At 64.7% G+C, this 66712-nt stretch overlaps 1 protein-coding gene across 1 annotated transcript; it reads left to right on the top strand.

Annotated features, from left to right (window-relative positions):
* Nucleotides 1-50044: 50044 nt before the first annotated feature.
* LOC115642031 (cytochrome P450 4F22-like) lies at nucleotides 50045-61496 on the top strand. The gene is made up of 11 exons (XM_030545368.1): nucleotides 50045-50191; nucleotides 51860-51896; nucleotides 54114-54241; nucleotides 54649-54770; nucleotides 57505-57772; nucleotides 58289-58355; nucleotides 59228-59357; nucleotides 59825-59958; nucleotides 60069-60133; nucleotides 60732-60814; nucleotides 61160-61496. Exons 1-11 carry the CDS (start codon nucleotides 50045-50047, stop codon nucleotides 61395-61397), a joined length of 1419 nt encoding a protein of 472 aa, XP_030401228.1. The 3' UTR covers nucleotides 61398-61496.
* The last annotated feature ends 5216 nt before the right edge of the window (nucleotides 61497-66712 follow it).

The raw sequence follows: 66712 nt of genomic DNA, 5'->3' as shown, positions 1-66712 counted from the left end.
GGCCCATAGGGGTTGGGTCCCCCAGTGGTTGGGCCCCTGCAGCTGGTTTTGAGGGGCCCAGGGTTTGGACCCCTTGAGCTGGGGTTGAGGCTCCCAGGGTTTGGGCCCCTGGAACTACGGCTGGGGCTCCCAGAGGTTGGGACCCTTTCGCTGAGGTTGAGGGCTCCAGGGGTTGGGCCTCTGGAGCTGGCGTTGGGGCCCCCAGGGGTTAGGCCCCTGGAGCTACGGTTGGGGTCCCCAGGTGTTGGGCGCCTGGAGCAGGGATTGGGGTCTCCAGGATTTGGGCCCCTGGAGCTGGGGTTGGGACCCCCAGGGGTTGGGCCGTAGGAACTGGGGTTGGGGTCCCCAGGGTTTGAGTCCCTGCAGCTGCGTTTTGGCCCCCAGGGGTAGGGCCCCTGGAGCTGGGGTTGGGGCCCCCAGGGGTTGGGCCCCTGGAGTTGTGGTTGAGGGCTCCAGGGGTTGGGCACGTGGAGCTGGGGTTGAGGGCCCCAAGGGTTGGGGCCCGGGAGTTGGGGTTGGGGCCCCCAGGGGTTGGGCCCATGGAGCTATGGTTGGGGCCCCCAGGGGTTGGGCCCCTGGAGCTGGTTCGGGCCCCCAGGGGTTGGGCCCCTGGAGTTACGGTTGGGGCGTCCAGGGTTTGGGCCCCTGGAGCTTGGGTTGAGGGCCGAAGGGGTTGGGCCTCTGGAGATGGGGTTGTGGTACCCAGGGGTTTAGCTCCGCGAGCTGGTGTTGGTGCCTCAGGGGTTGGGCGCCTGGAGCTATGGTTATAGCCCCTAGAGGTTGGGCCCCTGGAGCTGGGGTTGGGGCCCCCAGGGTTTGGGCCCCTGGAGAAGGAGTTGGGGCCCCTAGGGGTCGGGTCGCCGGAGCTACGGTTGGGGCCTCCAGGGTTTGGTCATCTGGACCTGGGGTTGAAGACCTCAGGGGCTGGGCCTCTAGAGCTGGGTTTGTGGCCCCCAGGGGTTGGGCCCCTGGAGCTACGGTTTGGGGCCCCCAGGGGTTGGACTTCTGGAGCTGGCATTAGGGCACACAGGGGTGTGGGCCCTGGAGCTGTGGTTGAGGGCCCCAGGGGTAAAGCCCCTAGCTGGGGTATGGTCCCCCAGGGGTTTGTCCTCTGGAGCTATGGCTGGGGCCCCTAGGGGTTGAGCCCCTGGAGCTGGGGTTGACGGCCCCAGGGGTTGGGCCCCTGGAACTGGGGCTGGAGCCCCCAGGGATTGGGGCCCTGGAGCTAAGGTTTGGGGCCCACAGGGGTTGGGCCCCTGGAGCTGTGGTTGGGGCCCCCAGAGGTTGGGCCCCTGGAGCTGGGGTTGAGGCCCCCAGGGATGGGCCCCTGGAGCTACGGTTGGGGCCCCCAGCGGTTGGAAACCTGGAGCTGGGGTTGAGTCCCCCAGGGGTTGGGTCACTGGAGCTACAGTTGGGGCCCCCAGGGGTTGGGGCCCTGGAGCTGGGGTTTTGGCCCTCAGGGGTTGGGCCCCTGGAGCCGGGGTTTGGGGCCCCCAGAGGTTGGGTCCCTGGAGCCACGTTTGGGGACCCCAGGGGTTCGGCCCCTGGAGCTGGGGTTCAGGGAACCAGGGGTTGGACCCCTGGAGCAGGGGTTGTGGCCTCCAGGGTTGTTCCACTGGAGCTGGTGTTGGCGCCCCCAGGGGTACGGCCCCTGGATCTTCGGTTGGGGCCCCCAGGGGTTGGGACCCTGGAGCTGGGCTCGAGGGCTAAAGGGGTTGGGCCTCTGGAGCTGGGGTTGGGGCCCCCAGGTGTTGGGCCCCTGGAGCTACGGTTTGGGGCCCCCAGGGGTTGGGCCCCTGGAGCTGCGGTTAAAGCCCCCAGGGCTTGGGACCCTGAAGCTACGGTTTGGGTCCCCAGGGGTTGGGTCCCTGGAACTGAGGTTGGGGCGACCAGGTATTGGGCCCCTGGAGCTGCGGTTGGGGCCCCCAGGGGTTGGGTCCCTAGAGCGGGGGTTGGAGACCCCAGGGGTTGGTCCCCTGGAGCTACGGTTGGGGCCCGAGGGTTTGGGACGCCAGAGCTGGGATTGGAGCTGACAGGGATTGGGCCCCGGGAGCTACGGTTGGGGCCCCCCCAGGGGTTCGGCCACTCGAGCTGTGGTTGGGGTTCCCAGGGTTTCGGCCCCTGGAGCTGGTGTTGGGGCCCCCAGGGATCGGGCCCCTAGAACTGGGGTTGGAGCCCCTAGGGGTTGGGCCGCTGGAGCTACAGTTGGGTCCCCAGGGGTTGGGCCCCTAGAGGTGGGGTGGGAGCCCCCTAGGGTTGGGCCCCTGGAGCTATGGTTGGTGCCCCCAGGGCTTGGGCCCCTGGAACTGGTGTTGGGGCCCCCAGGGGTTCGACTCCTGGAGTTGGGGTTGGGGCCCCCAGGGGTTGGGCCCCTGGAGCCACACTTGGGGCCCCCAGGGCTTTGGCCCCTGGAGCTGGGGTTCAGAGCCCTAGGGATTGGGCCCCTGGAGCTGGGGTTTTGGGCCCCACGGGTTTGGCCCGTGGAGCTACGGTTGGAGCTCCGATGGGTTGGGCCCGTGGAGCTAGGATTGTAGCCCCCAGGGGTTAGGCCCCTGGACCTGGAGTTGGGACCCCCAGGGGTTGGGCCCCTGGAGCTACGGTTGGGACTCGCAGGGGTTGGGCCCCTGGAACTGGGATTGGGGCCCATAGGGGTTGGACCCCTGGAGCTGGGCTTTGGGCCCCTAGGGGTGGGCCCCTGGAGCTGGGGTTGAGGGCCCAAGAGGATGGGCCCCTGTAGTTGGGATTCGGGCCCCTTTCAGGGGTTGGGCCCCTGAAGCTGGGCTTGGGGTCCCCAGGGGTTGGGCCCCTGGAGCTACAGTTTGGGCCCCAAGGGGTTGGAACCCTGCAGCTACGATTGGGGCCCACCTGTCTTGGGCGCCTTGGGCTGGGGTTGAGGGCCCCAGGGGTTGGGCCCCTGGAGCTACGGTTGGGGCCCCCATGGGTTGGGCCCCTAGAGCTGGGATTGAGGCCCCCAGCTGTTGGACCCCTGGAGCTACGGTTAGGGCCCCAAGGGTTTGGGCCACTGGAGCTACGGTTGGGGCCCCAGGGGTTGTGCCCCTGGTGCTGGGGTTGAGGGCCCCAGGGGTTGGGCCTCTGGAGCTGGAATAGAGGCCCCCAGGGGTTGAGCCCCCGGAGCTACGGTTGGGGCAACCAAGGAATTGGGCCCCTGGAGCTGTGGTTGGGGCCTCCAGGCTCAGGGCCCCTGGAGCTGGGGTTTAGGGCCCCAGGGCTTGGGCCCCTGGAGCTAAGTTTGCTTACCCCAGGGGTTGTACCCCTGTAACTGGGGTTGGAGCCACCAGAGGTTGGGCCCCTGGATCTACGGTTGGGGCCCCCAGAGGTTGGGTTCCAAGAGCTGGGGTTAGAGCCTCCAGGGGTTGGCCCCTGGAGCTACGGTTGGGGTCCAAGGGTTTGGGACCCTAGAGCTGGGATTGGAGCCCCCAGGGGTTGGGCTCGTGGAGCTAGGGTTGAGGGCCCCATAGGTTGGGTCCCTGGAGCAACGGTTGGGGCCCCCAGGGGTTTGGGCCCCAGGACCTGGTGTTGGGGCCCCCAGGGGTTGGGCCCCTGGAGCTACGGTTGGTGCCCCCAGGGGTTGTGCCTTTGGAGCTGGGGATTGGGCCCCCAGGGGTTGGGCCCCTGGAGCGACGGTTGGGGCCCCCAGGAGATGGGCCCCTGGAGCTGGTGTTGAGGGCCCCAGTGATTGGGCCCCTGGAGTTGGTGTTCGGGCCCCTAGGGGTTGGGCCCCAGGAGCTGGGATTGAGAGCGCCAGGGGTGGGACCCCCGAGCTACAGTTTGGGGCCCCCAGGGTTTGGGCCTCTGGAGCTGGGGTTGGGACCCCCAGGGGTTTGACCCCTGGAGCTGGGGTTTCGGCCCTCAGGTTTTGGGCCCCTGGTGCTGGGGTTCAGGGTCCCAGGGGTTGTGCCCCTGGAGCTGGAGTTGGGGACTCCAGGGAATGGGCCCCTGGAGCTATGGTTAGGGCCCCCAGGGCTTGGGCCGCTGGAGCTACTGTTGGGGTCCCCAGGGGTTTGGCCCGTGGAGTAGTGGTTCTGGCCCCCAGGGGCTGGGCCCCTGGAGCTGGGGTTGGGTCCCCCAGGGGTTGGGCCCCTGGAACTGGGGTTAGGGCCCCCAGGGGTTGGGCTCCTGGAGCTAGGGTTGGGGCCCCCAGTTATTGGGCCCCTGGAACTTGTGTTTGGACTCCCAGGGGTTTGGCCCCTGGAGCTGGGATTGGGGCCCCGAGGGGTTGGACCTCTGGAGCTAGGATTGAGGGCCCCAGGGATTGGCCCCTGGAGCTATGGTTCGGGCCCCCAGGGGTTGGGCCCCTGCTTCTGGGGTTGAGGGCCAAAGGGGTTTGGCCCCTGGAGCTGGAGTTGTGGAACCCAGGAGTTCAGATGTTGAGCCCCTGGAGCAGAGGTTTAGAGCCCCAGGGATTGGGCCCCTGGAGCTGCGGTTGGGGCCCCCAAGGTTTAGGCTCCCGGAGCTATGGTCGGTGCCCCCAGGGTTTGGGCCCCGAGAGCTGGGGTTGGGGCCCCCCCAGGTGTTGACCCCTGGAGCTACGGTTGGGGTCCCCAGGGGTTGGGCCCCTGGAGCTGGGGTTGAGGCCCCCAGGGTTTGGGCCCCTGCAGCTGAAGTTGAGGGACAAAGGGGTTGGGCCCCTGGAGCTGGGGTTGTGGCCCCCAGGGGTTGGGCCCCAGGAGCTGGGGTTGTGGTCCCCAGCGGTTTGGCCCCTGGAGCTGGGGTTCAGGCTCCCAGGAGTTGGGCCTCTGGAGCTGGGGTTGAGGGCCCCAGGGGTTGGGCCCCTGGAGCTGGGGTTGGGGCCCTCAGGGGTTGGGCCCCAGGAGCTACGGTTCGGGCCCCCAGGTGTTAGGCCCCTAGAGCTGGGGTTGGAGCCCCCGAAGGGGTTGGGCCACTGGAGGTACAGTTGGGGCCCCCAGGGGTTGGTCACTTGGAGCTGGGGTTGGGGCCCCCAGAGGTTTGGTGTGTGGAGCTGGGGTTGGGGTCCCCAGGGGTTGAACCGCTGGAGCTACGGTTGTGGCACCCAGGGGTTGGGCACCTGGAGTTGGGGTTTAGGGCCCCAGGGGTTGGGCCCCTGGAGCTACGATTGACGCACACAGGGGTTGGGACCCTGGAGCTGGGGTTGGGGCCCCCAGGGGTTGGGCCCCTGGACTTACGGTTGGTGCCCCCAGGGGTTCGGCTCCTGGAGCTGGGGTTGGGGGCCCCCAAGGTTTGGACCCCTGGAGCTACGGTTGGGGGCCCCTAGAGGTTGGGCCGCTGTACCTGAGGTTGGGGGCACCCAGGAGTTGGCCCCTGGAGGTACGGTTGTTGCCCCCAGGGTTTGAGCCCCTGGAGCTGGGGTTGAGGGCCCCAGGGGTTGGTCCCCTGGAGCTGGCGTGGGGGCCCCAAGGGGCTGGGCCCCTGTAGCTACGGTTGGGGACCCCCAGGGGTTGGGCCCCTGGAGCTGTTGCTGAGGGCCCCAGCGGTTCGGCCCCTGGAGCTGGGGTTGAGGGTCTCAGGGTTGAGCCCCTGGAGCTGGGGTTGGGCCCCCCAGGGGTTGGGTCCCTGGAGCAGGAATTGGGGCTCCAAGGAGTTGGGCCCCTGCAGGTGGGTTTGAGGGCCTCAGGGTTTGGGCCTCTAGAATTGGGGTTTGGGGCCCCCAGAGGTTGGGTCACTGGAGCTGCACTTAGGGCCTCCAGCGACTGGGGCCCGGGAGCTGGGGTTGTGGCCCCCAGTGGTTGGGCCCCTGGAACTGGTGTTGGGGCCCCCAGGGGTTGGGGCCCTGGAGCGACAGTAGGGGCCGCCAGGAGTTGGGCCACTGGAGCTAGAGTTGGGGCCCCAAGGGTTGGGCCCCTGGAGCTGGGGTTGAGGGCCCCAGGGGTTGGGCCTCTGGAGCTGGGGTTGGGGTCCCCAAGGGTTGAGCCCCTGGAGTTGTGGCTGGAGGCCCCAAGGGGTTGGTCCCCTGGAGCCACGGTTGGGGCCCCCAGAGGATGGGCCGCTGGAGCTGGGGTTGGGGCCCCCAGGGTTGGGCCCCTGGAGCTACAGTTGGGGACTCCAGGGGTAAGGCCCATGGAGCTGGGGTTGAAAGCCCCAGGTGTTGGGCCCCTGGAGCAAGGGTGGATGCCACAGGTGTTGAGCCCCTGGACATACGATTGGGGGCCCCCAGGGGTTGGGCCCTTGGAGGTGGGGTTGAGACCCCCAGTGGTTAGGCCCGTGGAGCTGGGGTTAAGGGCCCTAGGGGTTGGGCCCCTGGAGCTGGGGTTGGGGGCCTCCAGGGGTTGGGCCCCTGGAGCTAGGGTTGTGGCCCCCAGGGGTTGGGCCCTAGAGCTGGTGATGGGGTCCCCATGGGTTGGGCCCCTGGAGCTGGGGTTGAGGGCCCCAGGGATTGGGCCTCTGGAGCTGGGGTTTGAGCTCCCAGGGCTTGGCCCTCGAGCTACACTTGGGGCCCCCAGGGCTTGGGCCCCTGGAGCTGGAGTTAAGGGCCCCAGGGGCTGGGCCTCTGGAGCTAGAGTTTGTTCCCCCAGGGGTTGGGCCCCTGGAGCTGGGGTTGGGGCCCCGAGGGGTTGGGCCCCTGGAGCTACGGTTCGGGACTCAGGGGTTGGGCCCTTGGAGCTACGGTTGGTGCTCCCAGGGGTTCGGCCCCTGGACCTGGGGTTGAGGCCCCAGGGCTTGAGCCCCTGGAGCTACGGTTGGGGCCCACAGCGCTTGGGCCCCTGGAGCTGGGGCTTAGGGCCCCAGGGGTTGGGACCTTGGAGCTGGGGTTGGGGCCCCCAAGGCTTGGGCCCCTGGAGCTACGGTTGGGGCCCCCATGGTTTGAGCCCCTGGAGCTGGGGTTGTGGTCCCCCAGGGGTTGGGCCCCTGGAGCTGTGGTTCTGGCCCCCAGGGGTTGGGCCCCTGGAGCTACGGTAAGGTCCACAGGGGTTTGGCCCCTGGCGCTGGGGTTGAAGGCCCCAGGGGTTGAGCCTATGGAGCTGGGGTTGGGGCCCCCAGGGGTTGGGCACCTGGAGGTGGGGTTGCGGCCCCCAGCGATTGGGCCCCTGGAGCAACGGTTGGGGCCCCCAGGATTTGGGCCTCTGCAGCTGACGATGAGGACCAAAGGGGTTGGGCACGTAGAGCTGGGGTTGTGGCTCCCAGGGGTTGCGCCCCTGGAGCTGGGGATGGGGCCCCAAGGGGTTGGTACCATGGAGCTACTGTTGGGGCCCCCAGGGCTTGAGCCACTGGAGCTAGAGTTTGTTCCCCCAGGGGTTGGGCCCCTGGACCTGGGGTTTAGGGCCCGAGGGGTTGGGCCCCTGGAGCTACAGATTGGGTCCCCCCGGGGTTGGGCCCCTGTAGGTGGGGTTTGGCCCCCAGGGGTTGGGCCCCTGGAGCTGGGGTTCGAGACATGACGGGTTGGGCCCCTGGAGCTGCGGTTTAGGGCTCCAGGGGTTGGACCCCTGCTGCTGGGTTTGGGGCTCCCAGGGATTGGGCCCCTGGAGCACGGATGGGGCCCCCAGGGTTTGGGCCCCTAGAGCTGGGGTTGGGGCCCCCCAGCGGTTGGGCCCCTGGAGCTACGGTTAGGGCCCCCAGGGATTGGGCCACTTTAGCAGGTGCTGAGGCCCTCAGGGGTTGGGCTCCTGGAGCTGGGGTTGGAGCCCCCAGGGGTTGCACCCCTGGAGCTACGGTTGGGGCCCCCAGGGATAAGGCCCCTGGAGCCCGGGTTCGGTCCTCCGGGGGTTGGGTCCCAGGAGCTAGGGTGGGGGCCACCAGGGGTTCAGCCCCTGGAGCTACGGTTGGGGGCCCCCAGGGGTTCGGCCCTTGGAGCTGGGGTTGATGGCCCCAGGGATTGGGCCCCTGGAGCTGTGGTTGAGGGCGCCAGGGGTTGTGCCCCTGGAGCTGAGGTGGGGGCCCCGAGGGGTTGGGCTCCTAGAGCTGGGGTTGGGTGCCCCCAGGGGTTTGACCCCTGAAGCTGGAGTTGAGGGCCCCAGGTTTTAGACACCTGGAGCTGGGGTTTGGGGCCCGCAGAGGTTTGGGCCCCTGGAGCTGGGGTTGGGTGCCCCCAGGGGTTGGGCACCTGAAGCTGGAGTTGAGGGCCCCAGGGGTTAGACACCTGGAGCTGGGGTTGGGTCCCCCAGGGGTTGAGCCCCTGGGGCTACGGTTGGGGCCCCCAGGGGTTGGGCCCCTGGAGCTACGACTGGGGCCCCCAATGGATGGGGCCCTGAAGCTGGGGTTGGGGCCCCCAGGGGTGGGCTCCTGGAGCTGGGGCTGTGGGCCCAAGGGTTTGGGACCCTGGAGTTGGGGTTGGGGCCCCCAGTGGTTGGGCCCCTGGAGCTACGGTTGCGGCCCCCAGAGGTTGTGCCCCTGGAGCTGGAGTTGTGGCCCCCAGGGGATGCACTCCTGGAGTTTAGGTTGGGCCCCCAGGGGTTAGGACTTTGGACCTACAGTTGCAGCCCCCAGGGGTTAGGCCCCTGGAGCTGGGGCTGAGGGCCCCAGCGGTTGGGCCCCTGGAGTTGCGGTTGAGACCCCCAGGTTTTGGGCCCCTAGAGCTACGGTTGGTGCCCTCAGGGGTTAGGCCCCTGGAGCTGGAGTTGTGGCCTCCAGGGTTTGGGCCCCTGGAGCTGGGTTTGGGTCCCCCAGGGGTTGGGTCCCTGGAGCTACGGCTGGGGACCCCAGGGTTTGGGCCCATGGAGGTGGGGTTGAGGGTCCCAGGTTTAGGCGCCTGGAGCTGGGGTTGGGGACCCCAGGGGTTGGGTTCCTGGAGCAGGGATTGTGGCTCCAAGGGGTTAGGCTCCTGGAGCTGGGGGTGAGGGCCCCAGGGGTTGGGCCTCTGGAGTTGGGGTTTGGGGCCCCCAGGGGTTGGGCCCCTGGAGCGACAGTTGGGGCCCCCAGCGGTTGGACCCCTGGAGCTCGGGTTGGGGCCCCCAGGGTTTGGGCCTCTGGAGCTGGGGTTGTGACCCCCAGGGGTTGGGCCTCTGGAGCTATGGTTGGGGCCCCAGGGGTTGGGCCCCTGGAGCTGGGGTTGAGGGTCCCAGGGGTTGGGTCTCTGGAGTTAGGGTTTGGGGCCCACAGGGGTTGGGCCCCTGGAGCGACAGTTAGGGCACCCAACGGTTGGGCCCCTGGAGCTTGGGTTGAGGCCCCCAGGGGTTGGGCCTCTGGAGTTGGTGTTGGGGCCCGTAGGGGTTGGGACCCTGGAACTACAGTGGGGGCCCCCAGGGATTCGGCCCCTGGAGCTGAGGTTTGGGGCCATCAGGGGTTGGGCCCCTGGAGCTGGAGTTGAGAGCCCCAGGGGTTGGAACCCTGAAGCTGGGGTGGGGGCCCCCAGGGTTGGGCCCCTGGAGCTGGGGTTGGTTCCCCCATGGGTTGGGACCCTGGAGCTGGGGTTGGGGCCCCCAGGGGCTGGCCCCTGGACCTATAGTTGGGGCCCCAGGGGTTGGGCTACTGGAGCTATGGCTGGGGCCCCCAGGGATTGGGACCCTGGAGCTACGGTTGGGGCCCCAGGGGTTGGGCCCCTGGAGTTGGGGTTGGGATCCCCAAGGGTTGGACCCCTGGAGCTATGGTTGTGGCCCCCAGGGGTTGGGCCCCTGGAACTGGGGTTGAGGGCCCTAAGGGTTGGGCCCCTGGAGCTACTGTTCGGGTCCCCAGGGGTTGGGCCCATGGAGCTACGGTTGAGGACCCCAGGGGTTGGGCTCCTCTAGCTGGAGTTGTAGCCCCCAGGGGTTGGGCCCCTGGAACTGATGTTGGAGCCCCCAGGGTTTGTGCCCCTGGAACTACGGCTGGGGACCTCAGGAGTTGGGCCCTGGAGCTAAGGTTGGGGCCCCCAGGGATTGGTCCCCTAGAGCTGCAGTTGGGGCCCCCCGGGGTTGGGCCCCTGGAGCTGGGGTTGGTTCCCCCATGGGTTGGGACCCTGGAGCTGGGGTTGGGGCCCCCAGGGGCTGGCCCCTGGACCTATAGTTGGGGCCCCAGGGGTTGGGCTACTGGAGCTATGGCTGGGGCCCCCAGGGATTGGGACCCTGGAGCTACGGTTGGGGCCCCAGGGGTTGGGCCCCTGGAGTTGGGGTTGGGATCCCCAAGGGTTGGACCCCTGGAGCTATGGTTGTGGCCCCCAGGGGTTGGGCCCCTGGAACTGGGGTTGAGGGCCCTAAGGGTTGGGCCCCTGGAGCTACTGTTCGGGTCCCCAGGGGTTGGGCCCATGGAGCTACGGTTGAGGACCCCAGGGGTTGGGCTCCTCTAGCTGGAGTTGTAGCCCCCAGGGGTTGGGCCCCTGGAACTGATGTTGGAGCCCCCAGGGTTTGTGCCCCTGGAACTACGGCTGGGGACCTCAGGAGTTGGGCCCTGGAGCTAAGGTTGGGGCCCCCAGGGATTGGTCCCCTAGAGCTGCAGTTGGGGCCCCCCGGGGTTGGGCCCCTGGAGCTATGTTTGGGGCCCCCAGGTTTGGGCCTCTGGAGCTGGGGTTGAGGGTCTCAGGGGTTTGGCCTCTGCAACTCGGGTTCGGCCCCCAGGGGTTCTGCCCTTGGAGCTGGGGTTGGGGCCTCCAGGGTGTTGGGCCCCTGTAGCTATGGTTGGGACCGACAGGGGTTAGGACCCTGGAGCTGTGGTTGAGGGCCCCAGGGGTTGCGCCTCTGGAGCTGGGGTGGGGCCCCCCAGGGTTTGGAACCCTGGGGATACCGATTGGTTCCCCCAGGGGTTGGGCCCCTGCAACTGGAGCTGGGGCATCCAGGGGTTGGGACCCTGGAGCTGGAGTTGTGGCCCCCACGAGTTGGGCCTCTGGAGCTCGGGTTGGGGCCCCCAGGGGTTGGGCCCCTGGAGCTACGGTTGGGGCCCTCAGGGGTTGGGCCCTGGAGTTACGGTTGGGGCCCCCAGGGTTTGGGCCCCTAGAGCTGGAGTTGGGTCCCCCAAGGATTGGGTCCCTGGAGCTATGGTTGGGGCCCACAGGTTTGGGCCCCTGGAGCTTGGGTTGAGAGCCTCAGAAGTTGGGTCTCTGGAGCTGGAGTTTGGGCACCCAGGGCTTGGGCCCCTGGAGCTACGATTTGGGGCCCCCAGGGGTTGGGCCCCTGGAGCTGGGGTTCGGTTCCCCAGGGGTTGGGCCCCTGGAGCTACGGTTGGGACCCCCAAGGGTTGGGCCCTTGGAGCTGGGTTTGGAACCCCCAGGGGTTGGGCACCTGGAGCTGTGGTAGAGACCCCCAGGGGTTGGATCGCTGGAGTTACGATTGGGGCCCTCAGGGGTTGGGCCCCTGTAGCTGGGGATGTTGCCAGCAGGGGTTGGGCCCCTGGAGCCGGGGTTCAGGGCCCCAGGGGTTGGGCCCTTGGAGCTGGGGTTGAGGCCCCCAGAAGTTTGGCCTCTGTAGCTGCGGTTGGGGCACCCAGGGGTTGTGCCCCTGGAGCTGGGGTTGGGGCCCGCAGTGGGTGGGCCCCTTGAGCTGGGGTTGTGGCACCCAGGGGTTAGGCCCCTGGAGCTGTGGTTGGGGCCCCCAGGGGTTGGGCCCCTCAAACTAGGGTTGGGGCCCCCAGGAGTTGGGCCTCTGGAGCTAAGACTGGGGCCCCAATGGGTTGGGCCCCTATAGCTGGGGTTGGGCCCCTAAGAGTTTGGGCCCCTGGAGCTGGGGTAGGGGCCCCCAGGGGTTGGGCCGCTCGAGGTACGGTTGGGGACCGCAGGGATTGGGCCACCTGGAACTAGGGTTGCAGCCCCCAGGGGTTAGGCCCCTGGAACTGGGGTTGGGGCCCCCAGGGGCTGGGCCCCTCGAAATAGGGTTGGGGCCCCAGGAGTTGGGCCTCTGGAGCTACGGCTGGGGCCCCAATGGGTTGGGCCCCTATAGTTGGGGTTGGGGCACAAAGAGGTTGGGCCCCTGGAGCTGGGGTTGGGGCCCCCAGGGGCTGGGCACCTCGAGCTACGGTTGGGACGCCCAGGGATTGGGCCCCTGGAGCTGGGGTTGTGGCACCCAGGGTTTAGGCCCCTGGAGCTGCGGTTGGGGCTCCGATTGGTTGCGCCCCTGGATCTACGATTGGGGGCCCCCAGGGTTGGGCCCCTGGAGCTGGGTTTGGGTCCCCCAGGGGTTGAAGCCTGGAGCTGCGGTTGGGGCCCCCAGGGTTTGGGCCCCTGGAGCTGGAGTTGGGGACCCCTGGGCTTGAGCCCCTGGAGCTGGGGTTGAGGGCCACATTGTTTGGGTCCCTGGAGCTGGGGTTGGGGTCCCCAGGGATTGGGACCCTGGAGCTACAGTTTGGTCCCCCAGGGGTTGGGCCCCCGGAGCTCTGGTTGAGGGCCCCAGGGGTTGGGCCCCAAGAGCTGGGGTTTGGGCCCCCAGGGGTTGGATCCCTGGTGCGGGGGTTGGGGCCCCAAGGGGTTGGGCCCCTGGAGCTGGGGTTGGGGCCCCCAGAATTTGGGCACCTGGAGATACAGTGGGGCCCCAAGGGGTTGGGCCCCTGGAGCGGGTGTTGGGGTCGCCAGGGGCCGCCCCCTTGGAGCTGGGGTTGAGGGCCCCAGAGGTTTGGCTTCTGGAGCTTGGGTTGGGTCACCCAGGGTTTGGTCCCCTAGAGCGACGGTTTGGGGACCTAGGGGTTTGGCCCCTAGATCTCGGGTTTCATCCCCCAGGAGTTGGGCCCCTGGAGCTGGGGTTGGGGCCCCCAGGCGTTGGGACCCTGGAGCTACGGCTGGGTCCCCCATGGGATGGGCCCCTGTAGCTGGGGTTGGGGCCCAGAGGGGTTGGGCCCCTGGAGCTATGGTTGTGGCCCCCAGGGGTTGGGCCCCTGGAGCTGGGGTTGAGGGCCCCAGGGATTGGGCCCCTGGAGCTGGGGTTGGGGCCCCTAGGGGTTGGCTCCTGGAGCTACGCTTGTGGCCCCCAGGGGTTGGGCCCCTGGAGCTGGTTTTGAGGGCCCCCAGGGTTTGTGTACCTGGAGCTGGGGTTGGTTGCCCCCAGGGGTTGGGCCCTGGAGCTAGGGATGGGGCCCATAGGGGTTGGCCTCCTGGAGCTGGGGTTGGGGCCCCCAGAGGTTGGGCCCCTGGAGCTCGTGTTAATGGCCCAAGGGGTTGGGTACCTGGAGCTGGGGTTAGGGGCCCCCAGAGGTTTAGCCCATGGAGCTACGGTTGGGGACCCCAAGGGGTTGGGCCCCTGGAGATATGATATCGGGCCCCCAAGGGTTGGGCTCCTGGAGCTGGGGTTCGGGCCCCCAGGGGTTGGCCCCCTGGAGCTGTGGTTGAGGGCCCCAGGGGTTCAGCCCCTGGAGCTGGGATTGGGGCCCCCAGTTGTTGGGGCCCTGGAGCTACGGTTGGTGCCCCCAGGGGTTGGGCCCCTGGAGCTGGGAATGTTGCCAGCAGGGGTTGTTTCCCTGGAGCTGGGGTTGAGGGCCCCAGGGGTTAGACCCTTGGAGCTGGGGTTGGGGCCCCAGTAGTTGGGCTCCTGGACCTGGGGTTGCGGCCCCCAGGGGTTGGGCCCCTGGAACTACGGTTGGGGTCTCCAGGGGTTTGGCCCTGGCGCTATGGTTGGAGCCCCCAGGGGTTCGTCCCCTGGAGCTGGGGTTGGGGCCCCAAGGGGTTGGGCCCATGGAGTTGCCGTTGATGGCCCCAGGGGTTGGGCCCCTGGAGCTGAGGTTGTGGCACCCAGGGTTTTTGCCCCTGGAGCTAGGTTGGGGCCCCCAGCGGCTGGGCCCCTGGAGCTGAAGTTGAGGGCTGCAGGGGTTTGGCCCCTGAAGCTGGGGTTGGGTCCCCCAGGGGTTCAGTCCCTGAAGCTACGGTTGGGGGCCTCAAGGGGTTGGGACACTAGGGCTGGGATTGAGGGCACCAGGGGCTGGGCCTTTGGAGTTGGGGTTTGGGCCCCCAGGGGTTGGGCCCATGGAGCTGGAGTTGGGGCCCCCAGGGATTGGGCTCCTGGAGCTGGGGTTCCAGCCCTCAGGGGCTGGGCCCCTGGAGCTGCGGTTGGGGCTCCCAGGGGTTGGGGCCCTGGAGCTGGGGTTCAGGCTACCAGGGGTTGGGCCCCTGGAGCTGGGGTTGAGGGCCCCAGCAGTTGGGTCCCTCGAACTGTGGTTGGGGCCCCCAAGGTTTGGGCCCCTGGAGATATGGTTGGGGCCCCCAGGGTTTGGGCCCCTGGAGCTGGTGTTGGGGCCTCCAGGAGTTGGGCCCCTAAAACTACGATTTGAGGCCCCCAGGGATTGGGCCCCTGGAGCTGGGGTTTGGGCCCCCAGGGGTTTGGCCGCTGGAGCTACGGTTGGGGGCCTCTAGATGTTGGGCCCCTGGAGCTGGGGTTGGCGCCCCCAGGGGTTAGGCCCCTGGAGCTACGTTTGTGGCCTCCAGGGTTTGGGCCCCTGGAGGTAAGGTTGGGGCCCCCAGGGGTTCGGCCCCTGGAGCTACGGTTTGGGCCCCCAGGGGCTGAGCCCCTTGAACTGGGGTTGGATCATCCAGGTGTTGGGCCCCTGGAGCTACGGTTAAGGCATTCAGGGTTTGGGACCCTGGAGCTTGGGTTGGGGCCCCCAGGGGTTGGGCCCCTTGATCTGGGGTTGGGACCCCAGGGGTTCGGCCCTTGGAGCTAGGTTTCAGGCACCCATGGTTTGGGCCCCTGGAACTGGGATTGGGGTCCCCAGGGGTTGGGCCCCTGGGGCTACAGTTGGGGCCCCAGGGGTTTGGCCCTTGGAGCTGGGGTTGAGGGCCCCAGGGGTTAGGCCCCTGGAGCTACGTTTGTGGCCTCCAGGGGTTGGGCCCCTGGTGGTAAGGTTGGGGCCCCCAGGGGTTGGGCCCATGGAACTACGGTTTGGGCCCCCAGGGGCTGAGCCCCTGGAACTGGGGTTGGATCATCCAGGTGTTGGGCCCCTGGAGCTACGGTTAAGGCGTCCAGGGGTTGGGACCCTGGAGCTTGGGTTGGGGCCTCCAGGGGTTGGGCCCCTTGATCTGGGGTTGGGACCCCAGGGGTTGGGCCCTTGGAGCTAGGTTTCAGGCACCCATGGTTTGGGCCCCTGGAACTGGGATTGGGGTCCCCAGGGGTTGGGCCTCTGGGGCTATGGTTGGGGCCCCCAGGAGTTGGGCCCCTGGAGCTGGGGTTGGGTTCCCCAGGACCTGGGTCCCTGGAGCTACGATTTCGGGCCTCCAGGGGTTGGGACCCTGGAGCTGGGGTTGAGGGCCCCAGGGGTTGGGCCCCTGGAGCTGGGTTTTGGGTCCCCAGAGGTTGGGCCCCTGGAGTTAAGGTTGGAGCACCCAGGGTTTGGGGCTCTGGAGCTGATGTTGGGGACTGCGAGGGTTGGACCCTGGAGCTGGGGTTGAGGGCCCCAGGGGTTGGGCCCCCGGAGCTACGGCTGGGGCTGTCAGGTGTTGGGCCCCTGGAGCTGGGGTTGGGGCCTCCAGGGGTTGGGCCCTGGAGCTGGGGTTGGGGACCTCAGGGGTTGGGCGCCTGGAGCTACTGTTTCTGCTCCCAGGGGTTGGGACCCTGGAGCTGGGGTTGGTGTCCATAGGGGTTGGGCCCCTGGAGCTGCGGTTGAGGGATCCAGGGGTTGGGTGCCTGGAGTTGGGGTTGGGGCCCCCAGGGGTTGGGCCCCTGTAGCTAGGGTTGTGGCCCTCCAGGGGTTGGGCCCCAGGAGCTACAGTTGGGGCTCCGAGGAGTTGGGCCCCTATAGCTGGGGTTAGGGCTCAAAGAGGCTGGGCCCGTGGAGCTAGGCTTGGGGCTCCCAGGTTTTGGGCCCCTGGAGCTGGGGTTGGGGCCCCCAGGAGTTGGGCCCCTGGAGCTACGGTTGGGGCCCCCAGGAGTTGGGCTCCTGGAGCTGGGGTTGGGGCCCCCAGTGGTTAGGCTCCTGGATCTACGGTTGGGGCTCCCAGGGGTTGGGCCCCTGGAGCTGAGGTTGAGCTCCCCAGGGGTTGGGCCTCTGGAGCTGAGGTTGGGGCCCTCATGGGTTGGGCCCCTGGAGCTACAGTTTGGGACCCCCAGGGGTTGGGCCTCTGGAGCTGGGGTTGGGGCCCCTGGGGTTTGGCCCCTGTAGCTTGGGTTGAGGGCCCCAGGGGTTGGGCCCCTGAAGCTGGGGTTGGGCCCCCAGTGGTTCGGCCCCTGGAGCTATGCTTGGGGCCCCCAGGGGTTGGGCCCCTGGAGCTACGGTTGGGGCTCCTAGGGTTTGGGCCGATTGAGCAGGGGTTGAGGGCCCAAGGGGTTGGGTCCCTGGGCCTGGACTTGTTGCCCCCAGGGTTTGGGCCCCTGGAGCTACGGTTGGGGCCCCCAGGGATTCGGCCCAAGGAGCTACAAATGGGGCCCCCAGGGGATGGGACCCTGGAGCTGGGGTTGAGGGCCCCAGGGATTGAGCCCTGGAGCTGGGGTTGGGGCCTCTAGGGGATGGGCCCCTTTAGCTGGGGTGGGACCACCAGGGGTTGGGCCCCTGAAGGTCGGGTTTGGGCCACCAAGGGTTGGGCCCCTGGAGCTACGGTTAGGACTCCCAGGAGTTGGGCCCCTGGAGCTAGGGTTCGGGCCCCCAGGGGTTGGGCCCCTAGGGCTGGGGTTTGGGTCCCCAAGGGGTTGAGCCCTGGAGCTGCGGTTCGGGGCCCTAGGGGTTCGGCCCCGGGAGGTGGAGTTGAGGGCCCCAGGGTTTGGGCCCCTGGTGCTGGGGTTGTGGCCCCCAGGGATTGGGCCCCTGGAGCTACGGTTGGGGCCCCGAGGGGTTGAGCCCCTGGAGCTGGGGTTGGGGCCCACAGGGGTTGGGACCTTTTAGCTGGGGTTGAGGCCCACAGACGTTGGGCCCCTGGAGGTGGGACTGGGGCTTCACGGTTGGTCCCCTGGATCTGGGGTTTGAGGACACCAGGGGTTGGGCCCCTGGAGCTATGGTTGGGTCTCCCAGGGGTGGGGCTCCTGGTGCTGGGGTTGAGGCCCCCAAGGGTTGGGCCCCTGGAGCTACGGTTTGGGCCCCTAGGGGTTGGGCCTCTGTAGCTGGGGTTCAGGGCCCCAGAGGTTGGGCCCCTGGAGCTGGGGTTGTGGCCCCCAGGGGTTGGGCCCCTGGAGCTGGGGTTGGGGCCCCCAGGGGTTGGGCCCCTGGAGCTACGATTGGGGGCCCCAGGGGTTAGGCCCCTGGAGCTGGGGTTGGGGCCCTCAGGGGTTGGGCACCTGGAGCTACGGCTAGGGCTCCCAGGGGTTGGGCAATTGGAGCTATGGTTGGGGCCCCCAGGGGTTGGGCCCCTGGAGCTGGGGTTTTGGCCCCCAGGGGTTGGGCCCCTGGAGCTTGGGTTGGGGCCTACAGGGGTTGGGCCCCTAGAGCTACGGTTGGGGCCCCCAGCGGCTGGGCCCCTGGAGCTGGGGTTGGGGCCCCCAGGGCTTGGGCCGCTCGAGCTACGGTTGGGGCCTCCAAGGGGTTGGGCACCTGAAGCTGGGGTTGGGCCCCAAGGCATTGGGCCCCTGGAACAACGGTTGTCGCCCCGAGGGGTTGGGCCCCTGGAGCTGGGGTAGGGGCTCACAGAAGTTGGGCTCCTGGAGCTTGGTTTGATGGCCCTTAGTTGTTGCGCTCCTGGAGCTGGTGTTGAGGCCTCCAAGGGGTTGGGCCCTGGTAGCTACGGATGGGGCCCCCAGGGGTTGGGCCCCTGGATATGAGGTTGGGGCCCCAGGCGTTGGGCCACTGGAGCTACGGTTGGGGCCCGTAGGGGTTGGGCCCCTGGAGCTTGGGTTGGGGCCCCCAGGGGTTGGTCCCCTGGAGCTACGGTTGGGGCCCCTAGGGTTTGGCCCCTGTAGCTGGGGTTCACGGCCCCAGAGGTTGGGCCCCTGGAGCAGGGGTTGTGGCCCTCAGGGGTTGGGCCCCTGGAGTTACGATTGGGGGCCCCTGGGGTAAGGCCACTGGAGCTGGAGTTGGGGCCCCCAGGGGTTGGGCCCCTGGATCTACGGCTAGGGCCCCCAGGGGTTGGGCCCCTGGAGCTGGGGTTGGAGTCCCCAGGGGTTGGGCCCCTGTTGCTGGGGTTTAGGGACCCAGGGGTTGGGCCCCTAGAGCTGGGGTTGGGGCCCCCAGGGGTTGGGCCCCTGGAGCTGGGGTTGGGGCCCCCTGGGGTTTGACACCTGGAGCTACGATTTGGGCTCCCAGGGGTTGGGCCCCTGGAGCTGCGGTGGGGGCCTCCAGGGGTTGGGCCCCTGGAGCTAAGGTTGGGGGAACCCAGGGATCGGCCCCCTGGAGCTGGGGTTGGGACCCCTAGGGCTTGGGCCCCTGGAGCTATGGTTGGGGATCTCAGCGGTTGGCCCCCTTGTAACTGGTGTTGAGGGCCCCAGGGGTTGGGCCCCTGGAGCTGGGGTTGGGGCCTCCAGGGGGTTAGGCCCCTGGACTTGGGGTTGGGGCCCCCAGGGGTTGGGCCCCTGGTGCTTGGGTTGGGGCCCCCAGGGGTTGGGCCCCTGGAGCTGGGGTTGGAGTCCCCAGGGGTTGGGCCCCTGTTGCTGGGGTTTAGGGACCCAGGGGTTGGGCCCCTAGAGCTGGGGTTGGGGCCCCCAGAGGTTGGGTCCCTGGAGCTGGGGTTGGGGCCCCCTGGGGTTTGACACCTGGAGCTACGATTTGGGCTCCCAGGGGTTGGGCCCCTGGAGCTGCGGTGGGGGCCTCCAGGGGTTGGGCCCCTGGAGCTAAGGTTGGGGGAACCCAGGGATCGGCCCCCTGGAGCTGGGGTTGGGACCCCTAGGGCTTGGGCCCCTGGAGCTATGGTTGGGGATCTCAGCGGTTGGCCCCCTTGTAACTGGTGTTGAGGGCCCCAGGGGTTGGGCCCCTGGAGCTGGGGTTGGGGCCTCCAGGGGGTTAGGCCCCTGGACCTGGGGTTGGGGCCCCCAGGGGTTGGGCCCCTGGTGCTTGGGTTGGGGCCCCCAGGGGTTGGACCCCTGTAGCTTGGGTTTAGGGACCCAGGGGTTGGGCCTCTGAAGTTGGGGTTGAGGGCCCCAAGGGTTGGGCCTCTGGCGGTGGAGGTGAGGGCCCCAGGGGTTGGGCCCCTGGAGCTGAGGTTGTGGCCCCCAGTGGTTGATCCCCTCGAGCTGGGGTTGTGGCACCCAAGGGTTGGGCACCTGGAGCTGGGGTTGAGGGCCTCAAGTGTTGGGCCTCTGGAGCTGAGGTTGGGTCCCCCAGGGTTTGGGCCCCTGGAGCTACCCCTGGGGGCCCGAACCCTAGGTCCAGGGGCCTAAACCCTGGGGCCCCTAACCCTAGCTCCAGGGTCCAAACCCCTGGGGCCGAAAACCTAGCTCCAGTTGTCCAAACCCTGGGTCCACTATCCCTAGCTCCAGGGGCCCAACCTCTGGGGACCTTACTCTAGGTCCAGGGGCCCTCCCCTGGGCGCCCTAACCCTAGCTCCAGCGGCCCAACCCCTCGGTCCCCTAGCCCTAGCTCCAGGGGCCTAACCCCTGTGAGCCCTTACCCTAGGTCTAGGGGCCCAACCCCTGCTTCCTCTAACCCTAGCTCCAGGGGCCCAACCCCTGGGTCCCCTAACCCTAGCTTCAGGGTCCAACACCTGGGCGCCCTAACCCTAGCTCCAGGGACCCAAACACTGGGTTCCCTAACCCTAGCTCCAGGGGCCCAACCCCTGGGGGCCCTAACCGTAGTTCCAGGGTCCAAACCCTTGGTCCCCTAACCCTAGCTCCTCGGGCCCAGTCCCTGGGTCCCCTAACCCAGATTCTCGGACCCAACCCCTTGTCCCCTAACCCTAGGTCCAGGTGTCCAAAACCTGGGGGCCCTAAAAGTAGTTCCATGGGCCAAACCCCTGGGTCCTCTAACCCTAGCTCCAGGGGCCCAACCCCTGGGTCCCCTAACCCTAGCTCGAGGGGCTCAACCCCTGGGGCCCCTAACTCTAGCTCCAGGGGCCCAACCCCTCGATCCCCTAACCCTAGCTCCAGGGGCCCAACCCCTGGGGGCCCTAACCGTAGTTCCAGGGGCCAAAGCCCTGGGTCCCCTAACCCTAGCTCTAGGGGCCGAACCTCTGGGTCCCCTAACCCTAGCTCCAAGGGCCTAAACCCTGGGGGCCCTAAGCCTAGCTCCAGAAGCACAACCCCTTGTTCCCCTAACCCTAGCTCGAGAGATCCAACCCGTGGAGCCCCTAACCCTAGCTCCAGGGACCAAACCCCTGGGGCCGAAACCCTAGCTCCAGGGGCCCAACCCCTGGGGGCCCTAACCCTAGCTCCAGGGGAACAACCCCTGGATCCCCTAACCCTGGCTCGAGGGGCTCAACCTCTGGGGCCCCTAACCCTAGGTCCAGGGGCCAAACCCCTGGGGGCCGAAACCCTAGCTCCAGGGATCAAAACCCTGGGTCCCCTATCCCTAGCTCCAGGGGCCCAACCCCTGGGTCCCCTATCCCTAGCTGCAGGTGCCCAACCACTGGGAACCTTTCTCTAGGTCCAGGGGCACAAACCCTGAGGCCCCTATCCCTAACCCCAGGGGCCCAACCCCTTGGTCCCATCACCATAGCTCCAGGGTATTAACCAGTGTGGGCCCTAACAGTAGCTCCAGGGGCCCAATCCCTGCGTCCAATAACCCTAGCACCAGGGGCCCATCCCCTGGGGACCATAACCCTAGCCCCAGGGGCCCAAGCCCTGGGAGCCCTAACCTTAGCTCCATGGGTCTAACCCCTGGGTCCCCTAACCCTAGCTCCGGGGGTGCAATCCCTTGGGGCCCTAACTGTAGTTCCAGGGTCCATTCCCCTGGGTCCCATAACCCTAACTAGATGGGCCGAACCCCTGGTGATCTAACCCTAGTTCCAGGGGCCGAAATCTTAGGTCCCCTAACCCTAGCTCCAGCGGCCCAACCCCTGGGTCCCCTATCCCTAGCTCCAGGGTCCTAATCCCTGGGGGCCCTAACCATTGCTCCAGGGGCCCAACCCCTGGGGCTCTAACCCTAGTTACAGGGGCCCAGCCCCTGGGGGCCCTAACCCTAGCTCCAGGGGCCCAAAGCCTGGATCCTGTAACCTTAGTTCCAGAGGCCAAACCCTTGGGTTCCCTGACCTTAGCTCCAGGGACCAAAACCCTGGGTTCCCAAATCCCAGCTCCAGAGGCCCAACTCCTGGGGGCCCCAACCCCAGCTCCAGGGGCCCAACCCCTGGGAACCCCAACCATAGCTCCAGGGGTCCACCCCCTGTGGGCCCAAATCGTAGCTCCAGGATCCCAACTCCTGGGGGCCCCAACCATAGCTCCAGGGGCCCAACCCTTTTGGGCCCCAACCCCAGCTCAAGGGGCCCAACCCCTGGGACCCTCAACCCCAGCCCCAGGGGCCCAACCCCTGGGGGTGCCAAACGTAGCTCCAGGGGCCGAACCTCTGGGGGTCCTAACCCCAGTTTCAGGGGCCCAAACCCTTGGGGCTCCAACCGCAGCTCCAGGGGCCCAACCCTTGGGGCCCTGAACTGCAGATCCAGGGGCCCAAATCCTGAGGCCCTCAATCCCAACTCCAGGGGCCCAAACTCTGGGGGCCTCAACCCCAGTTGCAGGGGCCAAACGCCTGGGGTTGGGGTCCCCAGGGGTTGGGCCCGTGGACTTGGGGTTGGGGCCCCCAGGGTTTGGGCCCCTGGAGCTACGGTTGGGGCCCCCAGCTTGGGCCCCTGGAGATGGGGACGAGGGCACTAGGGCTTGGGCCCCTGGAGATGGGGTTGGGCCCCTGGAGATGGGGTTGAGGGCACCAGGGGTTTGGCTCCAGGACCTACGGTTCGGGAACCCAGGGGTTGGGACCCTGGAGCTGGGACTGGGGCCCCCAGGGTTTGGGCCCCTGCAGCTGGGGTTCGGGAGAACCAGGGGTTGGGCCCCTGGAGCTGGAGTTGGGGCCCCCAGTGATTGGGCCCCTGGAGCTATGGTTGTAGCCTCCAGAGGTTGGGCCCTTGGAGCTACAGTTGGGGTCCCCAGGGGTTGGGCCCTGGAGATGGGGTTGATTGCCCAGGGGTTGGGTCCCTACAGCTGGGGTTTTGGGCCCTTAGGGGTTGGGCCCCTGGAGCTGGAGTTGAGGGCCCCAGGTGTTGGGCCCCTGGAGTTACGGTTCGGGCCCCTAGGGGTTGGGCCCATGGAGCTGGGTTTGGGACCCCCAGGGGTTGGGCCCCTGGACCTGGGTTTGAGGGCCCCAGGGGTTGGGCCACTGGAGCTGGGGTTCGGGCCCCCAGGGGTTGGGCCCCTGGAGCGACGGTTGGGTCTCCAGGGGTTTGGCCCCTGGAGCTGGGGTTCAGGGCCCTAGGGGTTGGGCCCCTGGAGCTGGGGTTGGGGCCCCTAGGGGTTGGGCCCCTGGAGATGGGTTTGTGGGCCACCGGGGTTGGGCCCCTGGTGCATTGGTTGGGCCCCCATTGGTTTGGCCCCTGTAGCTACTTTTAGGGGCCTCCAGGGGTTGGTCCTCTGAAGCTACATTTGGGGCTCCCAGGATTGGGCCCCTGGTGCTGGGGTTGGGGATCCCAGGGGTTGGGCCCCTAGAGCTACGGTTGGGGTTCCCAGAGGTTCGGCCCCTGGGGCTGGGTTTGGGGGCCCCAGGGGTTGGGCCCCTCGAGCTACGGTTGGTGCTCCCAGGAGTTGAGCCTATGGAGCTGGGGTTCGGGACCATAGGAGTTGGGCCAATGGAGCTGGGGTTGGTGCCCCTAGGGGTTCGGCCCCTGAAGCTGCGGTTGAGGGCCCCAGGGGTTGGGACCCTGGAGCTGGGGTTCGGGCCCCCAGGGGTTGGTCCCCTGGAGCTGGGTTTGAGGGCCCCAGAGGTTGGGCCCCTGGAGCTACGGTTGGGGCCCCCAGGGATTGGGTTGCTGGAGCAGGGGTTGGGGCCCGCAGGGTTTGGGCCATTGGAGGTGGGGTTGAGGGCCCCAGGGGTTGGGCCCCTGGAGTTGGGGTTGGGGCCCCCAGGAGTTGGGCCCCTGGAACTACGGTTGGGGCCCCCAGGGGTTGAGTCCCTGGAGCTGGGGTTGTAGCTCCCAGGGGTTGGGCCTCTAGAGCTGGGGTTGGGGCCCCCAGGGGTTGGGCCACTGGAGCTACGGTTGGGGCCCAAAGGGGTTGGGCCCCTGCAGATAGTGTTTGGGCTCTCAGGGGTTGGGCACCTGGAGCTACGGTTGGAGCCCCAGGGGTTGGGTCCCTGGAGCTGTTTTTGGGGATCCCAGGGGTTGGGCCCCAGGAGCTATGGTTGGGGCCCCAGGGTTTAGGCCCCTGGAGCTACGGTTGGAGTTCCCAGGGGTTGGGCCCCTGGAGCTACAGTTTGAGCCCCCAGGGATTGGGGCCCTGGAGCTGGGGTTGGGTCCCCCATGGGTTGGGCTCCTGGAGCTGCGGTTGGGGCCCAAAGGGGTTGGGCCCCTGGATCTACGGTCCGGGCCCCAGGGGTTGGACCTATGGAGCTGGGTTGTGGCTTCCAGGGGTCGGACCCCTGGAGCTGAGGTTGGGGCCCCAAGGGTTTGGGACCCTGGAGCTGGGGTTGGGGCTCCCAGGGGTTGGGCCCCTGGATCTACGGTTGGGGCTTCCAGGGGTTGGGTAATTGGAGCTGAGGTTTGGGGCTCCCAGGGGTTGGGCCCCTGGAGCTACGGCTGGGGCCCCCAGGAGTTGGGATCCTGGAGCTACGATTTGGGCCCACAGGGGGTGGACCCCTGGAGCTATGGTTGGGGTTCCCAGGGGTTGGGCCCCTGGAGCTGGGGTTGGGGCCCCCAGGAGTTGGGCCTCTGGAGCTGGGATTTGGGAACCCAGGGTTTTGGTCCCTGGAGCTAAGGTCAGGGAACCCAAGGGTTTGGCCTCTGGAACTAAGGTTACAGGATCCAGGCTTTGGGCCCCTGGAGCTAGGGTTAGGGCCCCCAGGGGCTGGGCCCCTGTAACTAGGGTTAGAGCCCCAGGGGTTGAGTCCCTGGAGCTGGGGTTGTAGCTCCCAGGGGTTGGGCCTCTAGAGCTGGGGTTGGGGCCCCCAGGGGTTGGGCCACTGGAGCTACGGTTGGGGCCCAAAGGGGTTGGGCCCCTGCAGATAGTGTTTGGGCTCTCAGGGGTTGGGCACCTGGAGCTACGGTTGGAGCCCCAGGGGTTGGGTCCCTGGAGCTGTTTTTGGGGATCCCAGGGGTTGGGCCCCAGGAGCTATGGTTGGGGCCCCAGGGTTTAGGCCCCTGGAGCTACGGTTTGGGCCCCCAGGCATTGGGGCCCTGGAGCTGGGGTTGGGTCCCCCATGGGTTGGGCCGGTGGAGCTGGGGTTGAGGGCCCCAGGGGTTGGACCCCTGGAGATACGGTTGGGGCCCCCAGGGGTTGGGCCCCTGGATCTACGGTCCGGGCCCCAGGGGTTGGACCTATGGAGCTGGGTTGTGGCTTCCAGGGGTCGGACCCCTGGAGCTGAGGTTGGGGCCCCCAGGGTTTGGGACCCTGGAGCTGGGGTTGGGGCCCCAGAGGTTGGGCCCCTGGAGCTGGGGTTGGGGCTCCCAGGGGTTGGGCCCCTGGATCTACGGTTGGGGCTTCCAGGGGTTGGGTAATTGGAGCTGAGGTTTGGGGCTCCCAGGGGTTGGGCCCCTGGAGCTACGGCTGGGACCCCCAGGGGTTGAGACCCTGGAGCTACGGTTTGGGCCCCCAGGGGTTGAGACCCTGGAGCTGTGGTTGAGGACCCAGAGGTTGGGCCCCTGCGGTTGGAGCTGCGGTTGGAGCCCCCAGAGGTTGCACCACTGGAGCTACGGTTTGGGCCCCCAGGGGTTGGGCCCCTGGAGCTGGGCTTGGGTCCCCCAGGGGTTGGGCCCCTTGAGCTATGGTTGGGGCCACCAGGGGTTGGGCCTCTGGCGCTGCTGTTGGGGCCCCCAGGGGTTGGGTAACTGGAGCTGCTGTTTAGGGCCCCAGGAGTTGTGTCCCTTGAGCTGGGTTGGGGCCCCCAGGGGTTGGGCCCCTGGAGCTGAAATTGGGGCCACCAGAGCTTGGGCTCCTGGAGCTTGGATTTAGGGCCCCAGGGGTTGGGCCTCTGGAGCTGGGGTTGGGGCCCCCAGGGGTTGGGCCCCTGGAGCTACAATTGGAGCCCCCAGGGGTTGGGCCGCTACAGCTATGGTTGGGGCCCCCAGGGGTTGGGCCCCTGGAGCTACGGATGGAGCCCTCAGAGGTTGGGCCCCTGGAACTACGGTTGGGGTCCCCTGGGTTTGGGCCCTTTAACTGGGGTAGGGGCCCCCCAGTGTTGGACCCCTGGAGCTACGGTTGGGGCTCCCAGGGATTGGGCCCCTGGTACTGGATTTGGGGCCCACAGGGGTTGGGCCCCTGGAGTTGGGGTTGGGGCCCCAGGGGTTGGGCCCCTGGATCTGGGGTTGTGGGCCCCAGGGGTTCGGCACCTGGAGCTGGGGTGGGGGCCCCCAGGAGATGGGCCACTGAAGCTATTTTTGGGGGCCCCCAGGGGTTGCACCCCTGGAGCTGGGGTTGGGGGACCACAGGGTTTGGGCCCCTGGAGCTATGGTTGGGGATCCCAGGGGCTGGGACCCTGGAGATGGGGTTGAGGGCCCCAGGGAATGGGCACATATAGCTGGGTTTGGGGCCCTAGTGGTTGGGCCCATGGAGCTACGGTTGTGGCCCCTGGGGGTTGGGCTGCTGGAGCTGGGGTTGAGGGCCCCAGGGGCTGGGCCCCTGGACCTATGGTTGGGGCCCCCAGGGGTTGGGCCTCTGGAGCTGATGTTGAGGGCCCCAGGGGTTAGGCCCCTGGAGTTGGGGTTGGGGCCCCCAGGGGTTAGACCCCTGGAGTTTGGGTTGGGGCCCCCGGAGTTGGGCCCCTGGAGCTACGGTTGGGGCCCCTAGGGGTTGGCCCCTGGAGTTGGAGTTGGGACCCCGAGGAGTTGAGCCCCTGGAGCTGGGGTTGGGGCGCCCAGGGGTTCGGCCCCTGGAACTGGGGTTGACGGACCCAGGGGATGGGCCCCTGGAGCTGGGGTTGGGGCCCCCAGGGGTTGGGCTTCTGGACCTGGGGCTGAGGGACCCAGAGGTTTGGCCCCTGGAGCTGGGGTTGGGGCCCCAGGGGTTGGGCTCCTGGAGCTGGGGTTCAGGGCCCCAGGAGTTGGACCCCTGGAGTTGGCGTTGGGCCCCAAAGGGGTTGGGACCCTGGAGCTATTGTTGGGGCCCCTTGGGGTTGGGAACCTGGATCTGATGTTGAAGGACCCAGGGGTTGGGGCCCTAGAGCTGGGGTTGGGGCCCCAAAGGTGTTAGACCCCTGGAGCTTGGGTTGGGGCCCCCAGGGGTTCGGCCCCTAGAGCTACGGTTGGGGCCCCCAGGGGTTGGCCCCTGGAGCTGGGGTTGGAACCCCCAGGAGTTGCGCCCCTGGAGCTGGGGTTGAGGGCCCCAGGGATTGGGCCCCTGGAGCTGGGGTTGGGGCCCATAGGGGTGGGGTCCCTGGAGCTACGGTTGGGGCCCCCAGGGGTTGGGCCCCTGGAGCTGGGGTTTTGACACCCAAGGGTTGCACCCCTGGAGCTACGGTTGTGGCCCCCGGGGGTTTGGCTGCTGGAGCTGGGGTTGAGGGCCCCAGGGTTTCGGTCCCTCGAGCTGGGGTTGGGACGCCAGGGGGTTGGGCCCCTGGAGCTCAAGATTAGGGCCCCAGGGGTTGGGTCCCTGGAGCTGGGGTTGGGGCCCCCAGGGGTTTGGCTCCTGGAGCTACGGATGGGGCCCCCATGGGTTGGGCCACTGGAGCTGGGGTTGGGGCCCAAAAGGTTTGGGCCCCTGGAGCTACGATTGGGGGTCCAGGGGTTGGGCCCCTGGAGCTGGGGTTGAGGGCCCCAGGGGTTGTGTCCCAGGAGCTGGGTTTCGGGCCCCCACGGGTTGGGCCCCTGGAGCTACGGCTGGGGCCCCCAGGGGTTGGATCCCTGGAGCTGGGGTTGGGCTCCGCAGGGTTTGGGCCTCTGCAGCTGGGATTAAGGGCCTCAGGGGTTGGGCCCCTGGAGTTGGGGTTGGGGCACCCAGGGGTTGGGCCCCTTGTGCTATGGTTGGGGCCCGCAGGGTTTGGGTCCCTGGAGCTGGGGTTTGGGCCCCAAGGGGTTGGGCCCCAGGAACTACGGTTGGGGCTTGCCGGGGTTGGGCCCCTGGAGCTAGGGTTGGGGCCCCCAGGGGTTGTGTTCCTGGAGCTGGCGTTGGGGCCCCCAGAGGTTGAACCCCTGGAGCTTGGGTTGAGGGCCCCAGGGGTTGGGCCTCTGGAGCTGCGGTTGAGGGCCCCAGGGGTTGGGCCTCTGGAGCTAGCTTTGGGGCCCCCAGGGGTTGGGGCACCCAGGGGTTGGGCCCCTGGTGCTATGGTTGGGGTCCCCAGGGGTTGGGCCCCTGGAGCTACGGTGTTGGCCCCCAGGGGATGGGCCCCTGGAGCTGGGGTTGGGGCCCCATGGTTTGGGCCCCTGGGGCAAAAGTTTGGGCCCCAGAGGTTGGGCCTCTGGAGCTACGGTTGGGGCCCCCAGGAGTTGGGGCCCTGCAGCTGGGGTTGAGGCTCCCAGGGGTTGGGCCCCTGGATTTGCAGTTGAGGCCCCCAAGGGTTAGGCCCCAGGAGCTGGGGCTGAGAGCCCCAGGGTTTGGGCACCTGGAGCTTGGGTTGTAGCGCCCAGGGGTTGGGCCCCTGGAGCTGGGGTTGGGGCCCCCAGTGTTTGAGCCCCTCGAGCTACGGTTTGGGCTCCCAGGGGTTGGGCCCCTGAAGCTACGGTTGGGGCTCCCAGGGGTTGGGCCCCTGGAGCTGGGGTTGGGGCCCCCAGTGGTTAGGACCCTGGAGCTGGGGTTGAGGCGCCCAGGGGTTGGGCCCCTGGAGCTACGGCTGGGTCCCAGGGGTTGGGCCCCTGGAGTGTTGTTGGGTCCCCCAGGGGTTGGGACCGTGGAGATATGGTTGGGTCCCCCAGGGGTTGGGACCCTGGAGCTGGGGTTGGGGCCCCCAGGGGTTCGGGCCCTGGAGCTGGGATTGAGGGTCCCAGGCGTTGGGCACTTGGAGCTGGGGTTCAGGCGCCCAGGGGTTGAGCCCCTGGAGCTGGGGTTGTAGCCCCCAGGGGTTGGGCCCCAGGAGCTGGGGTTGGGGCCAACAGGGGTTGGCCCCTGGAGCTACGATTGGGGCTCCCAGGTTTTGGGCTCCTGAAGCTGGGGTTGAGGGCCCCCAGGGGATTGTCCCCTGGAGCTGGGGTTGGGGCCCAAAGGGCTTGGGCCTCTGGAGCTACGGTTAGGGCCTCCAGGGGCTGGGCCCGTGCAACTGGGGTTGAGGGCCCCAGGGGTTGGGCCCCTGGAGCTGGGGTTGGGACCCCAGGGGTTGGGCGCGTGGAGCTGCAGTTGGGGCCCCCAGGGGTTTGGCCCCTGGAGCTGGGGTTGGGGCCCAAAGGGCTGTGGCCCCTGGAGCTGGGGTTGAGGGCTCAAGGGGATGGGTCCCTGGAGCTAGGTTGGGGCCCCCCGATGTTCGGAAGCTGGAGTTGGGGTTGGGGCTCGCAGGGGTTTGGCCCCTGGAGCTACGGTTGGGGCTCCCAGGGGTTGGGGCCCTGGAGCTATGGTTGGGGCCAACAGGGGTTGGGCCAATGGAGCTGGGGTTGAGAGCCCCAGGCGTTGGGCCTCTGGAGCTGGGGTTGGGCCCCAGTGGTTGAGCCCCTGAAGCTACGGTTGGGGCCCCCAGGGTTTGGGCCGTTGGAGCTGGGGTTGAGGGCCCCAGGGGTTGGGCCACAGGAGCAACAGTTGGGGCACCAAGGGGTTGGGCCCCTGGAGCTGGGGTTTGGGCGTCCAGTGTTTGGGACTGTGGAGCTGGGGTTGAGGGCCCCAGGGTTGGGCCCCTGGAGCTACGGTTTGGGCCCCCAGGGGTTGGGCCCATGGAGCTGGTGTTGCGGCCCCCAGGAGTTGGGCCCCTGATGCTACGGTTGGAGCCCCCAGGGGTTGGGCCCCTGATGCTATGGTTGGGGCCCCCAGGGTTTGGGCCTCTGGAGCTACGGTTGGGGCCCCCTGAGATTGGGCCCGTGGAGCTGGGGTTGAGGGCCCCACTGGTTGGGCCCCTGGAGCTGGGGTTGGGACCCGGAGGGGTTGGGCTCCTGGAGCTGGAATTGGGGCCCCCAGGAGTTGCGTCCCTGGACCTGGGATTTGGGGCCCCTAGGAGTTGGATCCCTGGAGCTATGGTTCGGGCACCCAGGGATTGGGCCCCTTAAGCTACAGTTGTGTCTCCCAGGGATTGGGCCCCTGGATCTGGGGTTGAGGGCCCAACGGGGTGGGTCCCTGGAGCTGGGGTTTGGGGCCCCCAGGGGTTGGGCCCCTGGAGCTACAGTTGAGGCCTCCAGAGGCTGGGCCCCTTGTACTGCGGTTGGGGCCCCCATCGGTTTGGCCCCTGGAGCTACGGTTGGGGCCTCCAGAGGTTGGTCCTTTGGAGCTACAGTTGGGGCCCCCACGGGTTGGAACCCTGGTGCTTGGGTTAGGGATCCCAGGGGTTGGGCCCCTGGAGCTCGGGTTGGGGCCCCCAGGGGTGGGGCCCGTGGAGCTACAGTTGGGATTCCCAGGGGTTGGGCCCCTGGAGCTTCGGTTGGGGTTCCCAGGGGTTCGGCCCCTGGAGCTGGGGTTGGGGCCCCAAGGGGTTGGGCCCCTCGACCTACGTTTGGGGCCCCAGGGGTTGGGCCCTTGGAGCTACGGTTGGGGCCCCCAAGAGTTGGGCCCCTGAAGCTGGGGTTGGGGCCTCCAGGAATTGGGTCCCTGGAGCTGGGGTTTCGGGCCCCCAGGGGTTGGGCCAATGGATGTACAGTTGTGGCCCCCAGGGGTTGGGCCCCTGGAGCTGTGGTTGGGGCCCCAGTTGTTGGTCCCCTGGAGCTACGGTTGGGGCCTCCAGGAGTTGGGTCCCTGGAGCTGGTGTTGAGGTCCCCAGCGGTTGGGCCCCTGGAGCTACAGTTGGGGCCCCAAGGGGTTCGGCCCCTCGAGCTGGGGTTGGGGCCCCCAGGGGTTGAGACCCTGGAGCTACGGTTGGGGCCACCTGAGATTGGTCCCGTGGAGCTGGGGTTGGAGGCCCCACTGGTTGGGCCCCTGGAGCTGGGGTTGGGTCCCGCAGAGGTTCGGCCCCTGGATCTGGAATTGGGGCCCCCAGGAGTTGTGTCCCTGGAGCTCGGGTTTGGGGCCCCTAGGTGTTGGACCCCTGGAGCTATGGTTCGGGCACCCTGGGATTGGGCCCCCGAAGCCACAGTTGTGTCCCCCAGGGATTGGGCCCCTGGGGCCTGGGTTGAGGGCCCCACGGGTTGGGCCCCTGGAACTGGGGTTGGGGCCCCCAGGGTTTGGGATCCTGAAGCTGGGGTTGGGGACCCCAGGAGTTGGGACCCTGGAGTTAGGGTTTGCGGCCCCCAGGGGTTGAGCCCCTGGAGCTACTGTTGGGGCCCCCAGGGGTTGGGCCCCTGGAGCTGGGGTTGGGGCCCCCAGTGGTTGGGCCCCTGGAGCTGGGTTTGGGGCCCCCAGGGGTTGGACCCCTGGAGCTGGGGTTGGCGCTCCCAAGGGGTTGGGCCCCTGGAGCTGGGGTTGGGGCCCCCAGGGGTTGGGCCCCTGGAGCTCGGGTTCGGGCCCCGAGGCGTTGGGTCCCTGGAGCTATCGTTGGGGCCCCCAGGAGTTGGGCCCCTGGTGCTGCGGTGGGGACCCCATCGGTTTGGCCCCTGGAGCTACGGTTGGGGTCTCCAGAGGTTGGTCCCTTGGAGCTACAGTTGTGGCCCCCAGGGGTTGGGCCCCTGGTGCTGGGGGTGGGGATCCCAGGGGTTGAGCCCCTGGAGCTCGGGTTGGGGCCCCCACTGGTTGGGCCCCTGGAGCTACGGTTGGGGTTCCCAGGGATTGCGCCCCTGGAGCTACGGTTGGGGTTCCCAGGGATTCGGCCCCTGGAGCTGGGGTTGGGGCCCCCAGGGGTTGGACCCCTGGAGCTGGGGTTGGCGCTCCCAAGGGGTTGGGCCCCTGGAGCTGGCGTTGGAGCCCCCAGGGTTTGGGCACCTGGAGTTGGGGTTGAGGCCCCCAGGGATTGGGCCTCTGGAGCTATGGTTGAGGCCCCCAGGGGTGGGCCCCCGGAGCTGGGGTTTTGGCCCCGAGGGGTTGGGCCCCTGGAGCTGTGGTTGAGGGCCCCAGGGGTTGGGCACCTGGATCTGGGGTTGGGGCCTCCAGGGGTTTGGGCCCTGGAGCTGGAGTTGAGGGCCCCAAGGGTTGGGTCCCTGGAGCTGGCGTTGGAGCCCCCAGGGTTTGGGCACCTGGAGTTGGGGTTGAGGACCCCAGGGGTTGGGCCCCTGGAGCTGGGGTTGGTGCCCCCAGGGGTTGAGCCCTTGGAGCTACGGCTGTGGCCCCCAGGTTTTGGGCCCATGGAGCTGGGGTTTAGTGCCCCACGGGATGGGCCGCTGGAGTTGGGGTTAGGGCCCCCATGGTTTGGGCCCCTTGAGGTGGAGTTGGGGCCAGCAGGGGGTTGGCCCCTGGAGCTGGGGTTCAGGGCCCCAGGGGTTGGGCCCCTGGGGTTGGGGTTGGGGTCTCCAGGGTTTGGGCCCCTGTAGCTACGGTTGGGGCCCCCAGGGGTTGAGCCCCTGGAGCTGGGACGAGGGCCCCTAGTGGTTGGGACCCTGGAGCTGGGATTGGGGACCCCAGGGTTTGGGACTCTGGAGTTGGGGTTGTTGCCCCCAGGGGGTTGGGCCTTGGAGCTAAGGTTGGGGCCCCCGGGAGTTGGGCCCCTGTAGCCAGGGTTGGGGCCCCCAGGGGTTGGGCCGCTGGAGCTGGGGTTGAGTTCCATAGGGGTTGGGCCAATGGAGTTGAGGTTGGGGTTGTTGCCCGCAGGGGTTGGGCTCCTGGAGCTACGGTTGTGGCCCCCATGGATTGGGCCAGTGGAGCTGGGGACGGGGCCCCCATGGCTTTGGCCCCTGGAGCTACGGTTGGGGGTCCAGGGGTTGATCCCCTGGAGCTGGGGTTGAGGGCTGTTGGGGTTGTGCCCCAGGAGATGGATTTGGGGCCACCACGGGTTGGGCCGCTTGAGCTACGGCTGGGGCCCCCTGGTGTTAGGACCATGGAGCTGGGGTTGGGGCCCTCAGGGGTTCGGTCCCTGGAGCAACGGTTGAGGGCCCCAGGGGTTGGGCCACTGGAGTTGTGGTTGGGGCCCACAGGGTTTGGGCCCCTGGAGCAATGGTTGGGGCCCCCAGGGGTTGGGCGCCTGGAGCTGATGTTGAGGGTCCCAGGGGTTGGGGCCCTGGAGCTGGGGTTGGGGCCGCCAGGGGTTGGGCCCCTGGAGCTGGGGTTGAGGGCCCCAGGGGATGGGTCCCTCGAGCTGGGGTTGGGACGCCAGGGGGTTGGGCCCCGTGGAGCTCAGGTTGAGGGCCCCAGGGGTTGGGTCCCTGGAGCTGGGGTTGGGGCCCCCATGGGTTAGACTCCTGGAGCTTGGGTTCGGGTCCCCAGGGATTGGGCCCCTGGAGCTACAGTTGGTGCCCCCAGGGGTTGGCCCTTGGAGCTGGGGTTGGGGTCCCCAGGGGTTGGCCCCTGCAGCCAAGGTTGGGGCCCCCAGTGCTTGGGATCCTGGAGCTACGGTTGGGTTCCCCAGGGTTTGGGCCCCTGGAACTGGGGTTGAGGCCCCCAGGGGTTGGGCCTCTGGTGCTGGGGTTGAGGGCCCCAGGCTTTGGGCCCCTAGACCTGCGGTTGAGGCCCCCAGGGGTTGGCCCCTGGAGCTGGGGTTGGGGCCCCCAGGGGTTGGGGCCCTCGAGCTGGGTTTGAGGACCCCAGGGGTTGGGCCCCTGGGGCTGGGGTTGTGGCCCTTAGGTGTTGGCCCCTGGAGCTGGGGTTGGGGCCCCCAGGGGTTGGGGCCCTCGAGCTGGGTTTGAGGACCCCAGGGGTTGGGCCCCTGGGGCTGGGGTTGTGGTCCTTAGGTGTTGGCCCCTGCAGCTGGGGTTAGGGCCCCTAGGGGTTGGGCTCCTGGAACTGGGTTTGAAGGCCCCAGGGGTTGGGCCCCTGGAGTTGGGGTTGGGGCCCAAAGGGGTTGGGCCCCTGGAGCTATGGTTGGGGCCCCCAGCGGTTGGGCCCCTGGAGCTGATGTTGACAGACCCAGGGGTTGGGGCCCTGTAGCTGGGGTTGGGGCCCCCAGGGGGTAGACCCCTGGATATTGGGTTAGGGCCCCCAGGGGTTAGGGCCCTCGAGCTACAGTTTGGGCGCCGAGGGGTTGGCCCCTGGAGCTGGGGTTGGGACCCCCAGGAGTTGGGCCCCTGGAGCTGGGGTTGAAGGCCCCAGGGGTTGGGCCCCTGGAGCTGGGGTTCGGGACCATTGGGGTTGGGTACCTGGAGGTACGGTTGGGGCCTCCAGGGGTTGGTCCCCTGGAGCTGGGGTTTTGGCACCCAAGGGTTGGGCCCCTTTAGCTGGGGTTGAGTTCCCCATGGGTTGGGCCCCTGGAGCTAGGGTTGGGGCCCCCAGGGGTTGGACCCCTGCCGCTACAGTTGTGGTCCGGGGGGGTTGGGCTGCTGGAGCTGGGGTGAGGGCCCCAGGTGCTGGGCCCCTGGAGCTATGGTTGGGGCTCCCAGGGGTTCGGGCTTTGGAGCTGGGATTGAGGGTCCCAGGCATTGGGCACTTGGAGCTGGGGTTCGGGCGCCCAGAGGTTGGGCCCGTGGAGCTGGGGTTGTATCCCCCAGGGGTTGGGCCCGTGGAGATATGGTTGGGGCCCCCAGGGGTTGGGCCCCTGGAGCTGGGGTTGGGGCCCCCAGTGGTTAGGACCCTAGAGCTGGGGATGAGGGCCCCAGGGTTGGGCCCCTGGAGCTGGGTTTGGGGCCCCCAGACGTTGGTCCCCTGGAGCTACGGTTTGGGCCCCCGGGGGTTGGGCCCATGGAGCTGGTGTTGAGGCCCCCAGGGGTTGGGCCCTTGGAGCTACGGTTGGTGCCCCCAGGGGTTGGGCCCCTGGAGCTGGTTTTGGGGCCCCCAGGGGTTGGGCCCCTGGAGCTACTTTTGTGTATCCCAGGGGTTGGGCCCCTGGTTCTAGGGTTCGGGCCCCCAGAGGTTGGGCCCCTTGAGCTGGGGTTGGTGCCCCCAGGGTTTGGGCCCCTGCATCTACAGTTGGGACCCCTAGGTTTTGGACTCCTGGAGCTGGGGTTGAGGGTCCCAGGGGATGGGCCCCTGGAGCTAGGTTTGGGGCCCCCCGATGTTCGGATCCTGGAGCTGGCGTTGAGGGCCCCAGGGGTTGTGCCACTGGAGCTACAGTTGGGACACCAAGGGGTTGGGCCCCTGGAGCTGGGGTTTGGGCGCCCAGGGTTTGAGACCCTGGAGCTGGAGTTGAGGGCCCCTGGGTTGGGCCCCTGGAGCTGGGGTTGGGGCCCCCAGAGGTTGGGCCCCTTGAGCTGGGGTTGGTGCCCTCAGGGGTTTGGCCCCTGGAGCTGTGGTTGGCGCCCAAAGGGCTTGGGCCCCTGGAGCTACGGTTACGGCCCCCAGGGTTCGGGCCCCTGGAACTGGGATTGAGGGCCCCTGTGTTGGGCCCCTGGAGCTGGGGTTCGGACACCAGGGGTTGGACACCTGGAGCTGGGATTGAGGGCCCCAGGGGTTGGGCCCCTGGAGCTGGGGTTGGGGCCCCCAGGGTTTGGGTCCCTGGATCTACAGTTGGGACCCCTAGGTTTTGGACTCCTGGAGCTGGGGTTGAGGGTCCCAGGGGATGGGCCCCTGGAGCTAGGTTTGGGGCCCCCCGATGTTCGGACCCTGGAGCTGGCGTTGAGGGCCCCAGGGGTTGTGCCACTGGAGTTACAGTTGGGACACCAAGGGGTTGGGCCCCTGGAGCTGGGGTTCGGGCGCCCAGGTTTTGAGACACTGGAGCTGGAGTTGAGGGCCCCTGGGTTGGGCCCCTGGAGCTGGGGTTGGGGCCCCCAGGGGTTGGGCCCCTGTAGCTATGGTTGGGGCACCCAGGGGTTGGGCTCCTATAGCTGGGGTTGAGGCCAACAGAGGTTGAGACCCTGGAGCTGGGGTTGGGGCCCGCAGGGGTTGGGCCCCTGGAGCTACGGTTGGAACCGCTGGGGTTTGGGATCCTGAAGCAACGATTGGGGGCCCTCAGGGGTTGCGTCCCTGGAGCTTGGGGTGGGTCCCCCAGGGTTGGGCCCATGGAGCTGGTGTTGGGGCCTCCAGGGGTTGGGCCCCTGGAGCTACGGTTGGTGCCCCCAGGGGTTGGGCCCCTTGAGCTGGGGTGGTGGCCCCCAGGCGTTGGGCCCCTGGAGCTACGGTTGGGGCCTGCAGCGGTTGGGCCCCTGGAGCTGGGGTTGGGGGCCTCCAGGGGTTGGGCCCTGGAGCTGGGGTGGGGGCCAAAAGGGTTTGGGCCCCTAGAGCTGGGTATGAGGGCCACAGGGTTTGGGCCCCTGGAGCTGGGGTGTGGGCCCCCAGGGGTTGGGCCCCTGTAGCTATGGTTGGGTGCCCCAAGGGTTAGGCCCCTGGAGCTGGTGTTGGGGGCCTCCAGGGGTTGGGCCCCTGGAGCTGGGGTGGGGGCCAAAAGGGTTTGGGCCCCTAGAGCTACGGTTGGGAGCCCCCAGGGGTTAGGCCCCTGCAGCTGGGGCTGGAGCCCGACGGGGTTGGGCCCTTGGTGCTTGGGTTCAGGGGCCCCCAGGGGTTGAGCCCCTGGAGCTACGGTTGGGGCCCACAGGGGTTGGGCCCCTGGAGCTGGGGATGAGGGCCCCCGGGGTTGGGCCCCTTGAGCTGGGTTGGGGGCCCCAGGGGTTTTGCCCCTAGAACTGGGGTGGGGGTCCCCAGGGGTTGTGCCCCGGAGGTGGGTGTGGGGGCCGCCAGGGGTTTGGCCCCTGGAGCTACGGTTGGTGCCCATAGGGCTTGGGGCCCTGGAGCTGGGGATGAGGGCCACAGGGTTTGGGCCCCTGGATCTGGGGTGCGGGCCCCCAGGGGTTGGGCCCCTGTAACTACGGTTGGGTGCCCCAAGGGTTAGGCCCCTGGAGCTGGGGTTGGGGCCCCCAGGGGCTGTGCCCCTGGAGCTGGGGTTGGGTAACCCAAGGGTTGGGCCCCTGGAGCTGGAGTTGAGGGCCACAGGGTTTGTGCCCCTGGAGCTGTGGTGCGGGCCCCCAGGGTTTGGGCCCCTGGAGCTATGGTTTCAGCCCCTAGGGGTTGGACCTCTGGAGCTTGGGTTGAGGGCCCAGAGGGATTGGGCCCCTGGAGCTGGGGTTGGGCCCCTGGCGTTTGGGCCCCTGGCAGAGAGGTTTAAGGCCCCAGGGGTTGTGCCCCTGGAGCTTGAGTTGGGGTCCCCAGGGGTTGGGCCCCTGGAGCTACGATTGGAGCCCCCAGGGGTTGGCCCCTGGAACTGGAGTTGAGGGCCCCAGGCTTTAGGCCCCTGGAGCTGGGGTTGGGGCCCCCAGGGGTTAGGTCCCTAGAGCTGCGGTTGAAGGAACCAGGAGTTGAGGCCCAGGAGCTTGGGTTGAGGCCCCCAGTGGTTGGGCCCCTGGAGCTGGGGTTGAGGGCCACATGGGTTGGGCCCCTGGAGCTGGGGTTGGGGCCCCCAGGGGTTGGGCCCCTGGAGCTACGGTTGGGGCACCCAGGGATTGGGCATCTATAGCTGGGTTTGGACCAACAGATTTTGAGACCCTGGACCTAGGGTTGGGGCCCCAAAGGGTTGGGCCCCTGGAGCTGTGGTTGAGGGCCCAAGGGGTTGGGCCCCTGGAGCTATGGTTGGAGCTCCTGGGGTTTGGGACCCTGAAGCAACGATTGGGGGCCCTCAGGGGTTCGGTCCCTGGAGCTACGGTTGGGGGCCCCCCAGGGGTGGGCCCCTTTAGCTGTTGTTGGGGCCTCCAGGGGTTGCGCCCCTGAAGCTGGGGTTGGGCCCCCTGAGCTTAGGCCCCTGGAGCTACGGTTGGGGCACCCAGAGGTAGGGCCCCTTGAGCTGCGGTTGAGGGCCCCAGCGGTTGGGCCTATGGAGGTTGGTTTGGAACAACCAGGGGTTCGACCCCTGAAGCTACGGTTTGGGGCCTCCAGGGGTTGGGCCCCTGGAGCTGAGGTTTAGGCCCCCAAGGTTTGGGCCCCTGGAGCTGGGGTTGAGGGCCCCAGGGGTTGGCCCCCTGGATCTGGGGTTGGGGCCCACAGGGATTGGGCCCCTGGAGCTACGGTTGGGGCTACCAGGGGTTGGGTCCCTGGAGCTATGGTTGAGGCCCCCAGGGGTTTGGCCTCTGGAGTTACGGTTGGGGCCCCCAGGGGTTGGGCCCCTGGAGCTGGGGTGGGGGCCCCCAGGGGTTGGGACCCTGGAGCTACGGTTGGGGGCCCCCAGGGATTGGGCCCCTGGAACTGGAGTTGAGGGCCCCAGGGGTTTAGCCCCTGGAGCTACGGTTGGGGACCCCAGGGTTTAGGCCCCTGGAGCTGCGGTTGAGGGCCCCAGGAGTTGGGTCCTTGGAGGTTGGGCTGGGGCCCCAAGTGGTTGGGCCCCTGGAGCTGGGGTTGAGGGCCCCAGGGGTTGGGCCCCTGGAGCTACGGTTGGGACCCACAGGGTGTGGGCCCCTGGAGCTGGGGTTGAGGGCCTCAGGGGTTGGGCCTCTGGAGCTGGGATTGCGTTTGCCAGGGGTTAGGCACCTGGAGCTACGGTTTGAGCCCCTGGGGTTTGGGACCCTGAAGCTACGATTCGGGGCCCCCAGGGGTTGGGTCCCTGGAGCTTGGGGTAGGTCCCCCAGGGTTGGGCCCCTGAAGCTACGGTTGGGAGCCCTCAGGGGTTGGGCCCCTGGAGCTACGTTTTAGGGCCCCCGGGGTTGGCCCCCTTTAGCTCTTGTTGGGGCCCCCAGGGGTTGCGCCCCTTGAGCTGTGGTTGAGGGCCCCAGCGGTTGGTCCTCTGGAGGTTGGTTTGGAATAACCAGGGGTTCGACCCCTGGAGCTACGGTTTGGGGCCCCCAGGGGTTAGGCCCCTGGAGCTGGGGTTGAGGCCCCCAAGGGTTGGGCCCCTGTAGCAGGGGTTGAGGGCCCCAGGGGTTGGCCCCCTGGAGCTGGGGTTGGGGCCCACAGGGATTGGGCCCCTGGAGCTACGGTTGGGGCCACCAGGGTTTGGGTCCCTGGAGCTGGGGTTGGGGCCACCAGGAGTTGGGCCCCTGGAGCTATGGTTGGTGCCCCCAGGGGTTGGGCCCCTGGAGCTGGGGTTGATTGCCCCAGGGGTTGGGCCCTGGAGCTGTTGTTGGGGTCCCAGGGGTTGGGCCCCTGGAGCTACGGTTGTGGCCTCCAGGGGTTGGGCCCCTGGAGCTGGGGTTGGATCGCCCAGGGACTGGGCCCCTGGAGCTGGGGTGGTGGCACCCAGGGGTTGTGCCCCTGGAGCAGGGGTTGAGGGCCCCAGGGGTTGGGCCCCTGGAGCTGGGGTTGGGCCCCCTGGGATTAGGCCCCTGGAGCTACGGTTGGGGCACCCGGGGTTCGGCCCCTTGAGCTGTGGTTGAGGGCCCCAGCGGTTGGTCCTCTGGAGGTTGGTTTGGAACAACCAGAGGTTCGACCCCTGGAGCTACGGTTTGGGGCCCCCAGGGGTTAGGCCCCTGGAGCTGGGGTTGAGGCCCCCAAGGGTTGGGCCCCTGTAGCAGGGGTTGAGGGCCCCAGGGGTTGGCCCCCTGGAGCTGGGGTTGGGGCCCACAGGGATTGGGCCCCTGGAGCTACGGTTGGGGTCACCAGGGGTTGGGTCCCTGGAGCTGGGGTTGGGGCCACCAGGAGTTGGGCCCCTGGAGCTATGGTTGGTGCCCCCAGCGGTTGGGCCCCTGGAGCTGGGGTTGATTGCCCCAGGGGTTGGGCCCTGGAGCTGTTGTTGGGGCTCCCAGGGGTTGGGCCCCTGGAGCTACGGTTGTGGCCTCCAGGGGTTGGGCCCCTGGAGCTGGGGTTGGATCGCCCAGGGACTGGGCCCCTGGAGCTGGGGTGGTGGCACCCAGGGGTTGTGCCCCTGGAGCAGGGGTTGAGGGCCGCAGGGATTTGGCCCCTGGAGCTAGGGTTGGGGCCCCCAAAGGTTCGGCCCCAGGAGCTACGGTTGGGGCACCCAGAGGTTGGGCTCCTATAGCTGGGGTTGGGGCCCACAGAGGTTGAGACCCTGGAGCTGGGGATGGGGCCCCCAGGGGTTGGGCCCCTGGAGCTGGGGTTGGGGCCCCAGGGATTGGGCCCCTGGAGCTACAGTTGAGGCCCCCAGTGGTTGGGCCTCTTGAGTTACGGTTGGGGCCCCAGGGGTTGGGCCCCTGGAGCGGGGGTGGTGGCCCCCAGGGGTTGGGACCCTGTAGCTACGGTTGGGGGCCCCCAGGGGTTGGGACACTGGAGCTAGGATTGAGGACCACAGGGGTTGGGCCCCTAGAGCTGGGGTTGGGGGCCCCCAGGTTTGGGCCCCTGGAGCTACGGTTGGGGAGCCAAGAGGTTGGGCCCCTGGAGCTGTGGTTGGGGACCCCAGGTGTTGGGCCCCTGGAGCTGGGGTTGAGGGCCCCAGGGTTTGGGCCCGTGGAGCTGGGGTGGGGTCCCCCAGGGGTTGGGTTCCTGGGGCTACGGTTGGGGGCTCCCAGGGGTTGGGCCCCTGGAGCTGGGGTTGGTGACTCACAGCGGTTGGGCCCCTGGAGCTACGGTTGGGGACGCCAGGGGTAGGGCCCCTGGAGCTGGGGTTGAGGGCCCTCGGGGTTGGGCCCCTGGAGCTGGGGTTGGGGCCCCCAGTGGTTGGGCCCCTGGAGCTGCGGTTGGGGCTCCCAGGGGTTGGGCCCATGTAGCTGGGGTTGGGGCCTCCAGGGGTTGGGCCCCTGGAGCTGGGGTTCTTTCCCCCAGGGGTTGTTACCCTGGAGCTACTCTTGGAGCCCCCAGGGGTTGGGCCCCTGGAGCTATGGTTGGGGCCCCCAGGGGTTGGGCCCCTGGAGTTGGGGTTGGGGGCCCAAAGGGTTGTGTCCCTGGAGCTGGGATTGGGGCCCTTAGGGGTTGGGCCACTGGAGATGGGGTTGAGGGCCCCTTGGGTTCGGCCCCTGGAGCTACTGTTGGTGCCCCCAGGGATTGGATCTCTGGAGCTGGGGTTGAGAGCCCCAGGGGTTAGGCCCCTAGAGCTTGAGTTGCGGGTCCCGAGGGGTTGGGCCCATGGACCTGGGTTTGGGGCCCCCAGGAGTTGGGCCCCTGGACCTACGGTTTTGGCCCCCAGGGTTTGAGCCTCTGGAGGTGGGGTTGAGGGAACCAGGGGTTGGGTCCCTGGAGCTGGGGTTTGGGCCCCCAGGGCTTGGGCCATTGGAGCTACGGTTGGGGCCCCCAGGGGTTGGGCCCCTGGAGCTGGCTTTGGGGCCCCCAGGGGTTGGGCCTTTGGAGCTGGGGTTGAGAGCCCCAGGTTTGGGCCCCTGGAGCTGGGGTTGGGGCCCAGAGAGGTTGGGCCCCTGGAGCTGCGGTTTGGGCCCCAGGGGTTGGTCCCACCGAACTGGGGTTGGGGCCCCCCAGGGGTTGGGCCCCTGGAGCAACGGTTTGGGGCCCCCTGGGTTTGGGTTCCTGGAGCTGGGGTTCGGGCCCCCAGGGGTTGGGCTCCTGGAGATACGGTTGGGGCCCCCAGGGATTGGGCCCCTAGAGCTGGGGTTGAGGCCCCCAGGGGTTGGGCCCCTGGAGCTACGGTTGGGGCCCCCCGTGGTTCGGCCCCTGGAGCTAGGGTTGGGGCCCCCGGGGTTTGAGCCCTTGGAGCTCGGTTTGGGGCCCGCAGTGGTTGGGCCCCTGGAGGTACGGTTGGGGCTCCCAGGGTTTGGGCCCCTGTAGCTGGGGTTTGGGCCCCAGGGGTTGGGCCCCTGGAGCTGAGGTTGGGGCCTCCAGGGGTTGGTCCCCTGGAACTACAGTTGGGGCCCCCAGGGGTTGGGCCCCTGGGGCTACGGTTGGGGGCCCCCAGGGGTTGAGCCTCTGGACCTGGGTTTGAGGGCCCCAAAGGTTGGGTCCCTGGAGGTGGGATTGGGGCCCCTAGGGGTTGGGCAACTGGAGCTGGGGTTGAGAGCTCCTTGGGTTGGGCCCCTGGAGCTACTATTGGCGACCCCAGGGGTTGGGCCCCTGGAGCTACTATTGGCGACCCCAGGGGTTGGGCCCCTGCAGCTAGGGTTCAGGGCCCCAGGGGTTGGGCCGTTGTAGCTGGGGTTGGGGGCCCAAGGAGCTGAGGTTTAGGGCCCCAGGGGTTGGGCCCCTGGAGTTGGGGTTGGGGCCTTCAGGAGTTGGGCACATGGAGCTGGGTTTGGTGCCCCAAGGGGTTGGTCCCCTGGAGCTGGGTTTGGAGGCCCCCAGGGGTTGGGATCCTGGAGCTGGGGTTGAAGGCCCCAGGATTGGGCCTCTGGAGCTGGGGTGGGGGCCCCTAGGGGTTGGGCCACTTGAGCTACGGTCAGGGGCCACCATAGGTGGGGCTCCTGGAGCTGGGGTTGAGGGCCCCCGGAGTTGGGCCCCCGGAGCTGGGGTTGGGGCCCCCGGGGTTGTGCCCCTGGAGCTACAGTTTTCGCCCCCAGGGGATAGGCCCCTGGAGCTACGGCTGGGGCCCCCAGGGTTTGGGTTCCTGGAGCTGGGGTTGAGCTCCCCAGGGGTTTGGGCCCCTGGAGCTGTGGTGGGGGCCCCCAGAGGTTGGGCCCCTGGATCTACGGTTGGGTGCCCCCAGGTATTGGGCCCCTGGAGCTGGGGTTGGGGGCCCCCAGGGGTTGGGCCCCTGGAGCTACAGGTGGGCCCCCCAAGGATTGGGACCCTGTAGCTGGGGTGGGTGCCCCCAGGGGTTGGATCCTTGGAGCTACGCTTGGGGGCACCCAGGGGTTGGGCCTCGAGAAATGGGGTTGTGGCCCCCAGAGATTGTGCCCCTGGAGTTGGTTTTGGGTGCCACAAAAGGTTTTTCCCCTGGAGCTACGGTTGGGGGCCCCTGGGGGTTGGGCCCCTGGAGCTGGGGTTGAGGGCCCCCGGAGTTGGGCCCCAGGAGCTGGGGTTGGGGCCCCCAGGGGTTGTGCCCCTGGAGCTACAGTTTTCGCCCTCAGGGGATAGGCCCCTGGAGCTACGGTTATGAGCCCCCAGGGGTTGGGCCCCTGGAGCTACAGTTGGGGACCCCAGGGGCTCGGACCCCGGAGCTGGGTTTGGGGCCCCCAGGGCTTTGGCCCCTTGAGCTGGGGTTAAGGGCCGCAGGGATTGCCCCCTTGAGCTGTGGTTGGGGCCCCCAGGGGTTCGGCCCTTGGAGCTACGGTTGGGGCCCCCAGGGATTGGGCCCCTGAAGCTACGGTTGGGGACCACAGAGGTTGGGCCTCTGAAGCTGGGGTTGAGGGACCCAGGGTTTGGGCCCCTGGAGCTAGGGATAGGGCCCCCAGGGGTTAGGCCCCTGGAGCTAGGATTAGGGCCCCCAGGGGTTCTGCCCCTGGAGCTAGGCTTTGGGACCCAGGGGCTGGACCCCTGGAATTAGGGTTAGGGCCCCCAGGGATTGGGTCTCTGGAGCAAGGGTTAGGGGACCGAAAGTTTGGGACCCTGGAGCTAGGGTTAGAGCCCCCAGGGGTTGGGACCCTGGAGCTAGGCTTAGGGGACCCAGGGGTTGGGCCCCTGGAGCTAGGGTTAGGACCCCCCAGGGGTCTTCCCCTAGAGCTAGGGTAAGGTCCCCCAGGAGTTGGACCCCTCGAGCTAGGGTTAGAGCCCCCAGGGGTTGGGCCCTTGGAGCTAGGGTTAAGGCCCCCAGGGGTTGGACACTTCGAGCTATGGTCAGGAGACCCAGGAGTTGGGCCCCTGGAGCTAGGGTTAAGGCCCCCAGGGCTTGGGACCCTGGAGCTAGGGTTAGGGCCCCCCAGGGGTTGAGCCCCGGAGCTAGAGTTAGGGGACTCAGGGGTTGGGCCCGTGGGACTATGGTTAGGCCCCCCAGGGGTTGGGCCCCTGGACCTAGGGTAAGGGGACACAGGAGTTGGGCCCCTGGTGCTAGGGGTAGGGCTCCCAGGGTTTGGGCCCCTGTAGTTAGGGTTAGGGACCACAGGGGTTCTTCCCCTGGAGCTCGGGTTAGGGGACCAAGGGGATGGGCCCCTGGAGCTAGGGTTAGGGCCCCCAGGGGTTGGGCCCCTGGAGCTAGGGTTAGGGCCCGCAGGGCCTGGGCCCAGGGAGCTAGGGTTAGGGGACCTAAGGGTTGGGTCCCTGGTGCAAGGGTTAGGACCCCCAGGGGTTCGGCCCTTGGAGCTAGGGTTAGGGCCCTGAGAGGTTGGGCCCCTGGAGCTATTGTTAGCGATCCCAGGGGCTAGGCCCCTGGAGCTAGGGTTAGGGGACCTGGGGGTTGGCCCCTGGAGCTAGGGTTAGAGTCCCCAGGGGTTGGACCCCTGGAGCTAGTCTTATGGGACCCAAAGATTTGGCCCCTGGAGCTAGGGTTAGGGCCCCCAGTGGTTTTGCCCCTGGAGCTTGGGTAGGGCCCCCAGGGGTTGGACCCCTGGAGCTAGGGTTAGACCCCCAGGAGCTGGGCCCTTGGAGCTAGGGTTAGGAGTCCCAGGGGTTGGCCCCTGGATCTAGGGTTAGGGCCCCAAAGGGTTGGGCCCCTGGATCTCGGGTTAGGGGACCCTGGGCCTGGGTCCCTGGAGCTAGGGTTGGGGCCCCCAGGGGTTGAACCCCTGGAGCTAAGTTTGGGCCGCAAGGGGCTGGGCCCCTGGAGCTAGGGTTAGGGCCCAAGGGGTTAGACACCTCGAGCTATGGTTAGGAGACCCAGGGGTTGGGCCCCTGGAGCTATGGTTAAGACCCCTAGGGTTTGGGCCCCTGGATGTAGGGTTAGGGCCCCCAGTGGTTCAGCCCCTGGAGCTACGGTTTGAGTCCCCAGGGGTTGGGCCCCTGGAGTAAGGGTTTGGGCTCTCAGGGGTTGAGACCCTTGAGCTAGGGTTAGGGGACCCCGGGGTTGGGCCCCTGGAGCTAGGGTTAGGGCCCTCAGGGGTTACGCTCCTGGAGTTGGGTTTAGGGGACCCTGGAGTTGGGCCTCTGGAGCTAGGGTTAGGACCCCCAGGGGTTGGTCCCCTGGAGCTAGGGTGAAGGGACAAAGGAGTTGGGCCCCTAGAGCTAGGGTTTGGGCCCCCAGGGGTTGGGCCCCTGGAACTATGGTTAGGGGCCCCAGGGGTTGGATCCCTGGAGGTAGGGTTCGGACCCCCAGGGTTTATGCCCGTGGAGCTAGGGTTTGGGGACCCAGGGGTTGGGTCCCTGGAGCTAGGGTTAGGGGACACAGGGGTTGGGCCTCAGGAGCTAGGTTTAGGGAAAAGAGGGGTTTGGCAGCTGGTGCTAGGATTCGGGCCCCCAGGAGTTGGGCCAATGGAGCTAGGGTTAGGAGACCCAGGCGTTGGGCTTCTGGAGCTAGGGGAAGAGCCCCCAAGGTTTGGGCCACTGGAGCTAGGGTTAGACGACCGAAGGATTGGGCCACTGGAGCTAGGGTTTGGGCCCCCAGGGTTGGGCCCCAGGAGCTAGGGCTATTGGACCCAGGGGCTGGTCCCCAAGAGCTAGGGATAAGGCCCCCAGGGGTTGTGCCCCTGGAACTAGGGTTAGGGCACCCAGGGGTTGTGCCCCTGAAGCTAGGGTTAGGGGACCCAGGGGTTGGGCCCCTGGAGCTAGGGTTAGGGCCCCCAGGGGCTGGGCCTCTGGAGCTAGGATTAGGGGACCTAGGGGTTTAGCCCCTGGAGTTAGGATTATGGGACCCAGGATTTGGGCCCCTGAAGCTAGGGTTAGGGCCTCCAGGGGTTGGGACCCTGGAGCAAGGGTAGGGCCCCCAGGGGTTTGGCCCTTGGAACTAGGTTTAGGACCCCGAGAGGTTGGGCCCCTGGAGCTAGGGCTAGGGAACCCAGGGGTTGGGCCCCTATAGCTATGGATAAGGCCCCCAGGGGTTGTGGTCCTGGAGCTAGGGTTAGGGCCCCCATGGGTTATTCCCCTGGAGCTAGGGTTAGGGAACCCAGGGATTGGGCCCCTGGAGCTAGAATTTGGGCCCTCAGGGGTTAGCCCCTGGAGCTAGGGTTAGTCGACCCAGAGGTTGGGCCCCTGGAGCTAGGGATATAGCCCCCAGGGTTTGGGCCCCTGGAGCTAGGGTTACGGCCCCAAAGGGTTGGACCCCTGGAGCTAGGGTAAGGGGACCTATGGGTTGAGCCCCTGGAGTTAGAGTTAGGGCCCCCAGGGTTTGGGCCCCTGGAGTTAGTGCTAGGGTCCCCAGGGTTGGGGCCCCTCGAGTTAGGGTTAGGAGACCCAGGGGTTGGGTCCCTGGAGCTAGGATTAGGGCCCCCAGGGGTTTGGCCCTTGAAGCTAGAGTTAGAGTCCCGAGAGGTTGTGCCCCTGGAGCTAGGGTTAGGGCCCCAAGGGGTTGTGCCCCTGGAGTTAGGGTTAGGGACCCAGGGGTTGGGCCCCTGGAACTAGGGTTAGGGCCCCCATGGGTTTTTCCCCTGGAGCTAGGGTTAAGGGACAAAGGGGTTGGGCTCCTGGAGCTAGAATTTGGGCCCTCAGGGATTATCCCCTGGAGCTAGGGTAAGCGGACCCAGAGGTTGGGCAACTGGAGCTAGGGTTAGAGCCCCCAGTGGTTGGGCCCCTGGAGCTAGGGTTAGGGCACCCAGGGGTTTGGCCCTTGGAGCTAGGGTTAGGAGACCTATGGTGCACCAGGGGTTTGGTTTCAGGAGCTAGGGTTAGGGCCCCCAGGGTTGGGGCCCTGAAGCTAGGGGTAGGGGACCCAGGTGTTGGGCCCCTAGAGCTAGGGATAAGGCCCCTGGGGTTGTGCCCCTGGAGCTAGGGTTAGGGCACCTAGGGGTTGGGCCCCCGCAGCTAGGGTTAGGGGACCCAGGGGTTGGGCCCCTGGAGCTAGGGTTAGGGCCCGCAGGGGCTGGGCCCAGGGAGCTAGGGTTAGGGGACCTAAGGGTTGGGTCCCTGGTGCAAGGGTTAGGACCCCCAGGGGTTCGGCCCTTGGAGCTAGGGTTAGGGCCCTGAGAGGTTGGGCCCCTGGAGCTATTGTTAGCGATCCCAGGGACTAGGCCCCTGGAGCTAGGGTTAGGGGACCTAGGGGGTTGGCCCCTGGAGCTAGGGTTAGAGTCCCCAGGGGTTGGACCCCTGGAGCTAGTCTTATGGGACCCAAAGATATGGCCCCTGGAGCTAGGGTTAGGGCCCCCAGTGGTTTTGCCCCTGGAGCTTGGGTAGGGCCACCAGGGGTTGGACCTCTGGAGCTAGAGTTAGATCCCCCAGGGGCTGGGCCCTTGGAGCTAGGGTTAGGGGTCCCAGGGGTTGGCCCCTGGATCTAGGGTTAGGGCCCCAAAGGGTTGTGCTCTTGGATCTCGGGTTAGGGGACCCTGGGCCTGGGTCCCTGGAGCTAGGGTTAGGGCCCTCAGGGGTTGGGCCCTTGGAGCTAGGTTTGGGCCCCAAGGGGTTAGGCCTCTGGAACTAGGGTTAGGGCCCCCAGGGGTTGGAATCCTTGAGCTATGGTTAGGAGACCCAGGGGTTGGGCCCCTGGAGCTAGGGTTAGGGACCCCAGGGGTTAGCCCCTGGAGCTAGGGTTCGAGGACCTAGGGGTTGGGCCCCTGGAGCTACGGTTTGGGTCCCCAAGGGTTGGGGGACCCCGGGGTTGGGCCCCTGGAGCTAGGGTTAGGGCCCCCAGTGGTTTTGCCCCTGGAGCTTGGGTAGGGCCACCAGGGGTTGGACCTCTGGAGCTAGAGTTAGATCCCCCAGGGGCTGGGCCCTTGGAGCTAGGGTTAGGGGTCCCAGGGGTTGGCCCCTGGATCTAGGGTTAGGGCCCCAAAGGGTTGTGCTCTTGGATCTCGGGTTAGGGGACCCTGGGCCTGGGTCCCTGGAGCTAGGGTTAGGGCCCTCAGGGGTTGGGCCCCTGGATCTAGGTTTGGGCCCCAAGGGGTTAGGCCTCTGGAACTAGGGTTAGGGCCCCCAGGGGTTGGAATCCTTGAGCTATGGTTAGGAGACCCAGGGGTTGGGCCCCTGGAGCTAGGGTTAGGGACCCCAGGGGTTGGGCCCCTGGAGCTACGGTTTGGGTCCCCAGGGGTTGGGAGACCCCGGGGTTGGGCCCCTGGAGCTAGGGTTAGGGCTTCCAGGGGTTTCTCTCCTGGAGTTAGGGTTAGGGGACACAGGGGTTGGGCCCCTGGAGCTAGGTTTAGGGCCCCCAGGGGTTTGGACCCTGAAGCTAGGGTTCGGGGACTCAGGCGCTGGGCTCCTGGAGCTAGTGTTAGGGCCCCCAGGGTGGGGCCCCTGGAGCTAGGGTTAGGGGAATCGGGGGTGGGCCCCTGGAGCTAGGGATAGGGCCCCCAGGGGTTGGGACCCTGGAGCCAGGGTTAGGACCCCCAGGGTTTGGACACCTGGAGCTAGGGATAGGGCCCCCAGGGGCCCCCAGTGGTTGAGCCCCTGGAGCTAGAGTTAGGAGACCCAGGGTTTGGGTCCCTGGAGCTAGGGTTACAGGACCCAGGGGTTGGGCCCCTGGTGCTATTGTTAGGACCCTCAGGGGTTGGGCCCATGAAGCTAGGGTAAGGGCCCCCAGGGGTTGGACCCCTGGAACTAGAGGTAGGGGACTCAGGGGTTGGGCCCCTGGAGCTAGAGATAGGGCCCCCAGGGGTTGGGTCCCTGGAACTAGGGTTAAGGGACCCAGGGGTTGGGCCCCTGGAGCTAGTGTTAGGGCCCCCAGGGTTGGGCCCTGGAGCTAGGCTTAGGCGACTCAGGGGTTGGGCCCCTGGAGCTACGGATAGGGCCCCCAGGAGTTGGGACCGTGGAGCTAGGTTTAGGGCCCCCAGGGGTTGGACCCCTGGAGCTAGGGATAGGGCCCCCAGTGGTTGAGTCCCTGGAGCTAGAGTTAGGAGACCCAGGGGTTGGGCCCCTGGATCTAGGGGTAGAGGACCCAGGGGTTGGGACCCTGTTGCTATTGTTACGACCCCCAGGGGTTGGGCCCCTGGAACTAGAGTTAGGGGACCCAGGGGTTGGGCCCCTGGAGCTAGGGTTAGCGCCCCCAGGGGTTGTGCCCCTGGAGCAAGGGTTACGACCCCCAGAGGTTTTGCTCCTGGAGCCTGGGTTAGGGGCCCAAAGGGTTGGGCCCCTGGATGTAGGATTAGGGGACCCAGGGCCTGGGTCCCTGGAGCTAGGGTTAGGGGCCCCAGGGGTTGGGCCCCTGCAGCTACGTTTGGACCCCCAGGTGTTGGGCCCCTGGAGCTAGAGTTACGGCCCCCAGGGTTTGGGCCCCTCGAGCTATGGTAAGGAGACCCAGGGGTTGGACCCCTGGAGCTAGGGTTTGGGCCCCCTGGGGTTGGGCCCTGGAACTATGGTTAGGGGCCCCAGGGGTTGGACCCCTGGAGCTAGGGTTAAGGCCCCCAGTGGTTGGGCCCCTAGAGCTAGGGTTTGGGCCCCCTGGGGTTGGGCCCTGGAACTATGGTTAGGGGCCCCAGGGGTTGGGTCCCTGGAGGTAGGGTTCAGGCCCCCAGGGGTTATGCCCCTGGAGCAAGGGTTTTGGTACCCAGGGGGTGGGCCTCTGGAGCTAGGATTAGGGCCCCCAGGGGTTGGGCCCCTGGAGCTAGGGTTATGGGACAGAGGGCTTTGGCAGCTGGAGCTAGGATTAGGGCCCCCAGGAGTTGGGCCCCTGGAGCTGGGTTAGGGGACCCAGGGGTTGGGCCTCTGGAGCTAGGGTTACAGCCCCCAGGGGTTGGGCCCTTGGAGCTAGGGTTAGGGCCCCCAGGGGTTGGGCCCCTGGAGCTAGTTTTGGGCCCCAAGGTGTTGGGCCCCTGGACCTAGGGTTAGGGCCCCCAGAGGTTGGACACCTCGAGCTATGGTTAGGAGACCCAGGGGTTGGGCCCCTGGAGCTATGGTTAAGGCCCCCAGGGTTTGGGCCCCTGGAGCTAGGGTTAGGACCCCCAGGGGTTGGGTCCCTGGAACTAGGGTAAGGGGACCTAGGGGTTGGGCCCCTGGAGCTAGGGTTTGCGACCCAGAGGTTGGGCCCCTGGAGCTAGAATTTGGGCCCTCAGGGATTATCCCCTGGAGCTAGGGTTAGCGGACCCAGAGGTTGGGCCCCTGGAGCTAGGGTTAGAGCCCCCAGTGGTTGGGCCCCTGGAGCTAGGGTTAGGGCCCCAAGGGATTGGACCCCTGGATCTAGGGTTAGGGCACCCAGGGGTTTGGCCCTTGGAGCTAGGGTTAGGAGACCCAGGGTTGGGCCCCTGGAGCTAGGGTTAGGGGACCCATGGGTTGGGCCCCTGGAGTTAGAGTTAGGGCCCCCAGGGGTTGGGCCCCTGGAGTTAGTGCTAGGGCCCCCAGGGGTTTGGCCCCTCGAGCTAGGATTAGGAGTCCCAGGGGTTGGGCCCCTGGCGCTAGGGTTAAGGCCCGCAGGGATGGGCCCCTGAGCTATGGTTTGGAGACTCAGGGGTTGGGCCCCTGGAGCTAGGGTTAGCGACCCCAGGGGTTGGGCCCCTGGAGATAGGGTTAGGGGACCGAGTGGTTGGGCCCCTGGAGCTAGGGTTAGAAGCCCCAGGGGTTGGGCCCCTGGAGCTAGGGTAAGGGGACCCAGGGGTTGAGGTCCTGGAGCTAGGGTTAGGGCCCCAGGGGTTCGGCCCCTGAAACTCCGGTGAAGCTGCTTCAGTGGTGCCTGCGGAGGGTCCGTTGGTCCACGGCTCTCGTGGAGCTGCCACAGTCAAACTTGCGGGAGGTCCACCGGAGCCCCGCGAGGAGCCGACCATCCGCAGGCACGACTGCTGCAGCTCCACTGGAGCCGCGTACCAACGGACCCTCCACAGGCACCACTGCCACAGCTCCACTGGAGCCGCCTGCCGCCCCCTCTGACAAAATGCCGCCCACCAATTATTCTGGAGCCCTAGGCTGCCTAAATGGTAGCACTGGCCCTGCTGATGCAGCAGCAGGAACAGAGTCCAGCTCCCTTCCCCAGTGCCAGGCTGGCTTGGCAGGACGCAGATGGGGGAAGTCTGGCTTTAGTGCTCCAAACCAGTGGTTGGGTCTGAGCGGAGAGAGTTGCTCCCTGGAGCAGAGCTGTATGTCACTGTGCCAGGACAGGGGTGTTTCAGGGCTCAGGAGCCCCCAGTCCAGTGGGGCTGCTCGGCACTCAATCTCCTGCTCAGCTCAGCTGGATGGCAGAGAAGCACAGGGCAGGGGTGCAGTGCCGGGGCTGTGTGAATGCATGTAGCTAGTTCATGCCAGGGCTGAGGGCTCATGCCCCCGGGTTCAGCTCTGCACAGAGAACAGCTGGGAGCCTGTGTTTGCGATAACACAGGAAGCCCAAGTAGGCCCCATCCAACCTACTGCCAGGTTAGAGCAGTTTCCCCTCCCCCATTAGAAATGAAGCTGGGGGCACTCTGAGAACAGCCAGCAGTGCGTCTGTATGGGGAGCTGAGTGGGCTGAGTCAGGCACTGGGCCCAGCATGTCGCCCTGGCCGGAGTCCCAGCTGGCCCATGGCTCCTCGTTGTAGGGTCAGAACACAGAGGAAGGGATGCAGTGCGTTGATGAGCTCGTCAGGCGCTATGGCCACTCCTGCCTTTGGTGGTTTGGCCCCTGGCTTCCCATTCTGTGGCTCTTCCACCCAGAGGTAGTTAAACCCGTGCTGCTGGAGTCAGGGTGGCCCCAGCGCCAGGAGTTTGTGTGTCCATTCGTCCAACTGTCCTGGAGCTCAGCAGGGGTTGGATTCCCAGCAGGTGCCTGGAACTATCTGTTGTGTGTGCTGCTTCCTAGAAAAGCCCCCCGCCAGGAGGACTGGCTGCTGAGACCAGCCTTCCTCCACAGGGCTGAGGAGGAAGCTGCCCGGCTCTCAGAGCTGGGGAACAGCTCAGGTCTCAGGCTGAGCTCGGCACATGGCTGCTGCCAACCCAGGGTCCTTAGTGAGTTCCCCTGACCCCAGAGGGGTTGGGGCAGAGGCTGTAGCCAGCCATTAGCGTCCTGAGAGGAGCACATCCCCCTGGCTGCAGCCCAGCTGGTGCTGCCATCAGCCTTTGTGGGACAGTGACCCATGGGAACAAAGGTTCCTTGCAGCCCTGTTGGCATCCCTGGCTGCTGGGGCTGGTGATAGGCAAGTAGGGGCAGCTCAGTGGGTCTGATAACATCTAGCCAGCTCAGGGACACACACACTTGCCCTTCATCAGCTCAGTCCATGATCCTGAAGGGGGTGCAGCAGGGCGAAGGGGACAATCAGGGAGGTGATGCAGGGGAGAAACAGGTCAGGGTGTCTCATAAGGACTAAATGGCCAATGTTCTTGGGGGGGGGGGCAGATACCATTGTGGGAGTGCATGACCGTGAGACTAGTGGGATGTCAGGAGATATCTGGAGAATGGTGCAGAGTGGGTGGAAGACATGGGAATAGAACCCAGGAGTCCTGGCTCCTAGGCCTCTTCAGACCGTGTATAGCCACAGGATCCCCACCCTGCTCCCAGAGCCAGGGATTACAACTAATAAATAGGCAGCTTTGAAGATGCCAAGCTCTGTACTGTGAAGGCCCCATGTGTCTGCCGAGCTCCCGCGGTCTGTGACTGCCCAAGTGGCGTGTCTGTCACTCTGCAGGCCTGGCCCAGGCTGCAGATGCTGTTTGTGTCCCATGTCCTGCCTGCCCGGTGACTTGCTCGGAGCAGAGCCTGCTCTGCGTGAGGGGCCTGGTGGCTCAGCGCCCAATCCCTGTCGTGTGGCTCCTTCACCCTGTTCACTGAGCCTGTCCTGCTGCCCCAGCAGCCGCTCTCCTGGCTGCTAGGGAGGAGCTTGGAGCAGGGTGTCCAGCAGGGCTCTGCCTTGTCTGACGGGGGCTCCTTTCACAGGGGGATGCTCCAACGCTCCTTAGGAAACAGCCAGTGGAGCAGGCGGGTGCTGGACAGACCCACGTTCCTGTGGCTGCCCGTTTCCAGACTAATAGGTCCTGCAACTCCAGCCAGGACTCTGATACCAGTAGCCCTGCACTCCTTCCCTGTGTCCTGGTCCGTGTATGTGTGTGTGAGCGCAAGCACCCGGGGTGCATCCCAATACCGCCCCCCATTCTGTGTGTCTGAGCGATAACGCTGGGGTGTGCCCAATTACAGCCCCCAGTGCCATGTGTAACTGAGTGCTAGTGCCAGGGTCTGCCCCATTACCTTCCCCATGCTGTGCTGTGTGTGTCTGAGTGCTAGCACCAGGGTCTGCCCCATTACCACCCTCCTTGCCATGTGTGTCTGAGCGTGAGTGCTGGGTGCACCCCATTACTGCCCCCTGTGCCGTGTGTGTGTCTCAGTACTAACTCCCAGGCCTGCCCCATCCCTGGTCTCCCCCACAGCTGTCATCGCGCCCTAGAACTACATGTTCTACGGCTTCCTGAAGCCCTGGCTGGGTGAGTGCGCTTTCTTCTGGGCTTGGATCTTGTGCTTGGTGTCATGGGACCCAGACCTCAGGGGACGGGCTTGTGGGGAAAGGAGGGTGTGATGTTCCCCTCTGGTGTTATCTAGACCAGTGATCTGCTAGGTCACTCCAATCCTTGACTCTGGGAGCCAGCCTGACCCTGCTCCTGCTGTGAGAACCCCCACTCCTGGGCTGTTCACGCACAGCCTCTGGCATGTAAATGCTCCTTGGACAGTGCAACCGAATGACACTAACCAATATCTCCGGTCCCAGATACAACCCAAGGAACCTCTGTCTTGTAGTGTCCAGTTATGCCCACTGGAGTCTGCATGTTTATATAAGTTTGTCAGTGTAACAAAGAAATTGATGTGTACCAGGCTTGTTATCCCAAGGAGAGTCTCTGACACACTTCAAACCAAGTTGCAGGGGAGAGAGGGATGCTCAGTGGTTTGAGCATTGGCCTGCTAAACCTAGGGTTGTGAGTTCAATTCTGGAGGGGGCCAATTAGAGATCTGGGGCAAAAATCAGTACTTGGTCCTGCTAGTGAAGGCAGGGGTCTGGATTCCATGACCTTTCAAGGTCCCTTCCAGTTCTGGGAGATAGGTATATCTTCTATTATTATTACCAAACACACTGCTTCAGGTAGAATAAACAAACATTTATTAGCTACAAAGATTGATTATAATCACTTAAAATGTAAGCATAACAAGTTGGATTTGGTCCAATGAAATAAAAGCAAAACACATTCTAAGCTGATCTTAGCACTTTCAGTGCCCTTACAAACTTAGATGCTCCTCACCACAGGCTGGCTGGTTGCTCTTCAGCCAGGCTCTCTCCTTTGAGCAACACTTCAGTCACTTGGTGGTGGTATTTGTAGATGAAGGTGGATGAGAGAGGAAGAGTCTGGCAAACATCTCTCCCTTTTATCATGTTCTTTCTTCTCTTTTGGCTATGCTCCCCGCCCCCCTCGGGGTCAGGTGAGCATTACCTCATCGTGGTCCCTAACCAAGGGAAGGGGGGTGACTCACCAAAGTTCCCTCACCAAAGGCTCTTGAGCAAAGTCAGCTGTCATGAAATAAGAGGGAAGGTCCTTTCTGGATCAGTAACTGGTCAAAAGACAGGAAATTAAGGGTAGGAATAAATGGTCAGTTTTCAAAATGGAAAGAGGTAAATAGTAGTGCCCCCCAGGGGTCTGTCCTGGGACCAGTGCTATTCAACATATTCATAAATGATCTGGAAAAGGGAGTAAAGAGGTGACAAAATTTGCAGATGATACAAAACTGCTCAAGATAAACCCAAAGCAAACTGCAAAGAGTTTCCAAAGGATCTCTCCAAACTGGGTGACTGGGCAACAAAATGGCAGATGAAATTCATTGCTGATAAATGCCAAGTAACGCACATTGGGAAACATAATCCCAACTACACGTACAAATGGATGGGGCCTAAATTAGCTGTTACCACACAAGAAAGATCTTGGCGTCATTGTGGATAGTTCTCTGAAAACATCCATTCAATGTGCAGCGTCTGCCAAAGAAGCAAACAGAATGTTGGGAACCGTTAGAAAAGGAATAAATAATAAGACAGAAAATAGCCTGTTGTCTCTGTATAAATCCATGGCACACCCACATCCTGAATCCTGCTTGAAGGTGTGGTTGCCCCATCTCAAAAAAGATATATTGGAATTGGGGTTTGGAACAGTTTCCGTATGAGGAAAGATTAAAAAGACTGGGAGTTTTCAGCTTGGAAAAGAGGTGACTAAGGGGGTATGGCCACTGTCAGCACACAGGACACAGGGCTGGATGGAGCATTGGGCTGACCCAGCCTGTCTGTCCTTATGTCGGTGTGGAGCTGGAGCTACTCATGCCATAGCTGTGAGCACCAGCACATGGGTGTGCACAGGATCACGCACAGACCTTGACATGCGCACACACCTCTCTGCACAGCCCACCACGCACCTGCACATACACATGCACCTGCATGTTCATACCCACATGTGTCCCCAAAACCACACATATTTCACTCACACCCCCACCCACGTTCCATGCACGCATTGCACACGCGTGCACACTCTCGTGGCTGCCTAACATGCACCAGGGAGGTTGGTTCTCATTGAGCACCCCAGCTGGCTGTGATGGGGGCTGCTGGGGGCCTGGGCTATGTGATCTCTGCCATGGCTACCAGGCTCTGAGCTGAGTGCCTGTCATCTCAGGGGACGGTTTGCTGCTGAGCAATGGTGCAAAATGGGTGCGACACCGGCGCATGCTGACACCAGCCTTCCACTTCGACATCCTGAAGCCCTATGTGAAGATCTTCAACCAGAGCACTGACTTCATGCATGTGAGTACCTCCCCTCCCCCCACAGTACCAAATCCATGCCTGTGCCTCTGGCCCCTCCCATGGCACATGCTGCCCTGCCACCCTGCCACCCACAGCCTGCCCGTGACTCTGCCCTCCTCCTGTGGCATGTGCTGCACCATCACTACACTGTACCCCTGGCCCTGCACCCCCCCTCACTCCAGGGCATATACTGCACCGATACCCTACCAGCCCGCCTGCCCACTGCTCTTGCACCTGTCCCAACCATATGCCCAGCCCTGTCACTGCACCAGTCCACTAACCTACTCCCGTCTGCTTGCCTGTCTCTGACTCTGGCCCACCTGCACTGCGTGGGCACCGGGCTCTGCAGTGCTGTCCCTGCAGGCAGCTGCTCAGGTACGGGTCTCATGGGCACTGTTCTCCCACAGGCCAAGTGGCGCAGGCTGGTGGCATCAGGTTCCACCTCCCTGGACACGTTTGAACAGGTCAGCCTAATGACACTGGACAGTCTGCAGAAATGCGTCTTCAGCTACAACAGCAACTGCCAGGAGTGAGTGACACGGGGGCAGCTGCCCCAGCAGGGCCCTGCACTGACCCGAGAGTGGGAGCCCCTTCATTGAGGGAGGTCAGAGTTGGGAGAATGGGCTGCAGAGTCCCTCCCTTCCTGGCCTGGCCCCAGCGAGCCCGTCCGGATTCATGGAATGGGTCCCTGAACTGTATGGGTGTTACTGCCAGCCTGGGCAGGAGCAGAGGGCCTACCAGGGAAGGTGAGTCTGGAGGTGTTGGTGGGGGGGTGTTTCTGTAGTGGCTGCACCAGCCTTTGGTCAGCACTGGGAGTGGAGCTCCTCAGCTCAGGGGGCAGAGGCTGGTGCTTGGTGCTTCCACTTGCTGGTCTGTCTGCGAATGCCTGTGGGGTCGGCCTGGCTGTGCTTAGGGCTGGCTCTACTGTTTTTGCCTCCAAGCAGCGCGCCGAATTGCCGCCACGGACGGCGGGGGTAGTCCGTGTGCCATTAGGGCAGCACACGTGTTTCTGCAGCGGCGGCAATTTGTCGACAGCTTCTGTCTTCAACCGGAAGACGGAAGACAGAAGCTGCGCTGCAGCAGACAGCTGAACATAGAAGCTGCTGCCCAATTGCCGCTGCCACGGAAATGTGCGTGCTACCCTAATGGCACACAGACTGCCCCAGCCATCCACGGCGGCAATTTGGTGGGCTGCTTGGGGGCAAAAACACACAGACTGCTGCCCCTTGCAGATTGCCGCCCCAAGCACCTGCTTGGGATGCTGCTGCCAGGAGCCGACCCTGGCTGTGCTGTGCTTCTCTTGGGGGATGATCCTGCTGTCACATCTCGCTGCCAGGAAGTTCCTCACCTCAGTCTCGTCACCTCAGAACCCTCCTGCCCCCAGTTTATACATGTACTGCAGGGCCCTTGTCTGCAGCTTGTACCTGATTTACTGCACCGGTGCATGCTGGCTCCCTGCCATAGGACACTGCCAGCTGGCTGCAAGACCTGCCTGTGCAGGTGGGTCCCGGGCTGGCGAAGGGATGTCCTGGGAGCCCAGCATTTCTACCCACAGTGTGCGAGTTCAGAGCGGACCCCATTGCCAGAAACAGGACTGAGGGCTGGTCTGGAGCCACCTGGCAGTGACAGGGAAAGTGGCTGGTTTCCTGGCAGGCAGGGAGTCAGTTCCCATCTCTACCGCAGTGAGGTGACCCATGACCCTGGGGAGCCCGGTCTGGACTTCCTCACACCATCAGCCTGCTCTGGGGAGGAGTCCGAGATCGGTTCCCGCCAAACCCACGTCCGTTCTGTCCAGCTGATGGGGAGGGGCACTTCTCCATCCTTGCCAGCCCCAGCTGTGCTCTGAACCCCAACCATCCCCTGCAGGCACTCGCTGACCAACCACTCCCCCATGCCCTGCTGCCATTGCTGCCCTATGGGGATGGGGGCCCCCTGACACCCCAGAGTCCATGGTGCACACAGGGAACAGGCTACGTTAGCCTGGAGGCTCCTTGGAGCTTTCCTTGGCCATGCAGCCCCCACACTCACCGTGTCTGGGACTGTTTATGGTCCCTGTGACTGGGGTCCCAGGGAAGCCAGCTGAAGTCAGTCCATTAGGGTGACCTGCAACGAATGCGCAGGCAAACCCCCAGCTGGTGGATATTCCAATACTTGGATTTACCAAGTCAGCGCAAAACAGCTTCTGTTATACCTCACTGGTTACTCAGAAGTCAACAACACAGTTCCCTTAAAGCAGCCTTGCCTCAGGGCTCCACCTAGACACCCAAGTCGGATATGATGAGTATCAAAGAAAATCTTATTTATCATATAAAACAAAAGGTTCTACCAATCCCAAAGGATCGGACACGTTGCCTCCCAGGTTAATGAATATTCCAGATCTTACCCAAATCCACGTTTACAGCTGATTCTTATTAACTAAATTAAAATTTATTAACATAGAAAAGAGAGAGAGAGAATTGGTTAAAAGAACAGTATACGTACAGACATGAGTATAATTCTTGAGGTTCAGATTTATAGCTTTGTAGATGCAAAGAGTTCTTTCAGAAATAGTCTATAGGTTATAGTCCAACGTGAATATTCAGGGAGGTCCTGTCAGAACTAGGATCTCAGTCCTTGTGACTTAAGTTTTCCCTACATGAAGCCTCAAGCAGATTTGAGATAAACAGGCTCAGAACACAAGGGTCTGTTATACAACTTCTGGCCACCTTGGATAGCTCGGAGTCGCTAGGCCAACAATAGGCAATCAGGGTGACTTTGAAGTAAGTCCATCATCAGTGATTAGCTACACGAATTAACATAAGGCAGTTGCCTGTTTTTCCACCATTTGCAGATGATTGGCTGTACATTTCAAAGAGAAAGGAATACAGTGATATCCTGCATTTACAATTCATTTAAATGCTAAGATGTTCGTTTGATCTCTGAATGAACAGAATACAGCCTAGACAGGGACTGTTTGATTACACTGACCTCTACCAAAATATATGTAAATAGAAAAAAAAAACATTTTTAACTGCTGAATTTGAGTCATTTATCCTGCAGGATGCTTAACCCTTTCCGTTCATGTATCACCATCCCACACTGGCTGAGCCACAGCAGCAGCCAGAGACACCTGAGAGATCCCGTGGCCAGCCTGGAGATCCTGTGACTGGGAGATCACACAATCGCTATGTTGCGAGGCCCAGCCCCCCGGGATCCCCCAGCTCTGATCAGGGCGCATCCCCCGCCCTGGCCTGTCAGTTACATGCTGAGCTGTTGTGTTGCAGGACACCCAGTGACTACATCGCGGCCATCCTGGAGCTCAGCTCCCTGGTGGTGCGACGCCAGCACCGCCTGCTCCTCCACTGGGACTTCCTGTACCACCTGACAGCCGACGGGCGGCGCTTCCGGCGCACCTGTGACACTGTGCACCGCTTCACAGCCGACGTGGTGCAGCGGCGCCACCAGGCCCTGGACCGCCTGGGCAGGGAGGCCTGGCTCAAATCCAAGCAGGGCAAGACAGTGGACTTCATAGACATCCTGCTCCTGGCCAAGGTAACATGGTGGGGGCCTGCCCCATGATGGTGGGGCGGAGGTCACTGATGTCCTGCTATAGGCCAAGATAGCACAGTGGGAGGCCGTGCCCTAGGGAGCTGGGGGTTCGTTGACATCCGAACAGGGCATCGCCAGGTGTAAGGTGCTGTGTGATGTCTGTCACACCAGGACTTGCCCCCTAGCTCAACTCTCCGGAGCAGCCCAGCCGGAGCTGCCTCCCCAGCATGCTCAGCATGGAGCAATATAAACTGCACTTTGAGACATGGGACCAGCACCTCTGGGGAGCTCGAACACCAGAGCCAGGCTGGGTATGGGGGAGAGGGGAGCCCACCTTGGGGCCTGGGTCTGTGGGGCAGGGCAGGGGCTGCCTCTTTCCTTGGGCTGGGGTAGAGGGGAGATGGCCTAGTTCACTCTACCCCAAGATGTCCCACCCTCCCAGGCTCTGAGATGGGGCAGGCGTGGGCCGGGCCTCAAGGGGAGCCAGGTTACCCGTCCAGCAGTGTGTTCTCTGTGCAGGATGAGGACGGCCAGGATCTGTCAGAGGAGGACATCGCAGCCGAGGCCGACACCTTCATGTTTGAGGGTGAGAAGCCACCCTGGGGAGGGGATGAGGGGCCCTCCTGCTGACCTCACAGCTTCATATTGGGGGATGGGTGTCACGGAGTGTGGGGGAGTCAGGACCCTGCACCCCCCACTTCCTGCAATTCACCGTCACTCTCAGCCAGCCAGTAAAACAGAAGGTTTATTAGACCACAGGAACACAATCTCAAGCAGGGCTTGTAGGTAGAACCAGGGTCTCTCAACCAGGTCCCCCTTAGGGGCAAGGATGTTAGACCCCAGACTTGGGGTTCCCTGCCTGTTCCCAGCTAGCCCAAAACTGAAACCAAAAACCCCTCCAGCAGGCTCTCTCCCTGGGCAAAGGTGTCTACTCCCCACCCTCTTCCTGGCTCAGGTTACAGGTTCAGGTACCGTCCTTCACCTAAAGTCATCCCCTGCTCTCCCATCCCCCATGCAGACAGCCCCATTAAAACTAAACGACATTCCCAGGTCAATCCATGCTGCTCACTACTGCGTCACAATGGGGTCTTGGCAGATGTCGTGGCTCTGGTGGGGAGGCCAGGAGAGCTGGGTTCAGTCCTTGGCTCTGAGTGACTTGAGTATGCCTTTCAATGAAATGGGGCTAAGACAGAACTGCCCCTGGGCACTGCCAGACAGTCTCAGCAACGGAGGCGGGGCGCTAGAGGGGGCAAATGGTCAGAGTCACCCCACTCGCCTCCCATGCACAAGGGGCCTGGAGTTCCCAGCTGGCACTACCAGAAAGTCACAGGGAGCAAGGCCTCAGAAGAGGTGCTGGCAGGAGCTGAGCTGGGCAGGGTCCCTCCAGCCCCGGACTCTCCATGGTCCCTCTCTGCCCCCGGCATGGTGGCCACATGCTGCACTGGCACCTCTCTGCAGGCCACGACACCACAGCCATTGGCCTCTCCTGGGTGCTGTATAACCTGGCCTGTCACCCCGAGTACCAGAAGCGCTGCCACGAGGAGATCAAGGACTTAATGCAGGACAAGGAGTCAGAGGAGATTGAATGGTGAGATGGCTGTTCCAACTGCAGTGCTGGCTCTGTCCAGTGCAGTGTGGACCCCCCGCACCACCACTTCCCGGGCCCCTGTGGCCTCCCCCACCCTTTAGTCCCAGCACAGCCCCCGCCCCACCTGTGAGGGTTAGCACAGCTGCTGCCCTCCCCTCCCCGCTGGGGTCCCTTCACATCTGCCAGCCCCACAAACTGGAGGGCTTCCCCTGCAAGATGGGCCTAGGCTGCTCCCCAGTGCCCGAGGGCCTGCCACTCTGGATTTTGCATGCCCCTACGGATGCCCAAGGGCCCTGCCACTCAGGTGTGCTCGCCCCTTCCCCGCCACTCACGGTGTCATACGTCCCCTCAGTGCCAGCTCCATGCAGATGCGAAACTGTCCCAACCCTGGTGCCTGGCTCATGGGCTCACACTGGGCCCCTCATGCATCCACCTCTGGGGCCAACACTAAGCTCTGCTCTCTGCAGGGAGGACCTGTCCCAGATGCCCTTCTCCACCATGTGCATCAAAGAGAGTCTGCGCCTGCACCCACCTGTCATGGCCGTGTCCCGGCGCTGCACTGAGGACATCAAACTGCCCGACGGACATGTCCTACCCAAAGATACCAGCCTCCTTCCCTGTCCCCCAGCCAGGGGCATGGCACCAGAGCTGGGCCCATAACCCCAGAGGTGCTCAACCTCTCCCCTCCTTCTTCCTTTTCCTCTCTGGCAGGGAACATCTGTCTGATCAGTATCTACGGGACACATCACAATCCTGCTGTCTGGCCGGAGCCCCAGGTATCACTGGTCACTCTGTTCTACCCTTTGGTTCTACTCCACCCCGCGGCCACTTCCAGCGTGGCACTAGGGGGCACTGTGCTGAAGGGGCGGGATTAGGGGGCTCAGTAGGTGGCGCTGTTCTCTCGCAGTCACTGCTGACTCAGTGCCTCACATGGCACTAGGGGGCACTGTGCTGCAGGGGCTGGATTGGGGGGCTCGGTATGGGGAGCTGTCCCCTCAGTCACTGCTGACTCAGTGCTCCGGCGTGGCACTTGGGGGTGCTGAAACACCAGCAGTCTAGCAGCTTCCTATTCCCAGCGACCCTCCCCAGAGAGGAAGCTTCCCTCCCACCCCGAGCTCGCCTAGAGGGGAGTGAGGGTCGCACCCCCATTCACACTGGGCAGGGCTGGGTAACTGGGCTCGGCCCAGCTCTGAGTGCTGGGTGGAGGCAGAACCATCCCCGCTGCCAGCGCACGGTCCCAGTGAGCAGCTCAGTCTTGGGGAGCCTGGTGTCCATGCTGTACTGGGGGCGAGGGCTGCCTTTGCTCCCTCCTTGGCTCAGGGACCCCAGCCCCCCCCCAGCTCCCCTCACCATGCCCTGTGCTTGCTGCTCCAGGTCTATAACCCACATCGCTTCGACCCAGAGAACTCCAAGAACCAGCCCCCACTGGCCTTCATGCCCTTCTCTGCTGGACCCAGATAACCTGCCTGATGAGCTCAGAGCCCCTTGCAGCACGAACTGCCCCCTCCTCTCCGCCCCTCCCCCCCCGGCTGCCCACCAGCAAGCAGCTCCCTGTTGGCACCCTGACTGCAGTGAAGCATTGTGGGATACACAGGAGTTGGCCTCTGATCAGTGCTGGAGTCAGCTGCTATTGCTGAGGATCAGTCCCTTCTCCCAGAGGGGGTTAGGCTCCCCCTAGTGTCTGTCTGTCCTTGTGGGCAGTGGGTTCTGAGGTGTCTGTCCCTGGTCCCCCATCCCTGCTCTCATATAGTGTGTGGTTTCTGGGCGAAGAGCACTGGCTGACACACCTGGCTCTCTCACAGGAACTGCATCGGGCAGAACTTTGCCATGGCAGAGATGAAAGTGGTGCTGGCACTGACGCTGCTGCGCTTTGCCGTGCATCTGGATGAGAGCAGGCCTGTGCGGCGCAAACCCGAGTTGATCCTGCGCAGTGAGAATGGGCTGTGGCTGCACCTGGATCCACTGGGGCCCAGCTGTGAGAGCCGCCCCCCGCACCGCGCTCCTAGGGCCATCCACTCCCCCCTGCTGCGGGAGATCTAGCCTGCACCACTCAGCTCAGGGGCCTGCTGAGTGGCGGACCAGGTGGGGATCATGGTGGGGCCAGAGGTTAACAGACACCTGGGAGTCAGCTCTTTCCTCTAATCTAGAACAGCCCTCTCTACCAAAGGAGGGGCTGTGGCATCTAGGCGTGGGGCCCCGAAGGTGCTGCAGGCTCCTTTCAGACACCAGCTGCTTAGCCCTGTCCCACCTGCCCCTGGGAGCGAGGGTGACAAGTGCCTTTCCCCAGCCCTGCTGGATGTCCACGGCCACCTAGTGACTCAATGTCAGAGCTAGAAATGTAGCCTAGCAGCCTGGCTCCCGGCTCGGCCCACTCACAGCCTAGGCGACCCCCGTGGCCTGCATTCCCTGCCCCTACTGGCCAGAGGCAAGGTGCCCAGCAGTTTAGCTGCTAGCCTAGGATGTGGGAGACCCGTGTTCATTTCCCTCTCTGCCACACAGGGAGCCTGTGGCATTAGGCAAGTCAGTCTGCCTCTGGCCCTCAACTCCTATCAGTGCAATGGGGCTAATGGCCCTGCCCATGGGGGCTGAGGGTAAATGCAGTCAGGGGGTGAAGTGCCACATAATTATGTTTGGCATCTAAGACCATGTGGTCAATAACCCTGAATGCTATGGGCTCGTTAGTGGATCAGCCCCCTGTGTTCCCGCCAGCCCCCCTCACCCCCCCCCCGTGTCCTGATGCTGCTGCCTGGAGTTGAGGGTCTGGTCTGTCTCTCACTCCCCTTCCCCGGAGGGTAGGAATGTTCCCTTCCGCCCACTCCCCCTCTGTCCTGCTCCCCCTACTTCTGTACTCAACAATCCACCCATCTGGTCTGGGGCAGGAACAGCTGAGAGGCCTGCAGACAGGTGGCTCAGTGCTCTGGCCCATCTTCCTGAGAAGCCCCCAGGAGCCTGGCAGAGAGCTTCTGCCTTGGGCTGCTTTGGATGGCTTTGAGGTGGGACAGCAATCCAGGGGGCAGATGCCTAGTAATCGCAACCTGCTGGCTGCAGTCACCCAGAGGAGTTGGGGCAGGGAACCTGTAAGTGTGTGTGTGTGTGTGTGTGTCTTTTCTCTCTCTCTCTCTCTCTCTCTCTCTGTAGTGCCCCAGGGGGCTGGCTGCAGACCTAGCAGGGACCCACTCTCTGCCGCAGGGACCCACTCTCTGCCACAGGGAACTCATGGTTCAATGAGACGAACAGTGGTTGAGGGCAGGGAGGAGGGGGCTGAGTGTGGCCCCTGGGGCGGCTGGACCTGGAACTGGGGAACACTTTGTTTCATGATATTTCTAAGTGGGTTCCCGAGCACGGTGAAGTCCAAGGCCCCTGCTGCAGGGACAAGGCCATGGGACTTTGGGTTCTGGCCTAGGGGTTTCAAAATCTGACCCTCGAATCCGGTCACTGAGCTTTGGGTTCTGTCCCCTGTCCATATGGTGACAGGCTCCAGCCCTGGTCTCACTCCTCCCTCCCATCTCTCTGGTCCCCGCTGCCTCCTCAGACTTTAACCGCATGCTCCATTCGTTGGCCACAGGGCTCGAGGGCCCAGGATCTGGCTAAGGGTCTTCTGGCTCTGGTTCCCAGCTGTGAGGCAGCGGGTGCCGGCTCCAGGCTCACCCACCATCCCATTGACCCGGCCCACTCTGCCTCCTCCGGCCCTGGGCTTTGTCCACATGCTCAATCCCCGGCCACGGGGTTTCAAGCTCAGGCCACAGAATCCAGCTGCGGGGTGTTCAGCTCTCTGGCTCTGGCTCGTGGCCATGCAGTGGCAGGTGCAGGCACCTAGCTCACCCCTCCCGCCTCCATCAACTTTGGCCCCTGCTGCCACTCCTACTCCCTCCATTGCCCCTGGCACCCACTGCCTCCACCAGCTCCCTGTCCGTTCCCCACACTGCTCTGAGGCTCCACTGCCTCCATACCCACCTTTGTCTCCAGGCTTGCCAGGGCTGTGTAAGTGCTGTGAAAAGTGATATTTGTATGTTTGGTAATGTCACATTTCACAGCAGACCGAGTAGCAAGCTGGGAGGCTGTGAAAAGTGATATTAACATACAAGTGTCACTTTTCACAGCAGCAGATTTACTAGCTCACAAGGCTTAAAAATAACCAACGCAACCAACAAAGCAAAAGAAACTACAACAAAAAAGACAAGAACATGCAGAGCACCTTGTTTGCATTTCTATTCTGCTTAGGGCCAGTGAAGAATAAAGACAACTGGACTTTATTTTTACTGTTCAGTCTGCAGAAAAAAACCCCAAATCCTCCATAAATAAATGACAGTGCTTTGGGCATGGGTATGTGCATATTTGTTTGTTTTTCCTAATGTTAAGTATTTTAGGAACATGTGTCAAAGCAGCCACCAGCAAGAGTCGCCAGCGCTGGTGCAGGGCCCCTGCGGAAGGGTCGGGGTTAAGAAAATTGGGGGAGATGAAAGAACTGAGTGTTGACCTGTGAACGACTGGTTCTTGAAACACCAGGGTTGTGCAGAATCGTAGTGAACACCTTTGTGTGGTGTTATCTAGCCAAATTCATTTTCTGTGTGGAAAAATGGAGCAGGTTATTATACACCATGAACTGGTTTGCTTCATTACTAATGCATCATGTAAACAGTGACTGGAGTCTTTGTATTCACACATTTGTGGTTGAATGGAGTGGGGTCCCCAGGCCTAGTCTACACTACGCTGTTAAACCGATTTTAACAGAGTTAAATCGATTTAACGCTGCACCCGTCCACACTACACTGCTCTTTATATCGATTTAAAGGGCTCTTTAAATCAATTTCTGTACTCCTACAAAACGAGAGGAGTAACGCTAAAATCGATATTACTATATCGGATTAGGGTTAGTGTGGATGCAAATTGACGTTATTGGCCTCATTATTTTACAGTAGCTACCCACAGTGCACCACTCCAGAAATCGACGCTAGCCTCGGACCATGGACACACACCACCAAATTAATGTGCCTAGTGTGGACGCGCACAATCAACTTTATAATATCTGTTTTATAAAATCGCTTTAAGCTAATTCGAATTTATCCTGTAGTGTAGACGTAGCCCCAGTGTTCCTTGTGCCCAGGCCCTCAATACATTTGAACCCATCTCTGCCTGCTGTGACCCAGAGGCTAGCGCCCAGTCACTGGTAGGGAGACTCTGGGCAGCTGAGGGGGGCGAGGGGCAGCAAAGACCCAGGTCTCATTGCCCAGTTGTTTGTGTTATACCTCCCCCATCCCCATCTTCTCTGCCTGCTGGGTGTGACAGCAGCTCCCACATGGATAACACCACCTGCAGCAGGGAACCTTGGGCTGGGTTCTCCTGCACACCAGGCCCAGCAGCTCCAAGCATTTGAACCCGGCAGAAAGGCTGATGTTCATACAACCCAGTGGCTGAAAAATTAAATCAGAATAACAGAACTCCTGGATGTAGCTGCTTCTACACCATGTAGGCAGAAGCCCAGCCCCAGCTGTGCTGCCTGGGCAAAAGGGCCAGGGGTTAACTCCACATCCCCCCGACCCTGTCCATGTGAGCCTACTGGGTGGGGGGCATTCACTCTGACAGTGGGTTACAGAGCTGTTTACTAGATTGCAGCAGGATATTGGGGCTCAAGAGTCTTGGGCTTTGCGTTCCTCTTGGGGAGGAGAGACAGGAGTCACAGCCAGTAGCTGTGTGGCAGGACTCCTGGAGTCTATTTCTGTCTCTAGGAGGGTAGCGGGATCTAATAGATTTTAGTGTGAGAGATTTCAAGGCCAGAAGGAACCACTGTGCTCAGTCAGTCTGCCCTCCTGCAGAGAGATCTGTTAGCCAGAGACCTTCAAGCTTTATTTAAGAACTCTGGATGATGGAGAATCTGCCCTCCCCTCTGAGTCAGCTGTTCTTAGGGTTAAGTCCCCTCCCTGTTAACCATTGTCACCATATTTCCAAACTGACTTTGTCTCACTTTTGCCATTGGTAGCCATAGGTGTTAGCCTGGTAAGGCATAGGCACATGGTAACGCAGAAATGCAATGAGCCTACACTTCCGAAGGCCTGGAAGATATTAGCTTAGCTAAATTAATTCGGGTGTAAGGCCCAAAAGCCTTAGAGTCAGGGCCGGCTCTAGCTTTTTTGCCACCCCAAGCAAAAAACAAAAGGGTGGCCGGAATGTGCCGCCCCAAGATTGGCTGGAATGTGCCACCCCTTAAAATGTGCCACCCCAGCACGTGCTTCCCCTGCTGGTGCCTAGAGCCAGCCCTGTTTGTACCTCGGTGCGGTGAGAGTCTGGTGTGTCCTCGGGATACACCACCAGTGGTAACCCTTGGAAGGCCACACCTCTTTGCCACAGAGCACTACAAATTTGTGTCAACTTAAATTACGTTAGCATACAGCCATCACAGTTATTACATTGATTGTGCGTGTGCACACTGCACTCCTTGAGTCAGTGGTGCGTGGCCTCACCAGGAGTGCTTGTATCAATGCAGAGTGCACCATGAGTAGCTATCCCACTGTGCCACTCACTACCATTCCAGCCCAGAGTGATTAGGGAAGTTTTTGAAATGCCTCACGAGGCTGAAATGAGTTACACTGAGCAAATCCTGCAGGCTCAAGCGCCCCGTGCTCACAATACTCAGGAGAGTAGTGCAGAGCTGTGCATTCTCCATGCTTCTGCCAGAGATGGCAGACAGTGAGAGGAGACACACAGGTTTTGGGGGATTTTGAAAAGAGATGTGAAATATTATGGGATGCAGAACACTGCATTATGGGAAGTTGAACACATGTTCCCGTCACCCCTGTGTGTCCTCATCAACAGCGCTTGTGTCAATTCAGAGTGCAGTGCGTGTCTGGAGTGGCTCACGACCATGCATGTCTAACTCAGAGCAGACTGACAATCTCAGGCAGACCCCCAAGCTGGTGGTGTGTGCTACAATTAGATTTCACCAAGCCAGTTACAACTGTGAACTCCTGGATCACTATACAAGCCTTACCATGGAGTCACACACAGTTCCCTTAGACTTTCCAGTCTATCCTGCCATTAAGACAAACTGGGCTTAGTGATAAATGGTTACTAACACCAAAAATGACACCACATTCAGGTTGCTTCCAGTCCCAAGAGACCAATCACCTATCCCAGATCACTTGGTACTTTTGATCCTGCATTAAAGTGATGCCTGTAGCCAGTCCTGTAAGAAACTAGCTAAAGGTTTATTAATTAGGGAAAAGAACCAAGAGCGTCATTTACAGGTCAAATCAAGCGAACATGTACAACCAATGAGTTACCATCTGACTTCTGAGAGTGATAGAATTGTCCTGATCTGTCAATTCAAAGCGTCTTTCAGGGCACCCCAGGAGGCAGCC

The sequence above is a fragment of the Gopherus evgoodei genome, unplaced genomic scaffold (genome assembly GCF_007399415.2).
Source record: "Gopherus evgoodei ecotype Sinaloan lineage unplaced genomic scaffold, rGopEvg1_v1.p scaffold_37_arrow_ctg1, whole genome shotgun sequence".
Classification (NCBI taxonomy): Eukaryota; Metazoa; Chordata; order Testudines; family Testudinidae; genus Gopherus; species Gopherus evgoodei.
The sequence above is the reverse complement of the archived record's forward strand: the minus strand, read 5'-3'. Positions and strand labels throughout refer to the sequence as shown.

Coding starts and splice junctions, on each gene's coding strand:
- LOC115642031 (XM_030545368.1), top strand. CDS start 50,045: ATGCAGTGCGTTGATGAGCTCGTCAGGCGCTATGGCCACTCCTGCCTT. Junction 54,771..57,504: donor TACAACAGCAACTGCCAGGA/GTGAGTGACACG, acceptor GTTGTGTTGCAG/GACACCCAGTGACTACATCG. Junction 59,959..60,068: donor CGGACATGTCCTACCCAAAG/ATACCAGCCTCC, acceptor CCTCTCTGGCAG/GGAACATCTGTCTGATCAGT.